The sequence below is a fragment of the Hirsutella rhossiliensis genome (assembly GCF_020360975.1).
Source record: "Hirsutella rhossiliensis strain HR02 chromosome Unknown scaffold00008, whole genome shotgun sequence".
In the NCBI taxonomy this organism is placed as follows: Eukaryota; Fungi; Ascomycota; class Sordariomycetes; order Hypocreales; family Ophiocordycipitaceae; genus Hirsutella; species Hirsutella rhossiliensis.
The window spans coordinates 1,189,039-1,252,639 of NW_025408674.1; the positions used below are offsets into that span (position 1 = coordinate 1,189,039).

At 53.1% G+C, this 63,601-nt stretch overlaps 13 protein-coding genes across 13 annotated transcripts in view; 7 read left to right on the plus strand and 6 right to left on the minus strand.

The window, feature by feature from the left end:
* The window catches only part of HRG_07420 (uncharacterized protein), a gene marked incomplete at both ends in the record, with an annotated part of 1,170 nt that extends 1,031 nt beyond the window's left edge, over positions 1-139 (minus strand). Inside the window, 2 exons of the mRNA XM_044865891.1 lie at positions 1-61; positions 109-139. The exon at positions 1-61 is cut by the window's left edge and continues 710 nt beyond it. Coding sequence (XP_044718855.1) covers positions 1-61; positions 109-139 — 92 coding nt within the window. The remainder of the gene's footprint in view (positions 62-108) is intronic.
* Positions 140-7,141: 7,002 nt separating this feature from the next.
* HRG_07421 (uncharacterized protein) lies at positions 7,142-7,942 on the plus strand (the record flags this gene model as incomplete). The annotated part of the gene is made up of 1 exon (XM_044865892.1): positions 7,142-7,942. The coding sequence occupies one exon, from the start codon at positions 7,142-7,144 to the stop codon at positions 7,940-7,942; it is 801 nt and encodes a 266-aa protein (XP_044718856.1).
* Positions 7,943-9,222: 1,280 nt separating this feature from the next.
* On the plus strand, positions 9,223-9,762 carry HRG_07422 (reverse transcriptase (RNA-dependent DNA polymerase) domain-containing protein; the record flags this gene model as incomplete). Its single annotated transcript, XM_044865893.1, has 1 exon — positions 9,223-9,762. The coding sequence occupies one exon, from the start codon at positions 9,223-9,225 to the stop codon at positions 9,760-9,762; it is 540 nt and encodes a 179-aa protein (XP_044718857.1).
* Positions 9,763-10,059: 297 nt separating this feature from the next.
* Positions 10,060-11,168, plus strand: HRG_07423 (integrase core domain-containing protein; the record flags this gene model as incomplete). Its single annotated transcript, XM_044865894.1, has 3 exons — positions 10,060-10,366; positions 10,614-10,974; positions 11,051-11,168. 3 exons carry the CDS (start codon positions 10,060-10,062, stop codon positions 11,166-11,168), a joined length of 786 nt encoding a protein of 261 aa, XP_044718858.1.
* A 13,723-nt stretch (positions 11,169-24,891) lies between these two features.
* On the plus strand, positions 24,892-25,221 carry HRG_07424 (uncharacterized protein; the record flags this gene model as incomplete). The annotated part of the gene is made up of 1 exon (XM_044865895.1): positions 24,892-25,221. One exon carries the CDS (start codon positions 24,892-24,894, stop codon positions 25,219-25,221), a length of 330 nt encoding a protein of 109 aa, XP_044718859.1.
* Positions 25,222-28,080: 2,859 nt separating this feature from the next.
* On the plus strand, positions 28,081-29,747 carry HRG_07425 (uncharacterized protein; the record flags this gene model as incomplete). The annotated part of the gene is made up of 4 exons (XM_044865896.1): positions 28,081-28,133; positions 28,193-28,287; positions 28,356-28,561; positions 29,298-29,747. The coding sequence occupies 4 exons, from the start codon at positions 28,081-28,083 to the stop codon at positions 29,745-29,747; spliced, it is 804 nt and encodes a 267-aa protein (XP_044718860.1).
* A 5,313-nt stretch (positions 29,748-35,060) lies between these two features.
* On the minus strand, positions 35,061-36,895 carry HRG_07426 (reverse transcriptase (RNA-dependent DNA polymerase) domain-containing protein; the record flags this gene model as incomplete). The annotated part of the gene is made up of 6 exons (XM_044865897.1): positions 35,061-35,124; positions 35,193-35,719; positions 35,817-36,046; positions 36,113-36,127; positions 36,194-36,494; positions 36,770-36,895. 6 exons carry the CDS (start codon positions 36,893-36,895, stop codon positions 35,061-35,063), a joined length of 1,263 nt encoding a protein of 420 aa, XP_044718861.1.
* Positions 36,896-37,064: 169 nt separating this feature from the next.
* On the minus strand, positions 37,065-40,749 carry HRG_07427 (endonuclease-reverse transcriptase domain-containing protein; the record flags this gene model as incomplete). Its single annotated transcript, XM_044865898.1, has 7 exons — positions 37,065-37,785; positions 37,872-38,208; positions 38,525-38,794; positions 39,169-39,646; positions 39,877-40,283; positions 40,332-40,482; positions 40,537-40,749. 7 exons carry the CDS (start codon positions 40,747-40,749, stop codon positions 37,065-37,067), a joined length of 2,577 nt encoding a protein of 858 aa, XP_044718862.1.
* Positions 40,750-40,771: 22 nt separating this feature from the next.
* HRG_07428 (PIF1-like helicase domain-containing protein) lies at positions 40,772-44,905 on the minus strand (the record flags this gene model as incomplete). The annotated part of the gene is made up of 14 exons (XM_044865899.1): positions 40,772-41,085; positions 41,193-41,229; positions 41,534-41,716; positions 41,789-41,839; positions 41,924-42,001; positions 42,129-42,352; positions 42,607-43,031; positions 43,076-43,470; positions 43,514-44,301; positions 44,395-44,465; positions 44,553-44,620; positions 44,674-44,700; positions 44,759-44,795; positions 44,874-44,905. The coding sequence occupies 14 exons, from the start codon at positions 44,903-44,905 to the stop codon at positions 40,772-40,774; spliced, it is 2,730 nt and encodes a 909-aa protein (XP_044718863.1).
* Positions 44,906-46,222: 1,317 nt separating this feature from the next.
* On the minus strand, positions 46,223-46,843 carry HRG_07429 (uncharacterized protein; the record flags this gene model as incomplete). Its single annotated transcript, XM_044865900.1, has 1 exon — positions 46,223-46,843. The coding sequence occupies one exon, from the start codon at positions 46,841-46,843 to the stop codon at positions 46,223-46,225; it is 621 nt and encodes a 206-aa protein (XP_044718864.1).
* Positions 46,844-47,241: 398 nt separating this feature from the next.
* HRG_07430 (uncharacterized protein) lies at positions 47,242-47,634 on the minus strand (the record flags this gene model as incomplete). The annotated part of the gene is made up of 1 exon (XM_044865901.1): positions 47,242-47,634. One exon carries the CDS (start codon positions 47,632-47,634, stop codon positions 47,242-47,244), a length of 393 nt encoding a protein of 130 aa, XP_044718865.1.
* A 3,895-nt stretch (positions 47,635-51,529) lies between these two features.
* On the plus strand, positions 51,530-55,613 carry HRG_07431 (ATP-dependent DNA helicase PIF1; the record flags this gene model as incomplete). The annotated part of the gene is made up of 13 exons (XM_044865902.1): positions 51,530-51,990; positions 52,077-52,212; positions 52,259-52,300; positions 52,344-52,841; positions 53,037-53,128; positions 53,188-53,248; positions 53,326-53,730; positions 53,985-54,071; positions 54,290-54,358; positions 54,432-54,724; positions 54,789-55,167; positions 55,222-55,393; positions 55,444-55,613. The coding sequence occupies 13 exons, from the start codon at positions 51,530-51,532 to the stop codon at positions 55,611-55,613; spliced, it is 2,865 nt and encodes a 954-aa protein (XP_044718866.1).
* Positions 55,614-56,780: 1,167 nt separating this feature from the next.
* HRG_07432 (uncharacterized protein) lies at positions 56,781-57,179 on the plus strand (the record flags this gene model as incomplete). Its single annotated transcript, XM_044865903.1, has 1 exon — positions 56,781-57,179. One exon carries the CDS (start codon positions 56,781-56,783, stop codon positions 57,177-57,179), a length of 399 nt encoding a protein of 132 aa, XP_044718867.1.
* Between the last annotated feature and the right edge of the window lie 6,422 nt (positions 57,180-63,601).

Here is a 63,601-nt window from a genome sequence, read left to right on the forward strand (position 1 = left end):
TGATCGACTTCGCATATCCATCGACTGTCGACTCCCAGGTCCTCGGCTGCTTTTTGGAGTTCTGTTTCATGTTAGACGTGTCTATCATTTGCGAGGAAAATAACTTACTCTTGTAAGGCTCAGCAGCGCCATCACCCATCACTACGGGATGAACCAAGCAAGCCAAAGTGCGCCAGGCCCGTGTCCTTTCCATTTCGTCAGAGTTCGTGCCTACGTCCAAGATTTTCTCAGGGTCGCTGGCTTTGCATTTCATGATGCGCTTAATCTGAACCTCTGCAGAACTTGTCTTGTTTTGCCCTTGATTCTCGTCGTTCTCGTCATTATCGTCATTCTGTTCAGATTGCTTTGGTTGGGCCTGATAACTCCTATTTTTCCCGCCTGCTCTCTCCCCGTTCTTCTTATTCGCCTGAGGCTCGGGAGTATACTCTGGCGTAGGAAGCGTAGTCCTATCCACTGCTTCGGGATTATTCTTGTCAGTCATACTGGTTCGTTTGAAGATTGAAAAGTCGGTGGATGGCGGAGGTTGCGCCTATTTAAGCAATTTCTCTAAGCAGGGAAAGGGTTCCTCATCCTACCGCGGAATGCGATAAACAGCAGCAGAACAGGACTAGGGGCCAGTTACGGATGTTGCCATAATGTAGTGGGTGATGCAAACCTGGATATTCTAGCCCTTATTTAATGGACTGTCCGCTCTGTGACGCCAACAATAGCTCCGGAGACAGTTTCCGCTACAAGCAATAAGTATTCAGGCATAGTAACACATGTATGTTGACGTTCTTGAGTTGACTTGCCATGAGTACTTGTTTCGTGGTAGTGTCAATAAATTGCCGGCCCCACGAGGCTTGGTCAATTGGAAAGGTGTCGCCGGGCTAAAAAGTGCAGTTGGTATGAGGTAGTCCATTCGGCACACGACCAGGCAAAAAGAACAGTGACGAGAATACCTCCGACAACGGCTTAAACCTGTTCGCGTCGGCGAGCGACTTGTAATATATCTAATATTAATATTGAGGCAATGACTAGTCATGCGGGCCGAACCACTTTGCTACGGAGGCCGTGTTACGGGGGCCGTGTGGCTGAGTTGATCGAAACCCTAAGACCCTAATACCACTGTGACCTCAACTACGCCAAAGACTACTAAGAGAAATCATGCTAGTTCGTATTTACAAGCTCTTTGAGATCATATTGCCGTGCTATTGGCAAGCCATACCCTTCGCCTCACTTCGATTTGATCTTCAGCATACCTTCCCATCTTTTCAAGCTGCATCGACTCCTCGCTTATTTTACACATTGCCTCGTACATTGTGCCCCAAATTCTACGCACGACACGAAGCTCTCGTCTGAGTGCCTCCTTTCACCCTCTAATGCTTGGACAGTAGATGACTGTTGGTTACGGACTTCGTCAGACACTAGGCGAAGAAGGCTTTCTAGCTCGAAGGATTCCGAGACGGGCCCCGAATCTGTGTATCGCGAATAAAAGCTTGATGTAGGTCTCTGATTGGTGACGACATGGCTTTGGCTGTGGTGTGGAAGACCACGCAACGAGTCGTGAGCCCGTAGCATTCCTAGCTGTTATTGAACACAAAACTCGGTAACTTGAGAGTACAGATCGTAAAGTCCATACCGTTGAGGTTTTCCGGCAAGACTTGTTGTAATGTACTGCAATGGTGCAGTAAGAAACGTACGCTAACGAAAGCAGTCTCGTTGCTACACGACTATGCAGTGGTATAATGTCGGCAAAAGGTACGTAATCGACGTGAATATATAAAGCAATGTACAGTGCATACCAATGAAACGCGAAATAAGCCATAACAGCACCCACGCGTTGCTAAATCCAGAAATGGCTCTCCGCACGGACGATATCAAAAGGTCAATGGATGCCCCTTTCTGCATGAGGATATTGTGCACGAATATTGGGATATCCAGCCGTCCTATGAACGAGTTTAACAATTTCGAGGAGATCTCCCTTCAGCCCCTTTCATGCAATACCTTTGCTATGGTGCAGCAAATCTTCAGAACAATTCAAAAACGTTATCCAAAATGGGGCCCTGGATGTCCCATAACGCCGGTCCAAGCCTATTGGGTGAGCTACGCAGAGGATCGTGCGCTTTCCAATTTCTCCTTGATCGCGGAGCTTGATGGGCAGTTGGATGAGACAATCATCTCTAAATACTTAGAAATGCTGCGGTCTTTGGACGGTTCTATACATATCGATCATCCTCGTGCACTCCAACAAGATACCAGCATAATACTCAACGAGGGCGGGATCTCCTACAGTCATTCCGATGCATCTTGAAGATCATTGGGCTTTCGCTGCGGTGTACGCCGACTGCATTCACTACTACGATAGCAGCGAGAATAGCGAGGTCGCGCTCGCGACTAAATAGTTCCAGGCCCATCGTCGTAGGCTGGACGGGTCCAAAGCAATCTATCCCGGAAGACTCGGGCGTTTTTATGTTAATCGGTATCCGTTGCCTTGTGCAAGGGTATCCCCACGTGGACCAAGAAAAAGCCGATGCCCTAGTGCCTACGTTTCGCGTTCGAATGCTTGTGGAGATTTGCTGTCGGCGAATCGACCCAGACGAAGGACAGTTCGAAGAACTTCTTGAGCGAAGGAGGTCTCTTGAGAATCGCGATGAATCTTCACACGAAACCGATGTCTTGGCTGATGCTGGCCCTTCCACATATGCGTCTCGTCATTCTACGCGAGCGTCGATAACTCCCACCGTCTCGCCCAATCGACAGTCACACGAGTCATCGGCCTGTTCAGGTCCAAGCTCTTCCAGCCAATTGCCCAAGGGTTTAACAGCAGGGAGCTCCCGTGGCTTAGCTTCATTAGATGATCGCAGGCTGATACTGCGTCATCTGAGCGATGCTGTCTTAACGAATCGATCTGTGCGAACAACAATGACGATTGACTTGGCCACGCTTTGGCAAGTCGTAAAAAGAGGCTCGATCAAGAGCGCGTTCTACCAGAGATACTACGCAGTGTTATTCAGTGAGAAGATGGGGGAATTGCGCGACCAAACGCAGCAGGAGATGGGAGACCGGATCGGATTTTATCGACTTAACCCTCGGCGCTTGCAAGAAATGAAGTCAAAACAAAGGGAATGCCGTTTTTGGGATAATGTGTGTGATCTGCGGCGCGAATGGGGCGATACCAGATACGTTTTGCTTTGTGCAGTTTCAAACCACCAAAGTCGGGACCGCCAAAAGACCTTGGCCGAGCTACAATCGAGGCTCCAAGACAAAGATGACGAGTTGGAAAGCACGTTAAACCAGGCCCGTGCTCTTTGTGGGGCAATCATTCAGGACAGTCTCCCTGCACAGCGTCTGATGGTTGACAACTATCAATATAACGATACAAAGGAAATAGACAGCGATCTTTATGGGGCATTCGTCAGCCTCAACCCTCGAGCGAGACTGCCGCTAATGCCGATTGAGAGAAACTGACTCGGGACAATCTATCGGCGACGACGCTGCGAAACCCAACACAAATCCTCTAGTCCTCAAGGTTAATGTGAAGGACGACAATATGAAACCTTAGATCACGCAGCCCTTGCTAAGCTGAGGCAGGGACGGTGGGATTAGAACACGATCCATCTCTACTTTTAACAACCATCCTTCCATTAAAGCGCACAAGCATCAACCATCTCATACTAAGCGGCATGGCCGCGATGGCTGTATCCGCCTTGTACTTTACTTTACTCGTCTTCTTATCCCGATAATTTGTTACGTCTGGTCCTATTTTCCCTCTGTCTATCCAACCGTGCTGTACCCTATACAACAGTTCAACTTAAGTTAAGTTTGTTCAATAAGGGACAACAAGACATGACAATTTCATCACCAAAGCATGTGCCCTAATGTATGATAAAACCCGCGCAATGGACCAGCCCTTTAAATTTACCTTCCTAGCCATCTATATATGGCCTTTTCCTTTGCATGCGAACCTAGCTACCGGCTTGTACGAAGTCGGTCCCCATGATCAGGTGCGTAATCTGTCGCGAAGCACGTCTGAGATCTTGAGCTCAGGGTGACCATAAGGGTAGGTATACAGCTAAGGGCCCGACAGGCTAGACAGAAAGGCAGCCTGCAGAGAGTTCTGAGGCTGCAGAAGACTATTAGGAGACCGCATTAGGCAGCCACATAGGCTGTAGAGACTGCATTTACGGGGAAGCTGAAAGAGCCCTCGGCGACTAGGAAAGTCAGTATGCAAAGGGAGGGCTGGGAAAGGATCCCAGCCCCTAGATATTGTGCCTATACAACTGAAAAGGGGATATCAATAGGGAACCAAGGGATATAAATAGAGAGCCTAGAAGAGGGCATTGCAAGAGGACAGACGCAACGGAATACAACAGAACACACCTATTATTAAAACAATCAATGCCCACTTGCATGCTCTCTTCGTGAGAATATCCACTTAGGTATCTAGTGACACCATGCTCCGGTACCGGCCCCACTCATGAAGCCGGCTGCTATGAGAACATTCTACAATACGCTCGAGGCGAACTCGAGTTCTCTTTCTTTCCATTTCTCTCCTTAGCTCTGGATAGATATCTCACGAAGAGAGCATGCAAGTGAGCATTGATTGTTTTAATAATAGGTGTGTTTTTGTTGTGTTCCGTCGTGTCTGTCCCTCTTGCAATGCCCTCTTCTAGGCTCTCTATTTATATCCCTTGGTTCCCTATTGATATCCCCTTTCATTTGTATAGGTACAATATCTAGGAGGCTGGGCTCCTTTCCCCAGCCCTCCCTTTGCATACTGACTTTCCCTAGTCGCCGAGGGCTCTTTCAGCTTCCCCCGTATATGCAGTCTCTCTACAGCCTATGTGGCTGCCTAATGCGGTCTCCTAATAGCCTTCTGCAGCCTCAGAACTCTCTACAGGCTGCCTTTTGATCTAGCCTGTCGGGGCCCTTAGCTGTATACTGTGACGGCCTACAGTCGGGTGACAAAAGTTCCGGTCAATCCGGCCCACCCACCACAACGCCGCATCAGAGCCCTCTTTTCAACAGCACATTACTTTGCCAAATGAAGGTCAATTATGAAGCCGAAGATATAAATATATAGAGAATTGAGTGGAGATTATTGTTGTTTCGGCTAGTATTTGGTATACCAGCCACGTGCAGCCACAACAGCTTGAAGGCGCCGAGGCATTGATTCTATTAGGTGATTGAGGGTATCCTCTTCAAGGTCTTCCCACGCTCCAACCGCTGCAAAACAGAGCTTCTGCTTGGAGCTATAGTTCTTTGGAAGGTCTGAGAGCTCAGGGTGAGTCTCCATAATGCTCTCTTTAAGCAGCTTCCATACGTTTTCTATGGGGTTTAGGTCAGGTGAATATGGCGGCCAGTCGACCAAATCTACCCTGTTTTCTTCGACCCAGCAGCCAAGCCACGCCTGCACAATGGCCGCCGTATGTGTTGAGGCGTTATCTTGGGCGAATGTATAGCCTGGCTCTGCAATTGTAGGTAGGCTTTCTTGTAAGGTCTCGAGCACACGGCGTGCAGTAACGCCACCACGGGCTGAGTCGGGGTCTCCTAGCATTGGTGTAAGAGAAGTCCGCCGATTAAAGGAGAAGCCGCCCCAAAACATCTGGGAATGTCGAGTAGGTTTTCCTCTTGCTTGTACGTTTTCGGATTTAATCTATCCCCTTTTGCAATTAGGAGGATTTTTGAAGTAAGGGTATTAAGACGTACTGAATTGCAAAACCCACTTCTGTCTCTCGCCGTCCCCACGAGCGATTGACGTCTCATCAGAGAAAATCCATGTATGCCAAAAGGAAGCTGGCTTTTGATGGTATTGTAGTGCAAATTGTAGCCTCTTTGCAGCATGTTCTTCTGTTAATTTTGGACGTCGAAGAGCGCGTACATGTTGTATGCCATGGTGTCGAAGGTACCGTGTTAAAGTACGTGTAGAACACTCTAGAAGCCTCACGAAGAAGCTGAGCATTCGAGATGAAAGGGTCTTTCGCGATGCATCGAAAGATATATCTTTTATGGGTGTCATTGAGCTTTGAGGGTCTCCCAGAGCGCGGCAAAGATTTCGCACTCGACTGTGTCCTGTAACGCCTGACGATTCCGTAGACAGCTCTAGGAGAAACGTCCTCTTTGACGCCGACGAGGGCAGCTGAGAAGCCGCAATCAAAGAGGGTCACAATCTTCGTCCTCTTATGAGGGCTCCAGTGTTTTGGGCGTAATTGGGCTCATTTTGAAGGCATGATGGTGATTTGAAGAGGAAGGGTTGGAATGTGGGAGACGCGCGTACGCGACGCGCTAGCGTCATTGACCGGAACTTTGTCCCCACTGTAGCACCGTCACACCCCTTGCATACATGACCCATGTTGTTGGGCCAACGGCCCACACGTACGGAAGGCATATTTAGGAGAGGACACCCAGTTGTATTGTTCGGTTCTCCTTTCTCTTCTTCAGAGCAGAATCTTCGTAATAGAGTCCACAGCCTTCTGGCTCAGTCCGTGACCGTCACACTATTCTGCTCTCGACCACGCCATCGCTGCCGAGCGATTCATAAAAACGCCACGACTTTACCCCATGCCAAGACTGCGCTCGGCCGGCCCACTTGAACAGGACACGGCCCTCCATAGATCGCAGCTCCCACGACCCGTCTTACCAAGCATCGAAGACCAAGACCAAGACCAAGACCAAGACCAAGATCAAGACCAAGACCAAGACCAAGACCAAGATCAAGATCAATACCAAGACCAAGACCAAGACCAAGACCAAGATCAAGACCGAGATCAAGACCAAAGAAACAGTTCAGGGACCATCGAATCGCACATAACCATCCAGGAAGGACAGGGACCTAAAATGGCTGACAGCACCAATCAGGAGGGCAGCAGCGGCTTGTTCACCGAATTGTCTCCCGAGCAGAGACAGCAATTAACCGACCACATCAGCCGAGAAGTGGCCCGTTTGGTCGCCCAAGTACGAGTGACCGAGCCAAGAGACAGCCAATATGGTGAAGATGAAGTCAGCACACCAGGCCAACGGGAAGGAACAGCCTTTGACGACCGCGAAGAATTCCGGCCGTCAGGATATGCGGCCCTTTTAGCCTTCCGGAGATATGAGTCGATGGATGGCACCAACCCAAACTATAGAGAGGACGGAAACGTCGGGAGAGAAACCCACCATGTTCTCCGGCGAAGGGACTCCCTCGTTTGAAAGCTGGATTAAGCAAGTAGAGGGCAAGTTCGAGGAGGACAACGATACTTTCGCCTCTGAGAAGACGCGGATCAACTTCGTGATTACGCGTCTCGAGGGCACCGCGTATAAGACCGGAGAAGGACGCCACCACTCGCTGACTCGGCCTTTCACAACATTGGCCGAACTAATCCAGGTCCTCCAGACAGCGCACACAAACCCAAACAAAGGCGCCGACGCCCGCGCCCAGCTGCGTGTCTGCAAATACGATTGGAAGAAGGACTTCAATATTTTCTTGGGGGAATTCAACTCCATGTACGAGGCGGCGGGGTACCAACCTTCAATGCAGAAACAGACCCTGTGGGACTCTCTTCCTGCGCCGGTCAACCAAGCGGTGGTCGAGAGGGTCTACGATACGAAAGTGCGCTACGAGGACTTCTGTGAGTCAGCACAGCACCAGGTGTTCGTGGCCCGCCACAACTTTTCCGAAGCGCAAAAGAAGCGCAACCACTCTAGTAGTAGTGGTAGCCGAGGGGTTCGGAACAATGGCGGCAACCGTAACAATGCCCGGGTCGCCACCGGGAACAAACTGACAAAACGAGTAGGCCAGGACAAAGTCTCGTTCCTGGCCGACTTGGTGTCTGTGATTGGAGCGGCGGATTTGGACAGACTCATAGGGGGCAAACAGCTGACAATCTCATCTCACCTTAAATTGAACAACATGTCTATTCTCATTCGTGCCTTGCAGACACCGGAGCGAGTATGTATCTCGCCATTAACCATAGGTTAGCGAGAAGAGCGGTCTCACAACTTGGGGCCCAGAGGAAGAGGCTTGATCCTAAAGAACTTACCATTCTTGGTCGTCCGGATGGACTACGACATCATCATTGGCAGGAAATGGTTTGAACAACACAGGGTCGCCGTTGCGCCTGGACTCAGGAAACTTCTCTGGTCATCAGGACGGGAAGGCGCGACGAGATTATCGGACCGAAGACGAGACAGTCTGGGGAAGCCGTCCTGGCGAAACCCAACGATTCCAACCATGCGAGTCGACGCCGATAATCCGCAGCAAATCCGCGCTGTTTCCGGTACGGAGCCTATCCAAGGAAGGGGGAAAACGGACGACCAAGAGGACGTCATCCGTGACTGTGGTCGTCTTGCTACCGACCAGCGTCCGGCCGGCCAGGAGAGCAATGCCGGCGGGCCGCCAACGTGTTCGGCACAAGCGCAAGCCCCAAGAATTCATGAACTAGCGTCTCCAGGAGCAAAGGGGACCCAAGTCGACCAGAGTCAATTGCCGCAGGATGGACCACCCCACGACCACGACTCTGCAGGCCGACGGGGTGGTTGCCAGCTTTCTAAACCCGCGACAGGACCGGGAACTACAGGACTGCTGACAGCCCGCCTTAAGGGAATTCAGAGTGCATCGCGCCTCGGAGAATTGGCTCGAAGAAGTGTTACGGTGGCTCACGTGAACCCGCAAACGCCAGAGATGCCTAAGGTACCACCGAAGGACACCCGCCCAGTTATCCCACTTCCACGGGGTGAGGATGACGAGACGGTCCGCTTGATCAAAGAGAAACTCCCGACCCCGCTGGGCCATCTGGCTGGATTTTTCTCGAAGAAGGAGTCTAACCAGTTGCCTCCTCTCCGCGGCCCAGGGAGGGACATGAAGATCTACCTGACCAAACCATTGCCAGAGCGTTCGAGAGGTGTCTACCGCAACCCACATCATCTAGACGAACTACTCCGAAAGACGATTCAAGATTACCTGGACAAGGGTTTCATCGAGAGCTGCTGGCCTGGATTTGCCTCACCAGCCTTCTTTGTGCCCAAGGGTGACATGGGCATGGATTGAGATTCGTGATCGACTACCGGGACCTCAACGACGCCAGTGCAAAGATGAAGTACCCCATGCCTCTGTTAGAAGATACCCTGGTAAAACTAGCAAGCGCCAAGTTTTTTACAAAAATCGACATCCGTCAAGCCTTCCATAGGTTGCGAATGGCCCTCGAAAGTATGGATCTGACGGCATTTCGGTGCCGGCTGGGAACTTTCCGTTGGAAGGTGATGCCCTTTGGGCTGACGAACGGCCCTGCAATCTTTCAATGCTTTATCAACGACTGCCTGAGGGATATCCTGGACATCTACTGCAGTTCGTACGCCGACGACATCCTGATCTATTCAGAGTCGGCCGAGGAAAACGTGCGCCAGACCGAGGAAGTCATTCGACGACTGGCAGCGGCAGGCCTACAGGGTGACATCAAGAAGAGCTCCTTTTGCGTCACCGAGGTGGATTACCTCGGGCTGGTGATTAAGGCGGGGGAAGGTATCGCCCTTGACCCTAAGAATAAACAGGCCATCCTTGAGTGGAGGCTGTCGGACCTAAAATCTACGAAAGCCATCCGATCTTTCCTCGGATTGGTTAACTTTGTCCGACGCTTCTCGAAAGAAGTAAGCGAGCTGGCGCACCCGCTCAACGAGCTCCTGAAGAAAGGGGCAATCTTCAAGATCGGCAAGCAAGAGGAAGCGGCTTTTGAGGCACTCAAGGAAGCCCTGGTCCGAGCTCCCGGAATGGGCTTCTGGAAGATAGGCGCCCCAACTCGGTAGAGACTGATGCGTCAAGGCATTCGGTAGGCGCCACCGCTTTACAACAACAGAACGACAACTCATGGAAGCCGGTGGCCTATTTCTCCAAGACCTTGTCGTCAACAGAGACGGTATGGCCTATCCAAGACCGAGAATTCCTCGCCATCATCCGCGCCCTGGAAGAGTGGAGGCCATAGCTGGTTGGGGCCCTTTGAAGTAGTAACGGACCATGAAGCTCTCAAGTACTTTGCGACAAAGCGGGTTTTATCATCTCGACAAGCCCGTTGGGCACAGATTCTGTCGGAATTTGACTACAAGATGACGTACCGACCCGGGAAGGAGAACATAATTGCAGATGCCCTGTCCCGGAAAAGCGAGAACTTCGAGACCGTCAGAGCCAGAGACCTGGATTCCCGCACCATGGAACTGGTCCCGAACGATCGGGTACCCGCAGAAGTTCTCGAGGAGACACATGTCGAAGCTGCTCCCCTAGACATCGCGGCACATTCTGAGGACCGCGGCCCAGCAGTATCTGGGGAGGCACCAGCCGGAGTGTTCCTTGTGGAGCTGATTGTCCGGGAAAATGAGAAGCAGATTCCCAAGGAGGACCGGCAGAAGGGAGATCGTATCTGGGTGCCGGAGTACTCGTCAGAAGGGCTCGCACTGCGAACTGCCTTAATCCGGGAAGTCCACGAACCCAAATCAAGGGGTCATCCGGAAGAACAAGATGAAGGCGATGCTGCGGCCGTTCTATTACTGGCCACGTATGGATGAGGATCTCGCGCGCTACGCACGCAATTGCCAGGCATGCCGTAGGAACAAAGTGTGGAAAGATAAGTCACCTGGATTGCTCCATTCGTTGCCTGTCCCAGAGGAACCTTGGCATACCGTGCTGGTGGACGGAAAGGACATGCCGAATGATCGAAATGGATTCGACTACGTTTGGACGTTCATCTGCAAACTGAGCAAGCTGATTCTCACGATTCCGGGGAAAAAGACAGACACCGCCGAAAGACTGGCCAAGCGATATTACCGCCGCGTGTTTGGCCACCTCGGTCTACCGAAGATTTGGCTCTCCGACAACGGACCACAGTTCATTTCGAAATTCATGGCCAAGGTCAACGAGATGACGGGAACAGAGCACAAATTCGGCAGTGCCTACCATGCGCAGACTCAAGGAGGCGTGGAGATTACCAACCAGTATCTTGACCAACGCTTGACGTTTTACGTGTCGTATTTTCAAGACGATTGAGTGAGCATCTGGCGGCGTTAGACTTCGCGCATAACTCCACGCCGCACGACTCAACAGGCATGACTCGATCGAGGCCTCTCAGGGCGAGCACCCCACGCGGCTTTCGTTCATATACCGACCGACAAGCAGGTCGGGGATTGGACCGACGCCCAAAATGCAGCCAAGGACTTTGTGAATCGAGCCAAGAAAGTTTGTTCGCTGGCAAAAAAGAACGTGGAAGCGGCTCAAAGGCGCCAGGAACGATCAGCCAATTCGAAGAGAAGAGTGCCCGATTTCGATGTCGGTGACTGGGTGTTTGTTTCGAAAAGGGGCTGGTCAACTGACAGGCCAACAACGCGGCTAGATTCTAAGAACGCGGGTCCGTTCAGAATCGTGGCAAAAGGGTCACTCATTCGAGCTGGACCTACCCAAAGGCATGAGGGTGGCAAAGGTGCTGCATGCCGACCGGTTGAGAAGGGCTGCGCGAGACCCGCTGCCGGGACAGCAAGTGGAAGCTCCGCCGGCCGAGATGATTAACGGCGAGCCAGAGTACGAGGTGGCGAAAATATTGTCGTCAAGGATCTCAAGGGGAAAATTACAGTACCGAGCCGAGTGGGCAGGACAGGACCCTGACGAGCTATACTACGACGCTGAAGGGTTCAAGAATGGTGCGGCAGCTCTAAGGCGGTTCCACGACGAATATCCCGAGGCACCGGGACCGCCTGTACGATTGGCAGAATGGCTGCTAGCAGCAGCGGAAGACAGGTGGGCAGAGAGTCACGACGATGACAACAAGGCTGTCGGCCGTGGGCATGAGCGACGGCGACTGCGACGACACTCGTGAGGAGCCATCTCCACCGTTTGTGTTCGACGGCTTTAGGGGGGGTAGTGTGACGGCCTAGCACCGTCACACCCCCCTTGCATACATGACCCACATGTTGTTGGGCCAACGGCCCACGCGTACGGAAGGCATATTTAGGGAGAGGACACCCAGTTGTATTGTTCGGTTCTCCTTCCTCCTCAGAGCAGAATCTTCGTAATAGAGTCCACAGCCTTCTGGCTCAGTCCGTGACCGTCACATATACCCCTTATGGTCACCTCGAGCTCAAGATCTCAGACGTGCTTCGCGACAAGATAACACCTATGCACCTACCTGTTGAATAAACCCCGAGCCAGCCTCTTACAAGATGCTACCATTACTTTCTATCCACTCATTCAGGCAGTCCATAAAGACCTCGCCTTCTTCCCACCGTAGAAATCAGAATTAAGAGTTATCGCACGGAGGATGAGCTGAGCAAGCATGAAGATCGGGGACTGAAGAACTCTTGATTCTCTATCTAAGTGATGCTGAGAAGTTGGCTTCTTATACTTGTGACGTTGGGTTGAGTGGCGATGTCGCCACCCATGCAGCCTAGATGACGATGTCATCCAGAAGATTCGAATCCATCACTAATATGGCATTACAAACTGCCACGACCTAAAATATAGGCTATGTTGAATTCTGTGTAGCGGATTGAGTGTTCATTAAAAGGTTGAAGAAATCTTTAAGTAAAAACAGAGAAATGCCACCTTAATATATCACTTCCAAGCCACTGTCAGAGGCTCCTCAGAGAGCCTTTCAGGGGTTCAGGGGTTCTGATGACCCACTTCAACTGTCACGCGCTAGGAGAAGGAATACCTCCGAGATGTCTCGGAGTAGGCCGTCAGGAAACGGAGGATGCTATCATATAAGGGCAATTGATATACGGGCCCAACCACTTTACTACACGGGCGCTCCTTACACGGGCTGTATGGACGACCGGCCAGCCCCACCAACACGGCCCGTCAGCCCACCAAAGGCGGTGAGACCACCACAACACACGCATTCGCTCACTAAGATGACATCTTCTACCGCTAATCTGATAACCTTGTCATCACTACTTCAATGAATTAATACGTCGCTATAATCCCCACACTCGGCGTCGGAGAAGCCGTTCCACTCTTCGTACTCCTGTCCATCTTGGCTCAACGATGATACTAGTGGAGTGGGCGACGCAATACGGCCGTGGCAATCGTCTCCACGTTCCCAAATAGCTTGCCGTGGGCCGGACGCTTCTCGACACTTGGCCAACTCGCGAGCCAATAAGGAATCTGTCTCCGCCAGCTCCCAGGCCAAGGTCAAGGCAGGCTGGAAGCGGGCCACAACCTGCTTGCGGGCATCGACTTCTCCACCTCAAGAGGCAGCGTAGACGCTGTCTCTCGAGTTTGTCTGCATCAGGAATTCCTGTGGTGAACAACCGCCGAGCCCCACCTCCTCGGAAGCTATCATCCAAGAATATTTGTGACTGACGTAGTTTCCACCAGGGCTCGTCGACGCCACGAGAGCCGTGTGGTCTTGGCAGGCTAGTGAAGTAGCTTTCTGGCCATGTGGCGAAGAGATTGTATAACGCATCATCGTCGTTAAGGCCGTAATACGGTTCAGGATTGAAAGGAGGCTGAGCCCGAGCCCGTGATGCAAGTCTACGGCGCTTGCATGGAGGCAAGCCCGGAAGGGATCTACTACAGCCGTCGCCGCTGTTGGCAGCAGTTGGGTCTTTGTGCAATGTCATGCCGGTTGGTGCTTAACCGAATGATTGCTCAGACGGAAGGTTGGTTGTGGAGAGTTAGTTGTCACTACAGAACTGGCAGCTGGGATGTCACCCCTTCTGCCAGGTGGTGGGGCTACAGACCCTGCCACGTGCAAGGACCAGGCGGCAGAATTTTTGGCCCAATTAAAAACCGCCGCCCGTGTAAGGAGCGCCCGTGTAGTAAAGTGGTTGGGCCCGTATATCAATTGCCCATATAAGATGGGTGCCTATTCTCGGGATTTTATGGGATCTTCAGAGATCAATGAATTGAATGATTGACCCCCGTTCTTCACTCTCTGTTTAGTTGTGTGCGCCTTACATCAACAGGCTAACTATGCGAATAGGGAATCAGACTGTTGAGGCTGATTCAGCCCGAAGGGCGTTTATATACTCTGTGTGACAAGAGTCTTCCAGTCCTTGATCTTTATGCCTGCTTTGCTTATCTTCCGTGAGATAGGACCAAGTCAAGTGTCCTGCCTTGCCAAGCGGTTGGCTTTGTACCGGTATATAACCTGCCGTCGTAAGTTCAGGTTGAGTTGAAAAGCCGGTCCCCCTCTCTGGTGACTTTAAATACACCCCCTGCCAGTTTCTTCCGAATAGCAAATTGTGCCGCTGCCCGTAAGCTTTGGGCTTTGTCAAGAAAAGGGTCCTTCCCTTTCATCAGACAGATAACCTCGGCTTTGAACCAGGTCTGAACGTACCGTGGTAAGCGGGATGTTTCCGCCGCGAAGCCGCTCTAAAAACATTGAAGCATCAGGCGACCAGAAGGAGCTGTTGTTACCCAGTCTCTCCATTGTCTCATACAGGAATAATGTGGAAGTTTCCTGCAATACTTGTCGGATTAAGGGCCCAACAACAGACTCGTGGCTCCAGTCAAGTACTGAATAGATTAGTTGCCGGTATGCCACGAGGCTGATGGCCGATGTTGAGGACTGACCGAGTTTCACGGAACCTTGGGCAGTGACTCGCACGCAGTCTATGCAAAAGCCAAGCGATAGCTGTCTGAGTTTACGTACCCCCGCTAGGACCTATGTGATGGGTAGTCGTTGCTTGTGAGAGAGCTTGTAAGTGGACCGTACCTGAGACATGATCTCTGCAATTTCTCCTTCCGATAGTGGGCACAAGTCGTAAAGATATAAGTCGACGTGTTCGTAGACGACATGAAACGCCTGGTCTCGGTGATAAAGTGCAATAAGGCGAGCAATCCCTGCATCAGCAATTTGAGCAAGGGCTCTGAAGTCTGTTAGAGACGTATTTTCGACCTTCTGAACTACAGCTAGCTGGCGACTTCGATGCTGGCGATGCTCGCCGACCCAGCGTTTACTATCTGCCGTCTGTTGAGAAAGCGGCATATAGTCCGCTTCTGGGCTGCGATTCAAGTAGGCGACTAGCTGAGCTCGCGTAGTGACCTCTAAGTCATTTTGTCGGAATGCCTTCTTGCGTCTCAGCATTTCAAAGGATCATGCCGGCAGGGATTCCGCCTGAACGGGCATTGAGTTTTGAGAACATGAGCGCAAAAATGGTTCATATTGCATTATTTATATCTGTTAAAGGAGCAAAAAATGTCTCTAACTCGGCGACCCCGAAAGCTCTTCAGTATACAAAACGCTAGTGAAATTGCTCGAAGTACCTTGCGGTCATTCTTGGATGCCTTATAAGCCATTGTGGTTGAGTGGGAATGATGCCGCAATGTACCGGTATGTCATTAGATTCATATTAGGGTGCATACAGCTAAGAGCGCATTCGGCTTTTACGTAATGTTGGTTCGTACATTTTCTACCACAACTCGCAGAACCCGGACATTTCGGCCCCTAGACCGTATCGCGGCAAAAAAAATGCCTCAACTGACCGGAGGCCATGACGGGGGTTGCCAAGTCAATGCGGAGCCATATGTCGTTAGTGGAGCTGTCTGTAGTTGGACTCCAACTGGCACTGTCCGGTCTGCTATTTACCCGATTCTACATTACTGTACTGTAATCTGCGATGGTTTTCGTCGATGATACGAGCTCTTGTAGATACTTGAAGTGGCGCTGGTTGGTGCTCAATCGAGTGAGTTTTCCACAGGGTAAAAGTGGCTGATACAATGCGAAAATTGGTACTTCGACCTGACTTGAGAACGCCATTTTTGGCTATATGCCCCCGCCCAGTGGTCGTTCCAAACCGTCTCAATTTCGGTCGAATTCTACGAATCGTTCGTTCGCTATAGGAGGGGCCTTCGAGAGCAAGGGTCTTAATCTGCGTAATGCTAGGACTCATTCAGTCTACTCGTCCCACAGACCCACGTAAAGTGGGTCCTCACCACCTGTCTGTGTCAACCACCTGGCTGTGTCACTTCACCGCTTCAAGCCTCTATCTTGACCTCAACAACGGCACATTATGAAGAATAAAGAGCTTACGCTTGAAAGGCGCGTAGCCGAGGCTATTAAAGCCATTGAGGCAAATCCCAATATGTCCCCGCGCTGCGGCTAAGGAATTTGGGGTTCCACGCGAACGACTCCGCTTGCGATTTCACGGCATCCAACTTCGCAGCGGCCATAAAGCAACGCATACGAGGCTATCGCCAGCTCAAGAGGACTCAATCGATCTGTATATCGATCGTCTTGAGCGTATAGGACTTGCGGTGCGGAAGGACTTATTACGCGATGCAGCAAATCGGGTTCTAAGCTCCACGGTCGGCCCTGATGGTACCCGCAACGAACCCTTCGACTCCCAATGCTTTGTTGGCAAAACTGGATATCCCGTTTTATTAAACGCAAGGGATATCATATTATGAAGCAAAGGTACTCGATAACCAACGCAAGCTTGCCGAATCAGTCCCGCACGTTACCGAGTACTTCAAGAAGCTCCACGAGACGATTGCCTCGTACGGGATTAACCCGGCTGATATCTGGAATATGGACGAGACGGGCTTCCGTATTGGTATTGGCAGGGACCAAGTTGTCGTCACGAAATCAAGGCGATCGCAATACTTTGGTATTGAGGAAAACAGAGAGTCGGCAACAGCCGTTGAAGCGATTTCTGCCGATGGTCGATACATCCCTGCGTTTTGATCCTATCCGGCAAGGTCCACCTCGAACAGTGGTACGGCATCAAGGAGCTAGATGGCGATACCCTTATTGGTGTTACGGAAACGGGATTTACGAACGATCAGCTCAATCTAGCGTGGATTCAACATTTCGATAAGCATGCAAAGAGCAAAGGTGCTTGGAGGCTATTGCTCCTTGACGGCCACGGCTCCCACCATACCCTTGACCTTATCGAGTACGCTGAAGCCCATAATATTGTGCTCTTTGCATTGCCTCCGCATCTTACGCATCTCCTTCAACCGCTTGACGTCGTGGTATTTCAGCCGTATAAACATTACCACAGTCGGGCAGTCGATTTTGCTATTCGCAGTGGTGCGAGTAAAATCACCAAGCTGGAGTTCCTCGCTATGATCCAATCAATCCGCGTCAAAGCCTTCAAGGAGTCTACAATCCTCTCGGCATTCAAAAACAGGAATCCACCCATTCAATCCAAAGCCAATCCTCGAGAGACTCAAAGAGAGGGTACGGGACCAGACGCCGCCGACAGAGCTACCTGCAGAGCCGTATTCATCCCCTTTGGTACCCCCATACCGTACGGAAGTTTGAATCAGTTGGCCAACGTCTCCTTGAGTTTGACCCAATTGATGATATTGAGAAGGAGGTCTTCGTACATAACCTTCAACGCTACGTTAAAGGTGCAATCTCCCAAGGCCACGAGTTAAAGCAAACGATGGTCGATCTGTACAATACCAAGCTTGCCGAGCAGCAACGCCAAGGCCGGAAGAAATACAAGAACCGCCACCTTCAAAGCGGTGGAGTACTGACTGTAGACGAAGGGAGGGCTATTGCGAAGTCAAAGGAAGATATTCGCATTGCAAAAGCAGAAAAGTTGGTACTGGCGAAGCAAAAGAGGGAGAAAAGGGCGATTGAGCTCGAGGAGCGACGGCAGCCCGGGCGGCTAAGAAAGCCGAAAAAGAAGCCCAACGATCAGCTTTATAAGCTACAAAAGTCAAAAATAGGTAGACTATTGCGGCCAGTATTCAATTATCGTATGCATCAATTTTTAACTTTTTTTGCCGTTTTATTATTAAATGAAGTTGGCGTTGAGGCCGTAAAGTGACACAGCCAGGTGGTTGACACAGACAGGTGGTGAGGACCCACTTTACGTGGGTCTGTGGGACGAGTAGGAGGCTTGTTCGCGTTCCTAAACGATTCTGGGCATGAATAAGTGGGGGAAAATGAGCCAAGACAAGCAGCAGGGGTCGCTACTCTACCCTTCCAAAGGTTAGCCGCTTTTTTTTATTACCCGTTCAAGCCCCTTTGTTGGCTCCCGAAGGGCCCCGCCAACGGGTAATGCAATGCAATTTATTCCGCCTGGAGGGATCAACCCTAGAGGCCGAGGCACTAAGCTATTTGCAGATCCTCCACTTTCGATTTCATAATATTATAAGTTACGTACAGTAACTTGGAATATCAAACCTGACCAGAAATTTCGGAAATGGGACAGGCCATTCATGGAAGGTTGCGCAATGTGCAGTACCGAGTAATGTGACCCGAATTGAAGAGCAAGGTGCGTGCTGCGTAATTCTTATCATATCTTCTGAACAAGGGCACTAGGGTAGAGCCGATTGTTACTGCTGCTAGGCAATAGCCAAGAGCCTTCCGCATTTGGAGCCAACCACCGCGCGTCGATTGCCGTAAAATAAAGCCGGACCAACAACTATAAGATGCAAGAAAGAAATTCCTCTCAGTCTACGTGCATCGGAGGACAGGCGAGGTCTCTTTAGTAATGGCAGATTTATCTTTCTCTTTCGGACAAGATATCCAAATCATTCAATTCTGCGTGGCTATACTCAACCAATACGGCACACAGAACATTGAGCTGCGGGCGCGTTTGGATGCACAGAAACGCGAGAGCAAACACCTTGTCCAGCAACTGCAAAGTGCAGTAAACCATTCACAATACCAAATCCGACACATGCAGAATCTTGTTTTTGAGCTCAAGCAGGAGGAACAACAGGCTGCCGATTGTCGTCGGTTGCAGCAACAGGTTATTAATGCTCAGCGGGGCCTCATCAACAGCTTGGAGATTGAACTTCTCTCGGTTAGATCTCAGCCTGAACTGGGTTCTGCCCGCCCAAGGGAGCAGCAAAATGCCGCGACAGACCTTGTTGGCGTCTTGCCTGGGCCAAGGGACGATTGTGTCGATACAACAGGAGATGAAACTGAAGGGACCAGCCTTTTAGTCCCAAAAGAGGGACGATTTCGTCTGGAGTAAATTGCCTGTCTGGCACAACAGCATGTTCTCCCTTGGGGTTGCGAAACAAAGAGTTCAGACGCAGGTAAAAGAGTGGGCGTTATGGGACTTTACACCGCGTATTGCGCCAAAAGTAGAACGCGCGCTCCAACGAGTGGTGCGCAATTGACAGTTAGGGCACTTGGTCTGTGTGTGACACCGCACAACTTCTTATATACGTGCCACTCAGAAAATTAGGAAACTTACAACATAGGTACTATCACGCGCCTACGGACCTGGGTTGCGTCATCTGAAACCGAAGTGGGGATCGCGACGGGCGGCAGGAGCTACCGGTATATAAGAGGGGATGACCACGGCCCACTGGAGGGCTCTTTGGAGATCAACAATTACATCGCTGGCCCCCGTTCTTCACTCTCTGTTTCGTCGTGATTGTGTGCCTTACAGGTAGCGCCCCGAGAAAGTCTGTTTTATGGAACTTATCGCATGGATGATGAGTGTCACGGCACCAACCTGGCTTCAGTCACGTGCCTCCCTGTACTTTTTCTGGACTCTGTTTCACCTCCATAGTTTGCCCTCCTCACAGCATAACATAGATCTTCCCTGGCATCCTAGGTCTGCCCCGTGATAATGAGCAAGTGGTGTTATAGGGCTGGAAGCCCTGAGCTGAATTACGGGACGGACAAGGAACCCTTGTCTCTACCCCTGAGCCCCTGAGCTCACAGCTACATCATAAAAGGGGGATCTAGCTGTATACTCTTCTCTCTTCTTCTTCTTCTTTATCAGGATAATAGACTGTATTTGGCCACAACCTGGTTGCATGCCCAGTTTGGTGATGCCTTTCACAAGTGGGCATAAAATCGGGGACTGGAAAACTCTTGATTCTCCTACCTAGAGTGTAGAATGAGCAGCATCTTTATAGGAGATCCGAATGAGTGACTAGAAGCTGATGGAAGGTTCTGTGACTGTTAAGGTGGTGACGCAGTGGCTACTGTGCGAATTAGGAGCCAGGCCATTGGAGGCTGATGTACCGTGTGTGGCAGAATTCGTATTTGTCCTGGGACCATATGTGTCCTGGGATTCATTTTCGTCCTGGGATCATATGTGTCCTTGGACCGTGTGTGTTCCGGGACCGCATGTGTCCTGGGACCATACGTGTCCTGGGATCGTACGTGTCCTGGGGCCGTATCTGTCCTGGAACCATCTGTGTCCTGGGACCATCTGTGTCCTGGGATCCATTTTCGTCCTGGGATCATATGTGTCCTGGGGCCATGTGTGTCCTGGGACCGTATTTGTCCTGGGACCGTCTGTATCCTGGGACCGTGTGTGTCCTGGGACCGTATCTGTCCTGGAACCATCTGTGTCCTGGGACCATCTGTGTCCTGGGATCCATTTTCGTCCTGGGATCATATGTGTCCTGGGGCCATGTGTGTCCTGGGACCGTATGTGTCCTGGGATCGTATGTGTCCTGGGACCGTGTATGTCCCGGGACCGTATGTGCCCTGGGATCATATGTGTCCTGGGGCCATGTGTGTCCTGGGACCGTATTTGTCCTGGGACCGTCTGTATCCTGGGACCGTGTGTGTCCTGGGACCGTATCTGTCCTGGAACCATCTGTGTCCTGGGACCATCTGTGTCCTGGGATCCATTTTCGTCCTGGGATCATATGTGTCCTGGGGCCATGTGTGTCCTGGGACCGTATGTGTCCTGGGATCGTATGTGTCCTGGGACCGTGTATGTCCAGGACCGTATGTGCCCTGGGATCATATGTGTCCTGGGGCCATGTGTGTCCTGGGACCGTATTTGTCCTGGGACCGTCTGTATCCTGGGACCGTGTGTGTCCTGGGACCGTGTATGTCCTGGGACCGTGTGTGTCCTGGGACCGTATGTGTCCTGGGATCATATGTGTCCTGGGACCGTGTGTGTCCTGGGACCGTATCTGTCCTGGGACCATCCGTGTCCTGGGACCATCTGTGTCCTGGGATCCATTTTCGTCCTGGGATCATATGTGTCCTGGGACCGTGTGTGTCCTGGGACCGTATCTGTCCTGGGACCATCCGTGTCCTGGGACCATCTGTGTCCTGGGATCCATTTTCGTCCTGGGATCATATGTGTCCTAGGACCGTGTATGTCCCGGGACGGCATGTGCCCTGGGATCATATGTGTCCTAGGACCGTGTATGTCCCGGGACGGCATGTGCCCTGGGGTCATATGTGTCCTGGGGCCGTGTGTGTCCTGGACGGCATGTTTCCTGGGACCATACATGTCCTGGGATCCATTTTCGTTCTGTGATCATGTGTGTCCTGGGATCGTGTGTGTCCTGGGATCGTAAGTGTCCTGGGACCGTATCTGTCCTGGGACCATATGTGTCCTGGGATCCATTTTCGTCCTGGGATCGTATGTGTCCAGGGGACATGTCACATATGTGTCCTAGGACAGTCCTGGAACCATGCGTGTGTCCTGGAACCATGCGTGTGTCCTGGGACCATATGTGTGTTGCCAGGGTGGCAAACCACTCAATCAACTCAACCAAAGAGTCAAATTGAGTAGATTGACGGCTTACATCAGCGAACCTCTCGTTGAGTTGAGCAATCCAAGCCCTCGTTGAATTGATTGCGTTGATTGATGGAGTTGATGCCCTACCCTACCTATTAGTAAGCTACTTAAGGTCCTCAACACCATCAACTTCTCGTCCTTCGTGGGGCACCTCTTCGGGAAGACATCGTCATCGACTGAAGCATCAATAATCCCCTGGTAGTCGGGTATTAGCCCTGCCTTCAGCCAAGACCGAATTGCCTGGCCTGCATTGATCGTGTTAGCCTGAAGCCGGCTGCGTAGTCGTGTGACCATTAGCCCAGCAAATGAGAACGCCCTCTCGCACTCTGCTGACATTGGCGGTATAGATAGCATATCAAAGGCCATTCGAGCAAGTCTGGGATACGTTGACTCTTTGAGTTGCCAGTATTGGAACGGATCCGTGATGTCTCCGTCATCTGCGCCGATATCAACAGTCCAGCGATCGAATTCATCGGCAGTAGGTGGCCCACGACGGGTTGTGGCCGTCTGACCAGCTTGTAGCCGGTGCCTCAGTCGGAACTGTTGGAACTCGTTCAAGTCGTCAACCTTTCGACGTTTAACCATCGGAATAGCCTCGTCATCGCTGAGAATTAATGACTTATAGTCGCGTTCCCAGATGCCCCGAACAATCCGTCGTGCCTCAAGGACCCATTCAGGTCGATGAGCCCAAGCCTCCTCAAACCATTGCAGTCGCAAGGCGGGATGGAGAGCGACTGCAGCATAATATACCGGGCACTCAACCAACTTGATATAGTATTTCTCCAACTTCTTCCACCCCAATTCGACGTTTATCGCGAAATGCTCGGAATCAGGCACATCCTTGGCGAATTCCTTTGCCTCTTCCAATCGTTCAAGGAGATATTCGAATGCTTGGATAATATCCCATGCTGTTCCGTATGCCACGAGGTTGCCGCCCTTACGCACCCGAATCTGGGCATCTCCCTCGAGGGCCTTGATGGCATTTTCGAAGTGCTTAAGAATATTCCGAAAGTGGCTGATCACTGTTGATGCGTTTTTGCGTGTCCCTACGCACACTGGAGCGTTGGGCACGGCACCAAGCATCAAGGACACCGGCTGCCGCACGCACAGCCATGTGAACAGGCAGCCGTGTGAACAGGCAGCCGTGTGAAACAGGCAGCCGTGTGAAACAGGCAGCCGTGTGAACAGGCATCGGTATGTGGCTGCCTTGTAAACCGGCCGGATCGCCTAGATAGTCCGACCTGGCTGCCTCCTACATAAGGATGAGGCAGTCATAGCTTAGTTGGAGAAACAACGATCCCACTTCATCTCATCCATATGCAAATGCATCAACTGTCCAGTCGTTACCGGTCAGCAGGTCAGAATCTCGGAGGCATGCAGGCATGTCTTTCTTCTTTGACCTGCTTCGGGTATATTCGAACTGTTCCAATGCGACGAGGTCGTCAAGAAAGTCGTGCAGTAGAAGGGCTCGATCCATCATCTTATAATGGGACAACCATCGTGTCATGTTATCCGTTAGAACGTCAACTGGTTTCTTCGTACTGTCCCTCTTGCGTTGTAGATCCCGAAGCATGTACGTTAACCTATCCGATTGATGAATCCAGTGGACAAGGTTGTGGAGCTTGCCAATAGGCCCCCTCTTCCGCCAGAGATCATGTCGAGCAAGGTCCAGGTCGAGTCGCTCTTCTGATTTGAAGACTTCATTATCTTTGCCAAAGAGCAGCGCTTTGGCCACGAGATTGATGATATGCCCAAAGCAGCGGCCCCGTCTCTGCTCCCCTTAAAAATAAAAACCGTGCCCCAGTGCTGCTACCGCCGTATCGTTATTCTTCGCATTGTCAAGCGTGAAATACCCGATCTTGTCTTGAATCTCGAATGATTCGATCACTTCCGCCACCTGCGACGCTATATTCTCGCCAGTATGAGACTCTCGGAGTTCAGGAGCCCAAGGATGATCTTCTGTGGCCGCTTTTCCTTAGAGAGATAGAACGCAGCAATCCCATTAAGCGCATAGCGATTGGGCGATCTCCAGCCGTCAAACGCAAGGTGTATCTGCCCGGGCGCTCCTCAGTTCCTTTATCACAATATGCTTGTACTGGTGGTATTCTTGGAAAAGCTTCGTTCGAATAGTCGAGTGTGTCATGTGGGCTTGAGTCAGGGCGATCGAGGGATTGAGGTATTCGAGAAGACGCCGGAATCGAGGGGCTTCAACTGCGCGGAAGGCAACATTCGACTCGGTGATCCAAGCAAGCAAGAGAGATTGGAAGACATCTTTATCGAATTGGTTTTTTAGCTTGTTAATGAATGCTTGCTCCTTCTGGTCATTGGCATCGAGGTTGAAGAATTGGGCAATAGAACGCTTGTTGGTTGTAGAACCCTTCGGTAACCGTCTACCTGATGGGTCAATAACATTGTGAGCATCATGTAGATGGCGCTCAATGTTTAGGGTCCCTTGCCGCGAAGCTCACGGGTCCCTTCGGCGATTTCTTCGGTAAACACCGCTCACAGACCCAGAGGCGATTATCTACGTTAGCTTGACGTTCAATGTCGAACCCAAAGCTCCAGATCCACGATTTGAGCTTGCCGGCGCGTTGAGACTTGGTATAGCCGCGGAAGTGATGCCAGGGAAGGCATCCCACTCGAGATGGGGAACGGGGCCTGAGTCGCCTGAATCGCCTGATGGCGGCAAGGGAGTAGAAGAAGGCTCAGGAGATTCGCTCATTGCATATAGGAATGTTTAGATCAGCCAAGGCGTTGTGGAAGAATCGAGAAGTGTAAGTGGAACTGAGGCGAGAGATTGAACTTTGTTGTGAAGCGCGTCGATGCGCGCAGCGCGTCGACTCTTCCAACGGAACAGGGGGCCCTGTTCCCCGAAGAGGAGAGCAGGCTTACCTACAACGGGCCTGAGTAACCTGTAAGGTTAGTGGTAGCTATATACCCAATCCGTACCTACATTTCGCCTTGGCCACCTACCCTACAGGATCCCTGACCGTCAACGGCAATCTCATCAATCCATCAATCAACGGGAGCATGAATTGAATTGACAAGCTTATTCAGCAGACACTCGATTGAGTTGATTGAGTTGACGGTTGCTCAACTATATTGAGCAACCGTTGCTGGATTGAGTGGTTTGCCACCCTGTGTGTTGCGGTCATATCGGTCCCAGGACCGTGTGTGCTGAAGCCATATTCGTCCTGGGACCGTATGTGTCCTGGGACCATATGTGTCCTAGTGTTATCTCTGTCCTGGGTCTGTGTGTGCTGCGATCATTTGTTTCTTGGAACGGTATGTGCTGCAGCCATGTGTGTGCTAAGACCGTGTACCCGTGCCACGCTCCACTTATTTCGCGTTCGTTTCTACACCAGCTCCATAAGAGAATTGACGACACAGACGCAGAGAACCGAGGCTTCAATGGTACCCAAGATCACCTTTGCAAATACCAAGAAAACGGCCAGCTAGGCATTGAGGGGCCTCATCATGGAGACGCCGGCTGAGGCCGTGATCATGGTGGGGCGAAGCGCGTCGCCTGCGTCGACACCCGCGAAAAGATCGACACGCGTCGTGAGGCCAAGCACCAAAATTCGAGAAGCCGCGCGACAGCCCGACGATCTGGCGGAGAAGACAACACGCGCAACTAGGCTTGCAACGCGCATTGCCTCGGACGATGTCGCCATCAGTGACGCGACTGAGCGGCGCAAAGTTGCCAGCAGCAGCAGTGGCGCGAACGAAGGCCGAGCCATGCTCCAGAAAGTTCTCGAACTCTTGAGCGAGTCACGTCAAGAAACGCAAAGCTCAGCCGAGCGATAGATGCGCAAAACGAGATCATATCAAAGCAACAACAGATGACAGTACTAGCAAACCAGAGTGCACAGTACTAGCACCATACAGCCTCTCATTGACAGACCGGGCTTCCGCTGCTGAGAATAGGATGCTGAACACTTGGAGAAATGGGCCTTCAAGCAGGCCTGTCAACGGCGAAATTGGAGGCTGAAATGTACGGATAGGAGCAAAATGTGGGGCTTCTGGGTGTTGCAGTCGAAAGTGGAGGATATGTAAATAGCTTAGTGTCGCGGCCCTCTAGGGTTGGTCCCTCCGGGCGGAATAAATTGCATTGCATTGCATAAGCTGGTGCTGGACACCGCATTAGCCAGTATACCGCAATAGCCAAATTTTTCTCCGTCCAACTTCAACCCCCTGCACTTCAACCAGGTCACATTCTTTTGACTTGCCGAAATGGAAGCCCGTATTCAAGAAGCTCTTCGATATATTGAACATTTTTCTGGTGCTAAGGTGGCCACGGTTGCTCGGGAATTCGGCGCACCACGTGTCGCGAAGCACGTCTGAGATCTTGAGCTCGAGGTGACCATAAGTGTCGGTAGGTCTCTACACAGGCCTGCGTGCAAATCGCAATGGTATGTGTAATCGTTGATGTCTGTTCTAGAAAGGGGGAAGAGGGGGCAAAGGGCACGGAGCTAGCTATGTGTCCTCCGCTATCCTCAACTGCACACGTGAGAGCGCACGTGACCTATCTAGATGGGTACAATGGATTACTACAATTCCCACACTGGCAACTTTTCTTTGTGGTTGCAATCGCTGTAACGAGCAGGGAAAGAGAGGAGAGACCAGCTGCAGTGGTGGCAAATGTCAACAGGCCCAAAAAGTGGGGCCATAATGAAAAGAGGGGAAAAGAGTGTATTGGGGTCAAAGAGGTGAACAGTCGAAGAAGATTTGGAAGACTTGTCGGTGACAGGAACTGTTTGATTGTGTATACCTTGAACGTAGCGCTGATGCTTGAACGTAGCGCTGGTGCTAATCAAATGCGTTGGAGTCAACCGTTGTACTTGTGGTCATCGAGGTCTTTGGCTTGGCTCGAAATTGTGCTTCCTCGAGCTTTTCTTCTTTGTGGGCATATGGCTCCTCTAGGGACTACAGGCACATATTGTTATTTGCTCTTGTGTGCCGGCCGGTCCTCGAGGCTCCGTGTGCTGCGGGCTGGGGCTTGTTCTTTGATCCGGGCGGGCGTCCTCTCTTGTGGGGTTTCATGCCGGTCTGGGGGTTCTTCTTCTTCCTGGGTAGGGGTCTGAAGGATGTGGAACGTGATCCTTCCGACTGGTGTTTTGAGGGCGATGGAACCAATCGAGTGAGTGGCTTCGCCGTGTCCAAATGTGATGGTAGCCTGGCCGGAGGTTGAGCTGTCTAGGGCTACAGAGGGTCTTCTCGTTGTAGAGCAATGTACTGAGAGTGACCGGCTGTAGAGACTTTGCTGCACCTGTGTCAATCATGATGCCTGGGAAATTGTCCACTGAATATTGATCTTCAATGACGAATTGCTAGGCGGGAACAATGGTTTGATCCGTCCGGTAGACTTCTCCATTGTCTAGGGTGATTGTTGGTGCCATTGTCAGGTTCTTCCCATATGTCGTCGGTAGTGAGTTCATCAAGCTCATGACCTTCGTAGTCTATAAGATAGGCTATGAAGTTTGGAGGTTGTATGCCTGTGAATTGACAATGTGCGACATATTGGTCCTTGGCCTCTTGTCGTTCTTCTGCAGAGTGTTTGGTTGACCAGCAACCTTCTTGTCCACAAACAAAGCACTTTTGGTCCAATTGCGATTGGTGTGGCTAGTGTAGTTGCTATGGCTTGAGGGCCTGTAGCTTCCACGGTTGTAGCCTTGTCCATATCCGCGATTGGGTCGTTGTCCTGAGTATCCGTATCTTCCTCGTACGCGGTTGTTATGGTATCGGCGATCGAGGTAGTACTGATTGTTCGGATTCGTTGGTCCAAATGATCCGTCAGGGCTTTGCAAGTACTGAGGGTTTGTCTGTCGGGCAAGGTGGGTCCAGGGTGGTTTTCCATACCCAAGTATGGAAATACCCTTTCCATACTATGGCATGGACAGGGTATGGATATGGATCCATAGTATTTCAATACTCAGTCGATAATTGGCCAAATTGCGCCACTGACCGGGACCCCTACAGCGCCATCGTCCAGGGGTCTGAGGGCCTTGAACACCGCTAATTCCCACACAAACACAAATCGCTTTCCCACCATTTTGCACCAACGCGTCGGACGAGTCAGTTGTCGAACTATGGATACTGCAAGTACGTTATCCTTCTTCGATGCTGAATCTATTTTGTCGGACTCTACGACATCAAGATCTCGCAATACAAGAGGCAAAGCGGCTATCGCAACGTGGAAGCATGCTCGCGTTGCAGCAGAGGGGGAGGAAGAGTTTAAGGGCCGAAATCGCCTTCTCTATTGCAGTCATTGTCCCCAGACAAACCCGTACAGAACTTCAGTTACCACTAACTTTCGAAAACATCTGGAGGGAAAGCACGATATTCGAGTCGTGGAAGATTTGACTCCTCTTCAATCGTCCATCTTTGAGGGGTTGAGCAACTCTACCAGCAAGCACGGGACTTGGGCCGCACAACGGAGATTGAGTCGGAGGTCTTCAAACGCTACCTGGACCAAGACAAGATAAACAAAGCCTTAGCTTTGCTGATCGTCGCACGAAACCTTCCTTATCGAATTGTCGAATCCCGCGAATTTCACCTCTTCATTTCGACCTTGAACCCGGTCGCGAAGGACTATCTCCTTCCGCCCACTCGACTATTCCACGAATTATCGACAATCATTTCCAGTCGGCCAAGGATATCGTGCGAATGAAGCTCCAGTCAGCAAAATCCAAGGTTCACCTCTCGCTTGACATTTGGACGTCCCCCAATCGGCTCCTTCTTCTCGGAGTTTGCTCCCACTTTGTTGACCACGCACAAGAAGCACGACGGAAAGCTCTCCTTGCACTTCGGCCTGTGGCGAACCATTCCGGGAGGAGCAATTCGTTACACTTCTTCCCATCTTGCGGGACTTTGGTATTCTGCGACGCCTTGGAAGCATCGTTGGGGATAATTCGAGCACGAATGACACCTCTGCCGGGCAGTGAGCACGTATCTCAAGGAAGAGGGCGTCAAATGGGATCCTGAAGTTCACCGCCTCCGATGCCTAGGCCACGTTATCAACTTGGCAGTTCAAGCTTTCCTGTTCCAGAATTCTATTGACTTGAAAGAGGGCGAAATATGCGAAGACGCAGATGACCTGGCAAAGTTCAAAGGCAGCGCACCGAATTTCGCCGCCTTGGACCACTTGGTAAGCTCCACAACCTGGTTGTCAACATCCGGAGTTCATCAGGACGCAGTGGAGAGTTTATGGAACTCGCTGAGAGGGCATTCCACTTGACAATCGTACGAGGTGGAATAGCTGGTATCAAATGCTGCATGTTGCCACTCAGCAGGAAACTGCCAGCGCTCTGGACACCTACACCAAGAATCATTTCGAAGATCTTTCTGCAGATTTTCTATTGCCGGAAGATTGGGCCCGGCTCCGAATAATTGAGAAGATCCTTCAACCGTTCGCCCGAGCGACATTAGCAACACAAGGATCATGCGACCCTGGACAAAGTGCTCTTCACGATGGACGTCTTGATCCGATGCTTTGATGAAGCCCTGGTACCATGCCTTCCATTCCTCTGATCTCCTTGTGCAAGCGCTGAGATGGTGCAATAGGTCTCGTACAAATCAGACACCGAGCTGTCCTTTAGGATCAAACGAGGGTGGGAAGTCTTTGACAAATATTATAGCAAGACAGAAGCATCGCCTGTGAAAGGCCTCTAGTGAGTTGATACAACTAACTAGTCCCTATGCTGTTTACTATCAAGATAGAGAAGAAAGAAAGAAAGAAAGAGAATCTACTACATGAGAGCACAATAGCATTTTATAGCTTCGAGCCAATGGAAGGTTCTAGAAGCTAGGCGGCGCAGCCGCCGTTAAAGCGGCTTGCCCGTTACATCGCCCTATTATGCAGCTGCCTTGATCCTTCATCCCAGCTATCGCACAACATACATCCAGGCAAATTGGAAGAAGAAGTGGCAAAACCTGCGTTCAAACAGGTCAAAGACCTTTGGCTCACATACCGAGACACTGTGGATGGCGCCCTCTCGCAACATTTACTAGATGACGATGATGACGAGGACCTTGACGCGTTTGATCGCATTTCAAGGAACCTGCAGAATTGCACTCGACCGTCAAGCCAGGACGAGTACGAAGATTACATTTCATGTGATCCGTACGACATTACGCCGACGACGGCCTTGTCATGGTGGCTTCAAGAGCAACAGAGAAAACGATGGCACAAGCTATCACAAATGGCCATAGACATCCTATCAATGCCGGCGATGAGTGATGAACCTGAGCGGGTGTTCTCAGGGCGCGTCGCACAATCTCATGGGAAAGAGCCCAATTGGACGCGAAACAAGTCGAAAAGGGAGAATGCTTAAAGCATTGGCTCAAGAACGATATCTTGCAAGGGGCCGAGGGTGGTGGCGGGTCCCCAGATTTTGGGTAAAATCCTGGCTCAACTTCTACGCCTGTTTCCTGCAAAAGGAGCAAATTTCTGCTTGGCATCCCCTTAACCGGTCGTCTGTCATTACGTTCACGTTAACTGTTCCTTGATTTTTCATTGATTCATGTCGTGTTTGGCACGTTTTGCCGAGACCATATAGGTGAGCTGTTGCGGGATGCGCACGGACCAAGAATGGAAAGGTGTATTGCAATACTTGCAATAAATGTGGGGCGATACTCCAGTATGGATTGCACACCTTTCCATATATGGAAAACCACCCTGGGTGGGTCTCAACGGAAGATCGTAGATCTGCAAAGAGGGTCTCGATCTTTGCTGCAGGTTTGAAGAGGGCGTGTTCAAGTTCGGGTACACCACGGCATGCGATGATAAGCGTAGTACGCAGTGGAATGTTTCCTGCGTAGTCAGGGCCAAGGGCTCTCTGACAGAGTTGTAGCTTATCGAAGAGTAGTTGAAGGACTTCGTGGAGGATTTGGAAGCATCTTGGGCACGAATCGAGTTGAAAGTGGTTGTGGTCCAATCTGTATAGTAATGGACATGGTTAACTTCCGTGTCAAAGTGTTGTTTGATGCTGTCGTATGCCTTCCTAAACGTGGTAGTCCATTCGATCTTGTTAATGTAGAACGTTTGTGCTCTTCCAGCGAGGATTCGGGGGAAAAGGGCGTGAAATTGTGACGGTTTCACTTGGATGTTGTAGCAGATACTCATGAAGATTCGAGTTTCTCATCGAGGAGGTCGTACGGCTCTCCTGTGTAGTTCTGGTCCTTATCCCAGAGCTTCATGAACATATATTGGGTATCTGCGTCAACAGTGGCATTCGGGGTATCATCCGGGGGAAGTTTTGTATATGCGTCGAGATGCATATGCTCGGACGGAGGTTTAGGTGGGGGGTTTTGGGCGGATTGGACGAGTTCGGGGTGCTTGAAGCGGTGGGTTGTCGGATGGGCTGTACGAGAGTTCAAGTTAGGTGCATCTTGGGTCAGAGCGGAAGTCGTGGGAGGTGATGTTGTTATCGGTAGTGCCTCAGTGATGGGTTCCTGGGCAGGTGGCTTCGTTAAGGTCTTAATGGGCTGTTGTTCGTTAAGACTGTAACGGGTGTTGCTACCGGTGGCGATTGGGGTTCTCGGGAGAAGTTAGGCATTTGATCCTGTTGCTCGTAACTTATAAGCGGTCGTCCCAATGTCAAAATCCATCTCCATGTACTCGTTCTGGCCATGCAGGTCGGTCCTCCACAGTTTGCAACATGATGAATTGGGGTGCAAAGGGCCATTTTTCCGTCCTGTATAGATGCCACGTCTCCTTAGAAGTAATCTAAGGGCTCTCTTGTAGTCCATATGTACCCGGTTCCATATGTCTTGGTTCCAGCCTTCGAAGTGTTGTTGGAAGTGGTCAGGATGTCGTCTCCTTCTAGGCGTTCGAATTGGGCATTGGACATGAACCTAGCGGCGTACGTCGTAACTGCGATCTCATCTTCCTCGTCAGGTTTGATGTCTTGTCCCCAAAGGGTAACATCAACTTTATCGAATACGGATGTCTGGATAGCTAGTCCTTGCATCCGTTCGCTCAATTGTTCGAGCTGAGCGCTCTCGTTCGGAGTCGTAGCTCGGTCGGTCGGGGTCATCGTTGATCAAGTGAATGAGACGATGGAGTCGTATCTGGCTGTCGAAATACGTCTTTGTCGGGTCTAGTAACAACTGTTGATCGATGCCTTGCAGCCGATAATAGAAGTCGCTAGGCGATGTGGTCGCACTACTAATCGATGCCTTGCAGCCGATTAATAGCTTGGTAGGTTCTCCCAGATGCCTGGCAGCCTGAGATAGCCACTTAGCACAAATAACCTTCCTCAACCGATGCCTTGCAGCCGATCTTGAAGGTTAGCGATTTGTCTCTTCTTCCTAGCTGTCTGTGATCGACCAAGTCGACCACTGATCAGTGTCGGTAGGTCTCTACACAGGCCTGCGTGCAAATCGCAATGGTATGTGTAATCGTTGATGTCTGTTCTAGAAAGGGGGAAGAGGGGGCAAAGGGCACGGAGCTAGCTATGTGTCCTCCGCTATCCTCAACTGCACACGTGAGAGCGCACGTGACCTATCTAGATGGGTACAATGGATTACTACAATTCCCACAATAAGGGATATACAGCTAAGGGCCCCGACAGGCTAGATCGAAAGGCAGCCTGCAGAGAGTTCTGAGGCTGCAGAAGGCTATTAGGAGACCGCATTAGGCAGCCACATAGGCTGTAGAGAGACTGCATATACGGGGAAGCTGAAAGAGCCCTCAGCGACTAGGGAAAGTCAGTATGCAAAGAGGGGGCTGGGGAAAGGATCCCAGCCCCCTAGATATTGTGCCTATACAACTGAAAAGGGGATATCAATAGGGAACCAAGGGATATAAATAGAGAGCCTAGAAGAGGGCATTGCAAGAGGACAGACACAACGGAATACAACAGAACACACCTATTATTAAAACAATCAATGCCCACTTGCATGCTCTCTTTTCGTGAAAGAAGTACGCTATAGTATTGCGGCAGTCTCAAATCGGGAAGCAGGCAAATATGTTGGCTATCTCACCATTGGTGGATGCGAGGCAATTTGTAAGAATGTCTCCAATGTTCTTTAATTATCGGAAGAATTATGTCACGTAGCTTTCGCTGCTAGTCTGCCGAAGCTCTTCTATGAGTTGAGAAATATGAGCAAAAGTAAGCGAGTACTTGAACTGGGAGGCCTTTTCGGTCCTAATCCTGCGAGACGAGTCCTCTAAAAGATCCTCTAGCTGTTTATTGCGACCGGAAACAGCGGCAAGCTCATTGCCAAGAACGCTCACTTCATCTCTGAGTCGGACCAATTCAGTGTCCACATCGAGTGGTGCAGCCGCTTGTATGTCATCCTTGAGTAACAGGGACCCTTTAAATGTCGTCATGCACACCGTAGCGTCTTCTGTTCCTCTCTGTAAGGAATCATCAGAAGGATTCAGAGGCGCTAACTCTGATATGTATGGCGTTCTAAGCACAGCCTCGAATCTGTGCCCAACTAATTCTTCAATTTGACGACAAGCGGATATAGAGTGTCGACTGAGATTCTTCGCAAAGAGAAACGCTATCTCAGAATGAAACGTCCAAGAATAAGAATCGTTTTTAGAAGGCACTAGTCGGACCTTACCCGGGGGAATATTAAGGCCTGTGTTGTTCCCTGATTTGTCCTTGTAAGTATGGATGAAATCACCGGACACTGCAGACGCACAGATATGTGTCGCGAGTGCTTCGCGGCATTTGCTCTGGGCCTGACGTCGCCTGCGCTTGCGTGTGGAGCTCGACTGTTCGACTGCTGATGGTTTGCATTGTACGGTCATGTTGCACATACGTACTGGTGTTCGATGATCAAGCCGGTTTTGAAGAGTCCCTTGGCTTCTTTTAACCCTTTCCAGAGGAGCAGAAATCGCCCGCACTCCATCTCTGGCCACGCTGAATTATGCTTTTTGTACAGCCGACGTGCCCAGCATATTTAAATCCATCCGTTCCTAATTCTTTCCAAGAAGTTTGAAGCCTCTCAACCAAGATGCCCGAACGCACTTCCTCTAAAAAGTCCATCGAGACACTAAAACAAGGAGATACCCCAGTTAGCATTGGCCACGAGCCTTTGGTGTCTCGCTTTGACGGGGTCATGTTCGAGGAAACGACAGTTGGCTCATCCAGCTATGCCACCGTCTCAAGGATTATCATGTGGCTTTTACTCCTAGACTTGCCAACGTTGCTATCTCGAACAGCCTTCCTCTTCAACAGGAAGAGTATATGGAAGGTGGGACATTATTTGGCAAATCTTTCAATATCCGTCCCTATAGTCTACCTCATGGCCGGTCGTGCCCTTATCGCAGTAGTGGGGCTGGTTTGGATTTGGCAGTTATGGAAACACAGTTATGTGTGGCTGATTTGCCGCCTTATGCTTCTTCCCTTGCGGATGTTGCTGCCAGGGTTGGGAAGCGTGATTCTTGGACTGGTATAAGTTGAATGGTTTATTTAACAAGGCACGTTTGCTCATGTTACTTGCGCTTGCTTCGACCATGCCACGCGTCAAATGGGTGGTCTGCACTCGAGGTGGATACGGAGAGGATTTTCGCACAAAGCGGATCCGAACTACGGGCGACTGTAGGCCAGACTGTCTCAAAACACATTTTTTTTTGGTTGTATTGCGCCCGGGGTTCCCATAGAGCCACTACGCTAAGCTACGTACCTACTATACATGGTTTCTTCTCACCCAAAGCCCAACGCTTCTTTCCATCTGTTTCCAGCCTCGTTCGCTGTGACATGACAGGCCTGCTTGAAGGTCAGTTTCTCCAAGTGTTCAGCGTCCTACCTTCAGCGACTGAAGCGCGGTCTGCCAAGTTGAAGGCTGTTGTGTTAGTATGGTTGTTCTTGATCAGTACATGGCCCGTTAACGGTCCATACTGAAGCGTTTTGTCGCCAATGCGAACTGTATCGTCGCACGCACAGCCCCAATATCAGGTTGCCACTTGTCGTCGTCTGACTCTGCCTTGCCTCCTAGGAAGAAAGACAAGTCTCCCCTTTCCGCGCGCATATCGCAGCATGGTCTCTCGTTGTACCGTCCATCTTCTGCATCGAAAGAGGAAATGCTCCACTGTTTCTGCAGACTGCCCACAAGTGCACTCATCCGATTCCACCGCCCCGATTTTGCAGAGGTAGCTATTCAGCCGCGATTTGCCAGTTCGAAGTTGTATCAACACTTCGGATTCCTTTCTTGTTAGCTCGTCGTACAACTTGCGGGTGTGCTTGCCCGGTGTGACGGTCACGGACTGAGCCAGAAGGCTGTGGACTCTATTACGAAGATTCTGCTCTGAAGAAGAGAAAGGAGAACCGAACAATACAACTGGGTGTCCTCTCCCTAAATATGCCTTCCGTACGTGTGGGCCGTTGGCCCAACAACATGTGGGTCATGTATGCAAGGGGTGTGACGGTGCTAGGCCGTCACACCCGGCAATGCCTTATCGATGCGCTTTGAGTGCTTTCCAACCCTTCCGGGATCTGACGAACGCGAGCGTGTTCGTTGAGCAGCAGTCGTAACGTCGTTGATCTTGCTTGAAACGTTGCTGGTTCGGCGATGCACTCGTCTCGCGTCGCTCTTTTCGCTTGCATTTTGGCCAGTGGCCTAGAGTGAACTCCTCATTCTTTGCAGGCACCCAACGAAGTCTGACTCTGCAGCCTCTCTTCGCCAGATACTCAACAGATCCGTATATCGCCCGTATCGTGCACTGACCAGACTGTTGCCGTGGCCGCCCGATGACTTGCAGGACAGAGCGGTTGCTCGTCACAACCGTGAGATCTCGGTCATGAAGACCGAGAGGTACACACCTCAGGGCCGTGGCGATTGCCTCGAGTCCTGCTGTGTAGGCATTCTGCTCATCACTGGAGCCGAGAGTGACGGAGTAGCTGGCCAGCACTTCGTCTGCGCTGTCGCGGGAAGCATCCCGAACGACGCCTCCCAACCCGACCTTGCCCTTCCTTTGCGAGCTGGACGTCGCAATAGTGATGTCCTCCGGGTCATCCGACTTCAGCACCTCCACTCGGTCTGCCTCGTACGTTGCCTGCACTCGTTCGTCCCACGGCGCCAGTGCGAACTCGTGGATGACTTCCAGGCGCTTGGTATCTATTCTTCCCATCGCCGAGGCGAGCTTCTGCATTGGCGACGCATACCTCCTGTTCAGTTTGAGTCTCAACGATGTCAGAGGATGCGTCTTCGGGAGCGTCCTCATCCTTATCCAGAATTTCGCTGCCGCTTGAGCATGCCGTTCTCGGAACGATTGCACGCCGGCCTCGGCCTCGGCCACTGCCGTTGCCACCGTGCGGAAGCCTCCCGTGACAGCCTGGGCTCCGATTCGCTGGGCCCTGCCAATCCACGCCGCTTCTTTCACCCCGCACGCGTGCGACCACACGTTTGAGGCATAGTCCATGGCTGGCGCCACCGTCGCGACGAACAGTTGCCTCGCCATCCGTGGCGAAGCCATCTTCAGTCGTTTCAAACACATGGCCGCGGCCAGCCCTTGGCGGCCGCTCTGGCGATGTGTTCCTGAAGCGAAGCGCTTTGTCCATGATGACTCCCAACAGCTTCACGTTGCTCTTCGGCTTGACATCGTTTCCTTTGATGATGAGAGGCAGGTCGCTGTCACGCTCCGCGATGCGTGTGAAGTGGATGAAGGATGTCTTCTCTGCTTCAAATGTGGCGCCGCTGCGCTTCTCCCAATCAAGCGCATCATCGATAATCGACTGGATACCATCTCTGTTTGACTCTGCCGTTGGCCCCGTGACCCAGGCAGAGTAATCGTCCACGAAGGCGATGGAGCCACCGTTAGTACTGATCCGTCTTTGTACCAGGTCTGCGTTGAAGAAAAGAAAAGCCACTGGCGACAGAGGAGATCCCTGGGGTAGGCCGGCCTGCGGCAGGGTTTGTTGCTCGGATGTGTGCCCGTTGACAACCACCGACGCGGTCCGTCCCGAGCAGAATGCGTCTATCCAATTGACCAGTCGACTCGGGATGCCTCGGGCTTTCATCCTTTCGAGCATTCGCTCTTTGCACACTCCGTTGTATGCGCCTTTGACGTCAAAGCTGATGAGGCTGAGCACTCTGCCCGTTCTCCAGGCCTTGTAGATCCGCTCCTGCAGAAGCACGAGTGCTTGATCTGCGGACCTGCGCTTCCGTGCACCAAAGTGGTTCGCGGGCAAAAGCCCTTGAGCCTCGACTGCATAGCTGATACGTTCCGCGACGACTGCCTCCAGAATCTTGCCAAGCGTCGACAGGAGAGAAATCGGTCGCCACGCCTTGGCCAGGTGTAGTCTCCTTTATCTGGTTTCCTCAGAGGAATGATCTTGGCCGTTCGCCATTGATGAGGCACCACGCCCTCTCGGAGCGATGAGCTGAAGAGCGTCCACACCCGGTGCTTGACCACGTGCCAGAGCTTCTTCCACACGATCGCAGGAAGGCCATCCTCACCAGGCGCTTTCCAGGGCTTCGCCGCCATCACCTTCTCCTCAATCTCTTGCAAGGTGAGGTCTGGCATGGCTATTTCTTCTCTCTGCGGACGTTCACCCTCCGGCTCGATCCTCGTTGGCAGAGGCGGAAAGAAGGTGCTCAGGAGTTCCTCGGCTTGCTCGCCCTTGCTTTCGGTGATCGAACCGTCGGCTCTCTTCAGCGGGGCACCTTGTCATCCGTCATCTCCGTACCAGGCTTCAGATACTTGGCAGCCCTCCAGATGTTGCTCCTTCGATGACGAAGTCATCCCAATGGGCCTTCTTTTGTCTCCGCAAATTGTCGTGGTACTCCTTCGCAGCCTCCTTGGCGCGCTGCTCCAGATCCGGCCGCGATTGACCGGCTCTTCGCTGCGCCCTTGCTTGATTGCGCCAATACGTGTACGTCCGACGGAGTCGCGTCAGGTCCTTTGTCCACCATCGCTTCGCGTATGGCGGCGGCTGGGCTCGAGGGGTCAGATCTCGAAGCGCCTTGGTGACCACCCGCATGAGCTGATCCGCCTGCGTCTGCACCCCCACAGTCCACGGAAGAGGCCGAAGCTCGTCCTCGACCCTGGTTGCGATGGCGATCCACGGCGCGTTCTTGAGCATCAGGCGCTGCGGAAAGGTACGCTCCGGCACTCGAATGTCGAATGTCGTCTGGATCGCTCTATGGTCTGATCCGTGCTCTGTTGGATGAATCACGCAGGATGTCAACTCGTCCGCCAGTTCCGCCGATGCCAACACCAAGTCGATGGTGCTCTCCTCGTCCGACCTCTGCCACGTTTTCGTCCCTCTCGCGAGAAGGCTGCTAAGACCAAAGTCGTCCATCAGGTCAATGATGGGTTCGCCCTCCCCTTGTCTGCTCGCTGACACTTCATCTCCGCCCCAGAGGAGGTCATGGCGGTTGAAGTCCCCCGCCAAAACCACATCGGTGCGTCTCCTGTCCCATTGCGGAAGCGATCGATCACGTCGCGCAATAGTTCCATCGCGTTCGTCAGCGCCTCGTCGTTCTTTCCTTGCACATACACTGACACCACCATCACCTCCCTTCCCTCAAGTCGGAGTACCGCTGCTGTGAGATCGGCCGACGGCACAGGCACTTGCTCCGCCTCAAGGTCACTTCGGATCCAGAGCATGCTGCGGATCGGCCATAGGGCGTCACGAACACACGTCGGAATCATCTTTGTCCAGTTATGGTGTCCCATAGGACTCGTCACCACCTTTCCGTCGATATTGCGCGCATGTGGCTCAGATATAGCCAGTGCGGCAAAATCCTTCAGGTCTTCGTCGTTCATCAGACTCTGCTGCACCATATCACTCTTGTGTGCATTCAGCTGTAGGATGCGGAGGGACTCAAGCATCGCTGCTCGGGTTCCTCATCCTGCACTTCCAGCTAAACGACTCATGCGGTCCGCCGCACGGGACGCATTTTGGCTCAATCGCTGTGCACTCGGTGGTGATGCCCAGCGTTTGCGCACTTGCCGCATGTCCGCTGCTTCTTGCATGAATATGCTTTGTGACCGATCTCCTGGCAATTGAAGCATTGGATCGGTCCCGTTCTTGGCTCGAACTTATAAGTGGTGGCCGACTCTCCGCTAGGTCAAAGTAGTCACCGTCCAGAAGCCTTTCTGCATCGCTTTTCTTGGTGACATATACTACCATGGATCCGTAGGCTTTACCAGACTCTCGTTTGCTCAGCCAGGAAATCTTGCCAATGGTCACTCTGTTTTCGGCACTCAAGGCTTCGATCGCTCCGGGCAGGATATTGCCCTCCGTGTCGAGGATTGCTGTCCGGTTGGCGTTGTCGACCCGGACCGGATACAGCTGGTCTCTCATGATTCGCGCTCCCTCTACGGCTGTCTTCTGCGCCGCCTCTTTGACCAGCTGAAGCTCGGCTTCATCTCTGCAGACTATCTTGATTCGGTCGGCGTTCCGGGATTCTCTCACAACTGCTGCGCACCTCCAGGTCTCATGTCCGTTCTTCGCTCTCATCTCAACCTCGATGGCCTGTCGTATCTGCCCGATTTGCGCTTTGTTCCTGTTCGGCTCACTTACACGAGACGTGTCAATGGTACAATGGACAGAATCGTTGGCTGTCTGCTGTTTGGTTGGACCAGGTATGCTGCGTGTACTGGAGGGCGGGCTGTTTGGCAGGGCGCGCGCGACGTCCGCAAACGTTGCTCGAGGCCGCTTGACAAAGCCACCTCGCCCGATACATCCAGCTTTTGCATCAGCTGATCTAGTTGCTCTTTCACTCCGACCAATTCTCTCTTAAGATCCCGGTGTTCCTGTTTCATTTGCTTGTCGTGTTCTTCACTCTTACGTCGAAACTCTTCCTTGGATTCCTGGACCTGGGCTTCCAAGCCTCGGATCAGATCTTCCTGTCCCTGGATGGTGGTGCTTTGCTTGTACACCGTGGCGCTCAGCTTCCTGATCGTGTCGCTTTGCTCGGATACTCGATGTTTCAGCTCCACCATCTCGCTTCCCATCTTCGCCAGCATCTCTAGAACCCTTTGCATCATCGATTTGGCGGTCTCCACATTGCTGCGTGACTTCACCTCGTCGCCTCTTTCGCTTTCGTTGCCCACCGATATGACTCGCGTCGTTCGGGTCGAGACACGCTTGGGAGCTCTCGCGGTCGCATTTTCCAGCGATCGTAACGTATCCTGCACTCGTGCGCTGGGCGTCATCACTCGCGTCGGACGCGTCAATGGCGACGGGCTAGTTGGATCCAGCCCCGCCCCCACGTCGGCCGGAGGCGCCACTTCAGGCTCTGCCATGATGGCAATCAAGAGCCACACCTACCCCAGAGTAAAGAAATAAAATACTGCGCTACGCCTTGCACTTTAGTCTTTAGGGTTGTGGTGCAAGGCGTACAATCAGCCGAAGGCTGCGAGTCTGGCTACCAGTCGAGCAGTCACCGAACAATCAATACAGTATCTACAATCATACAATCTGTGCCTTGGAAAGTGTCGTTCTTGTCGCGAGTAGCATCAAGTGGAGTTACGTATGCCCGTGGCCTGTCTTGTACGGATTCTGGGTGAGAACCTGTCGTTTGCGAAGTTGCTGATCCCCTCATTTTCATCTTAATTCCTTCCGGTGGCGACGCATAAGTCAGGTGGTTGCGGTCAAACGGGGCATCCAGCATCAGACCCTGCAGCGTTTTCACACGCGAGACGGCCACGTAGCTCAATCCGGTCTGAAAGTCACGGCAGGACAGATCCGTCACGATCGTGTCTTCGGTGATGCTCTGCGACTTGTGAACTGTAATGGCGTAACACACGATCAGGGGAAACTGCGTACGAGTGCAGAGTGTGGCTCCGACGAGGAAGTCCCTGTCTACTGGCAGAATGGGGACAATCTTCTTGCCATCTGCGGTGGTCAGGAATACCGGCCCCGTGTACTTGTCAAACTCCATCATGATCACGCAGGGAGGGTCTTGCATGGGGTCAGCTCCAGGCGCCCAGGCGATATCGTATACCGTACCGCGTGCGCCGTTGCAGAGGCCAACTGGCTGCCAAAGGTTGGACGTCAGCATCAGACGGGCGCCAATGCATACGGGAATCTGCTTCGCAAGGTTGCCCGCCTTGTCGTCCGGAGCAGCTGTCGCGCCGGGGCCAACGTTTGTAGCGATGACCTGGATGACTGGTCGGTTGAGGCGGTCAAGGTGGTAATGGTTATATTCGTTCACCCGGTCTTTCGTGGCGTATACCCGTAAGGCGTCGGCGAACCTGGCGACCTCTTGATCGTCTAGCTTTGCCTGCACGCGGCCAGAGAGAAGTTTCCAGGACCCGTAGGATAGTTGGAGCAGCCGCAGTTCCCCGAGAGCCTTGCGAAAGGCCGCCTGGTCATCGCCGCACTGCCGCTGAACAACGCTCAGGAAGACAGTCTTATCGAAGCGCATATACGCGTTCCTTCCCTGATCTCTACTCCTGCACCTCTTTGTCGTAGTATAGCGGTTTCTGTAGAACAGGAGGAAGCTGGAAGAAGTCGCCCACCAAAAGGACATTGAGTCCGCCAAAGAACTCCTCGTTCCTATGCGGAAATGCCTCGCGGAGACGGTCGTCAATCCAGGATAGCATACGCAGTCCCAGCATGCTTTTCTCGTCGATGATTAGGTACTGAATATCCTTCAGTTTCTTCTGGAGCTGGGCTTTGTCGATGGCGGAGAGCGGCCTGAAGTCCTTGTTGATCGGGAGGTGAAGCAGCGAGTGCAAAGTAGTGCCTGATATCTGATTCCCTGCGACGCCTGTCGGTGCGGCACGCCAGACAGGTGTCCCTCTCCACGTGTCGCAGCCTGGAGGTGCGCCGAGAGCAGGTTGATGAGATATGACTTGCCTGTGCCACCGCCACCATCCACATGGAGTAGCAACTGGGAACGGTCCTGGGCGAGAAAGTGACCCATCACCGTGTCATACACTATGCGCTGCTCTGGATTCAGGGCATCGCGTGCTTCCAAGGGCTGATGCTCCACATCAAGGTGAAAGGAGCTTTCCGCCTTGCGTTGCTCCCAGTAGTTGCCGCTGAGAATGTCGTCGTTGGTGTATCGTCCGACGTGGAGTCCAGTCATAATTCACGTCGATATTTCGCCGGCCAAGTACGTCGATGTCTTCTTCCTCCAGCGGCCGGTCTGGCAGCATGTGGGCGAGCTCATGCCAGTCCTCCTCTGCGATGGGCTCGTCATGCACCTCCTGCACAAACTCATCGTCCTCCGCCTGGAGCTCGTTTGTCCCCACCTCCCCGTAATGGTCGTCCTCATGGAAATGGTGTCGCCGCCGACAGCACTGGTACGCCGCAACAAAGGACTCACACAGCTGCCCGTCCACAGCAAGCAACTCCTCCGGAGCGCGGTGCGGATGGGCCATCATCAACTTGACACGGCAGAAGTCATGAAACTGGGTTGAGGTTTCCACTGGCCTGTACCGAGGAAAGTAGGACAGAACCCTCTTCTTCGCGTTCGCACCGAGTCTCCTCCATGTCTTGAGATTGTACAGCTGCAGGTACTCGAGATAAGTAATACTCTCATGCTGGTCATTTCTCTGCAGATATTTCCGGTAGCTGCCGACAGCCTCTCTGACATCATCATCGACGCGGTAGGACCGTGCATGCTGCTCTGACGGGCGGCAGTCGACGTACACAACCATCCGAGTCCCTTCCTGCAGAGGATGTTGAGCAGCAAGTGGGAAATTTCCTGCGCTGAATAATCTCTCTCGGCAATCAACTTATTCATAAGGCGAGAGGAGAAAGACAACAGGGTTGGTGGTGTGCTGTATGCGGCAAAACCTGATCCGCCAGCCTGCAGTAAGGCTCTGTCTTCTTCTCCGATTTGCTGCAATACTTGGCAGCGTACGTAATGACTGCTTGCAAGCTGGTGCATGGAGATATGTCAATGTTGGCCAGCCATCCCAGAATGATGGCAGGGTTGAAATGATTCATAAGGCTGTCGTTGCGGGCCGCCTCGAAGATGTAGTACGACTTGCCTTCCTTCCTGATGACCGCGGCCAGCTCTCGCAAGGCACGGGGAAGTCAAACGACACTCCTTTCCGGATTGGCTGCGTTGGCCGCCTCAATATCGGCAGCAGCTCCTTCCATGTCCCTCGCCAGGTCGCCGCTTCCTTTTCTGACACGCAAGCAGTACGTGGTATTGCATCTGTGGCGCTGGCAACGGTTGACAATTTGCGAGAGCCGCAGGAATGTCATCTCCACGCCCAGCGGATCTACGCTCAGCGGGTTACCCTCCCCCCCCGAGGCACAGTCCTACGGGGCTCCGGGTTCACGGCCGTGATGTGGAAGCCCCACGTGCGTGCAAACAGGTCTCGAGCGGCTTCGTCCTCCATGTCGGCGGCGGGGCCCTCCTTCATCCAGTACAGACCGTGGTTGTGCGGACTACCACGCCCTTGCCATTCGTACCGATCCCAGTAATCCGTGACGTTGAACTTCTTCCGCAACACGATATCTCGAAAGAAGCAGTATCGGCGGTAGAAGTGGAAAGCAGCAATGTGAGGGTTCTGTCGCAATAAGTACCGCGACAATGCCATCCTCTCCGGCTCGGAAACGCGCAGCCATTCTCCATATCGGGGCATGTGCTGGTAGAGGCTCCGCCAGTGCAAATCGGCTGGGCTGAATGTGATAAATGCGCCAGGACAGCCCAGGCTGTATGCATACGCCTCGAGGTCCTGCCTCTTTCTGTTCCAAAAGAGGGGCGCGTACCGCGAATCGACACCGCATGCCTTGTGATCGAGTTGATCAGCGCCTGCGCCTCGGGATCTTCGCTGTGTTCAAGTGCCTGAATAAGCTGCTCTCGCGTGAGTTGTTCGCGGGTGCCGTCATGTTGCTTCACGAAGAATCTCGACCGCGCGCGTGCTTGGGACCGCATCAGAGTGTTGAACGCGACAAAACGGAAGGTCGGGTGCCGTGCAAAACGGCCGTCGTGCCACCGCATCGCGTGCTCGATGTAATCCTTGTACTCAATTGACCGCAAGCGAGGTTCCACAAAGTCGGCTCTGCCGTCTGGAAAGAGGCAGGGGAATGCCAAGGAGAGCAGGGCATGAGAGCGATTGAACTCATTGATCGGCGTGTGCCGTATATTCGGCAGCCGCAGCCCGTGCTGCCCCGCCCTGGGAGCCTGTGGCGAGAGGAAGCCTTGCGTTCGCTTCTGGTTCGCCCGCGAGAACAGACCGCAGAGCATCGAGCTCCGTGTCCTTGGCCAACAGGTCAGGCACCGCAGCCGCGTCCTCTAGCTCAGGCTCTGCCTCCTGATCTTCCTCCGGTCCCACATCGGCAGCCTCCACCTGACTTTGGGGGATGGCATCCACCGCATTGCCGTCCTCGGGCAGTTGGCTCAGTCGCTCTTCGTCGATGACGATGCATCGATAGCCAGGATGATGATGGCGGAGGTAGTCAAGCCATATCATAACCGCCTGGCGGCGCACACGGAACTGGCGGGTGAATTGCCGACTGAGATTGGCGTGTGACGACGTGTTGGCAGGACGCAGCAACACCGTGTTCAACTCCCGCGGCAGAAGCGGGAGCTGGTTGTACACCAAGCCAACCTCGCGGAGAAAGTGAACGACGTGCCCCCGATACTTGTACTGCTGTCCCCGCACCAGCATGATATTGACGTGGACGTGCACGCGAGCGATCAACGACTCTTCAGTAGGCGTAAGCTCAGGCAATCGGGCCGGCACAGGGCCAAAGTCGAGTTGATTTTCGGCAGAGAAGAAATAAGGTTCGTCGGGGCCACGCTTCTCATCCTTTCGATAGCAACGCGAGCAAATGCCGTCATAATCTATTTCCATCTGAAACCAACACTCGCGGCATCGGCTGCAGTATTCCATCTGGTCATTGTCAAGCTTAGTCCAGAACTCGCGCAGGGTGGCCTTATCGCGGTCGGTCAAGGCACAAGCGTCGAGGTCGCCATTCCACACCGGATCTTGCGCATGGAAGACCGCCAATTCTTCCGGTGGAATTATCACTGGACTCCGAAGACGTCGTGGCGGTCTCGACGATCGTGTTTCTCTCCGAGACCTTCTTGGCCGCCCTCCTGTACCTGGGGCGGGACCTCGGCGACCACGCCTTGGCCGTGCGGACGGCTGCGGCGGCCGACGGCGAAGTGGGCTTCTATCCACAGAATCATTGTTCCTGTCACCGTCCTCGTCTTCCTCACCAGGTTCAGAGTCCGGCTCGATCCCCAATCGCTCGAGATACCTGCGTGGTCGAGCGGGTGAAAGCAGGACGTTGACATAATCCTCAGCGTCAATATCAGACCCTGAGAACTGGCCCCTGTCGTCTCCTTCCTTAGGTATCATACCCCCACCTTGAAACCCACCCGTCCGTAGTCGATCTGGGCTCGCATCTATGTTCCATGGTCAGCCCGTAGAAGCTATTGCGAACCACAGCACGAGGATAAATACATTCTCCAGCCAACTCCGAGCCTTGTAAGACGCCCAGCTGAGATATCGTTGGCGTCAGTGACACAACCTCCCCTGCGCGACGTCGTGACCGGTGGTCGCGCTGGATCGCGGCTACCTTGGTCCTTGCCCTGGCTTTCGAGGGATCATCTTGAGAGTTCTTCCCCCCCTTATGGAATCTAGCAGCCACATAAGAGTAATCTATACCACTTGTGCTGCTTCTCATAGCAGACAAGCCTGAGTGTGGCGCGGCCTGCTCAGTCGTCGACTGCATCAAGGGTGTTGGCGCAAGAGTCCGAAAGGAGCGGGCACTTCCTTGGCTTGGTGGAATTGGCGTCCCCAGCACTACCCGCGGCTGGTCAATCGACTCTTCGAAAGACCTCGCCGTATGACGCCCCAGTAACGTCTCTGATGACGCAGGCCGGGTTCCAGATCTGTTCTGCGCAGGCGATAATCCGACGACTGGGTCGGTTCTCTTTGATGCGGGTCTCTGAGGCGAGGAGGACGGATTGCGACGTCCCTCAAGGTCTGGGTCGCGCCTCTGGACCTGGAGTACTTCAATTGATCAGCATTGAACACCTCACGGAGTTAGGGATAAAAGCCAACATGAGAGGCGCGCTGATTGCGGCAGCTCAGGCAGCTCCTGTGTGCCCAACCGACTTCCGTCTGCCGAGGAAGTCTTCCGCGAGTTTCTCTTCGCGACAGCGAATGCACACGATGGAAACTACCCCATCTTGGGCCCCTCGATGAGTAGGTACGGGACTCATTGTAAACGAAAGAAACAACAGAAAGACGCGGTGTGATCGCCATGCTCAGGGGCGGCTACGAAGATTGGACCCATTTTTTCGGGAGTCATCATCCAGTTGAGTTACGTTTTACAAAACCTCAACCAATCAGAAGCCGAAAAACTTAACGAATCCCTGTCAGCACCACGAGAGGAAGGCTCGCCAGCCGCGGCTCGCGCAAAGAAGCCTTTCGGAACGAAATTTGGCGACAAGAGAACCGGAGAAGAGTTGGCTACAGAAGAGAGAGAGAGAGTTGGCGACAGTAGATAGGAGACAGGAAGAAGAGTGAGGTCGAGATACGAGACACGGCGAGAGACGTAGAGCATTATCGTGAGTGAAACCGAGACAGAGCGTCGGGAAGGCAGGCTAGGCCGCTGGAGGAAAATTTGGTTTAAAAAGGCGCAAACTCAAAGGGCGTGGAGAGACGGCAGGGTTGAAGAGAGATGTGAGTGGGTAATGCATGTCTGGGCGAGTGGAAGGCTCGGAAAATTTACATGTGCTACCGGTATAAGTCGTAGGTATAAACAGAATAAGGAGTATATTGGGAAGTTTTGACTTGATCGTCTTCATGAAAAGGAGAACAAGAAGAGAAGAGAATGTGCTATTCGAGCCTTTGGCAGTTGATTTTGAGGATGATGAGACATGTTGTCATGTTGTATTGTTTCGTTTGATGCTTTAAAGTTCAGAGAATATTCTTGGGCGGACGTCGGGCGCGCAGTGGTCGGGAAGATATCGACGCGGGAGGTCTGATAGAGCCAGAGGCGGATGTGTCTTGGTGATTGACCTGTTCGGTGTCCGTCTCTGACTCTGCGGGGTCTTCCGGGGACAGAAAGGAGGAGGTATCGGATTTGGGGGAGTCTTGACCGTCACAGTCGGTGATTATGGTGGAAGTTTCGGGAGAAAGTCGCGGTCTCTTGGTTGGGGTTTGGTAGGGATCGGGCAATGACCGACTTGATGCCAGCATAAGGGGATCGACTGGGCCAGAAGCATGCGGCGTGGGGGAGGCGGGGCTTTGGGCGGCCTTGGGTTTCTTCGTAGAGGTAAACCTGGCCAACGCAACGCTATAGTCCGAGGGATTGCCGACCGCGCTCTTGGGTGTCGTCGGCAGTAGTTGTGTTGCAGAAGCCTGGCCGGACATGGCCTTGTCGTGGAAAGTCCACGTGTCGGGGACGACGATGAAGATATAGTCTTGGTCGAAAGCCGGGGCATGTTTCATGATCTGGTGATCCAGTAAGCCGGCGATTTTGCCCGTACAGGTGAAGAGAGCGTTCGACTGGAACTGGCTGTCGCGCCTCTCGGTCATATTCTTGCATAGGAGGTCCAAGGATTAGCGTGAATGGGGAAGATGACGAAAACTTGGAAGGGTGAAAGCCCTTGAAGGGGTTTGCCGGGAATCCCAGGACAAATAAAGGTGGAGAGCTGGACAAAGCCGCAGCAGCTCAGCTGGGTGTCGTCAAGGGCCGCAGCCGAGTTTCCATGCAGGAGGTCGCGGCCGGAGCCGATGACAGGTCCCGTGAAGGAGACAATGGGTTGTATCGTTGGGAAAGTATCCACCGAGCTGAGGTGCGAGTGACAATTCTATGGATATCGTCAGGAGGGCAGTGGCGACAGAGATTTGGAGCATAGACTCACGGTTGGTAGCTGTGATCGCGGACTATAAGCGCGGGGACGGTGTATTCTGTGATGTTATCATCGTCCGACTCAAGCCATCACGTCGCTCGATTTCCACGTCAGGGCAAAGGGATGAACACGGCCGACCATGAAGAACCATTGCTCGGTCCATTCCGAGGAGATTATCTGTTGGTTGTATATGGAAATATTAAGGCTGAAGAAGATGCAGGTCGATGGATTGCCAGTATCTGACCGGATTGCTGCATACTCCGGAGTCGACAGCCATGAGGGCGTGGGAAGGAAGACCCTCGCTAGGGTTTCTGCGTTGAGCCCTTTGACACGATGCTCATTCTGGTAGGCGAACCTAGCCGGGCAGCCGGGCTGGACAAAGGCCATCATGGACATGTCGGCGCCAGCATTTTTGGCTGTCAAGAGGTTGCCGCGGGAGGACGAGGTATCGACGTTGAGCTGGGAGGCCGACATCGTGAGAACATGGCAGATGTAGTCACCGTGGAAGTGTAAATGAGGGGTTACGCAGAGTGGAGGTGGGCATCCTATAAAGCAGGTTTTCTTGCTGCTCGAAAGAGGGCTCGCGGCTAGGGTCGGGAGACTTAAGAGTCAGAGAATGCTACCTAGGTGATAGATCAGAAGCGGGGGTATGCGGGAATGAGCTGGCGAGGTTCTTGAACAGTCTCGACCATCTGGTTCTATGGTCGTGAGTGAAGTAGGGAGCCGGGGGTTGGAAGTTGAGTAGGGGTGATGGCTATGTCGCGAGAAGTTGGAGGTCGGCGAACAGTAAGGTTAGTGTGGGTAAGTCTGCGGAGAAAGAAAGTCCAGCAGTACCCTTCGGTGTCATCGTTGCATGGAGTAGATAGCAAAGGCGACAATAACGAATGAGTGAAGGAAAGAAAGAGGTTATGGTAGTATTGCAGGGTCCCTTTTGACGGTCGTCGGTAGTTGGATGGGCATTGCGTGCGGCTGAGCGAGGCGGGTGCCGACCGTGTCGAGTCCACTATTGGGACACGGTGAAGTCGGATATAGGGGACGACCTGAGGAGGAGGATGCGAGTTGGTCACGAGAACTCTCAAGAGGGTTTGCAAGTCGAGACTCCGGTGGCTAGCGACTACAAGAGGACAGGCAGGGGATCCTGGCTGTCGCTTTAGCATGAAGGCCGTTGATGCGACGTTGGTGGTGGCGAGGAGCAAACCTAGCCGGGTAGTCCGGTTGCACGAGGACACCGTGGACATGTTATCGCCGGCAGCCTTTTGGCTGTTGCTCGACGAGGTGGAGTGGCAGATATTGATGGAGCAACTGATGCGCAAGGTGGGTGGGACGGCGTTGGAAGGGCCGGAGAGTATGGTTGGAAGTGTGCGGCGGGCGGTTGGCGCGGCCACCCCATGTGCCGGAGGTCGGCAGTAGCCAGGATTCGCTGGAGTGCGCAAAGAGAGCACGGCGATGGAAGGGCCGCCTTTGGCAAAGCTGGGGTAGCAGGTCGCACGTGGAGACCAGCCGAGGGCCGGGACGGTGGACGCACATAGGGAGGGTAAATGGGGATTACAAAGGGTAGTAGTATTGCATCGCTTCGGTACCATAGGCAAGCATTATAAGGGAAGAAACGCCACGGCCATGAGAGTAGTGATCGTTAGGAAGCTTCCCACTCGGAAAGAAATAGTGTACGCCAAGAAGCGAGATTATCCAAGTGGAAGTGCTCCGGAGCCAAAACTTTCTAGCTTGTTGCCAATCCACGCTAGTCGACGTCGAGGAGGCAGTAGCATGGCGGACAGTCCTGCAGGGAAGCTAGGCGAGGCGGCCGCTCACCGTGGAGCCTGTTCGTTGTCAGTCGAGGATGGAGAAGAGGGTAGGAACGGGGGAGTGCCTGTTTCGGGGTGCGGAGATGATACAGGGCAACTCCGAGAAGGGCACGGAGCACGGGAGACAAGGTTGGGGCGGTTCGGGAGATACAGATCAGTGGCGAATGAAGCATTAACGTTCCGGCTGATTCAGCCTAAGCAGTCTGCGGTCGAAGAAACCGCATGGAGAAAGCATGCAGAGGCGATCGCAAAGTCACTGCCGAGAAGACCGCCGCGAGGCGGTTTGCAGTCAAGCAGAGCACGGAAGTCCCGTAATTTGGTCAGCAGCGGAAATTCCGCGCAACGTCAGTCACCGAGTCCGCTTCCGAGGTTCGTGTTGCCTACAGAACGTGGAGACCAGGGGCAGTGGGCTCTAACAGTCCGCCCTTCATCGGCCGTTTTGCCCCAGGAGAGGTCCTGAAGGTGACGGGCAGGGAGATAAGGCGGCGACCGGCGGTGTCCCGGGTGTTCGTTCGAAAAAGGGACCGACGGTCCGACCTATCCAGCCCAAGGATACGACTTTCCAAGACCTAAGACGAACGGCGCAATTTGCAGCATCGATTGCATGGGGTTTGCCCAAGCTCCGTCGGGGACCGGTTCGGCGGCCAAGGGCACAGGTGGGTGTGGACGATGGCGCAGCAGAGGCAGCGGACGGCTCGCTGCGCGGACAGAGGCAGTCCCGGAGGCGGGAGAAGAGAGCCCGTCTTCCTAGCCGGGATGGGCGCCCGATAAAACAGGTCCGAAGTGGAATCGGAAGGCATAGGAGACGGGAGCTGCAGGCCGAAGACCTGGCGAGTGTGCTGCGCTTTTTGGAGGAAGACTTTGCCTTGAAGGAGAGATTGTCTAACGATCAGACGTGGTGCACGCCAATACCGCTCGAGAGGAAGGTGTCGACGGTGCGAGACTTCTATCAGGCGTTCCACGATGCGAGCACGTTGCCGATACGGACCTGCATGGTGTGCTACCGCAAGTGTACGAGAGAGAGTTGAGGAGATTACATGGGATCATTGGCTGTCAAGTTGCGTACCAAAGGGCGGCCGCTCACCATTTTCATGCCGGAGTTGCTTTCCTGAGGGCGAGTCCGTGTCGGTGTGCGCCGAGTGTGGCCGATGCCTGGCGCGCAGGAGCCTGTCGCCGGCGATCCACCTTCACAGTCGCCTTGGCTGCGAGCACATGTTCCCCGATGAGCTCAAGGGACTGACGCCGGTCGAAGAGAAGCTCATCTCGCTGAACTCATGTTACGGGTTTGTCACGAGATATAGCATTCCGGGCGGGCAGAGGCAGAGCGTGAAGTATCCGAGGCACGTCAAGGGCCACATCACAGTGTTTCCCAACAACGTGCAGGAGCTGGCCACAAAGTGCTCCCGCCCCTTTTGCAAGCACTGGACGAGATCCACATCTCGTGGCAGGGCGCGGAGAAGCCGGCACCGAGTGACCTGTCGAGTCTCTTGTCGGTGAGGCGGCGGGTGGTCGAGAGGGCCCTTGTCTGGCTGAAGCGGAACAACCCCCACTACGCCGAGATCGAGATCGACGCGGCGGAGATGGAGAGCTGGGAGACTCGATACACGGGGTACCGTCGTCGGTGTGCGATCGTATGGAGCGGAACGAGCCGTCTGGGTGGGAGAAAGCGCGGACGGCGCACGTTGTGCCGCCCACGGAACGCGCCGTGGACGAGGAGGGCCGGTGGAGATCGAGGAGCTCTTCGCCCTGCTCAACCAAGGACAAGAAGCCGGCGGCCAGGGTGAAGGTCACGGGCCCAACGGAGAAGGCGCGGTTCGCGATGGAAGTGACGCCTGCCCCGACCAGAACGTTCCAGCGATCAACGAGGTGACGTCTTCTGGCATGTTCGCGCTCGACGGACCGCCAGACGTCGCGGACGTGGAGAAGCTGCAGTTTGCCTGTGACGCTGTTGGTGAAGGTGCCGACGACGGCCGTGCGGGCCCGAGAGCGTGGGTCGGGTCCCTAGCCGGGGGGGTTCGGGGGCGTGGCGACGGTGGTTGTGAGCCATACATCCGGGTTTCGCGGGGGGGTGAGTTTACCGATTCCTTTGAGGCGTCCTTCTTTGCCAGGACGTTCCCGACCCTGTTCCCATTTGGCGTTGGGGACCAAGGCTGGTTGAAGAGACCATGGTCGACGCGGGAAGGTCACGGCCAACTTGCGAGGCAGGGCTGTCGAGGCAGAGGCGGCCGCGGAGACCCCGTATCGTCTCGAAGCTTGAACCTTCAGGCGTGGGCCGAGATCGTGCTCCGGCGCCATGGTGGTCGATTTGCACTGCACCACATCTTCGCATTTCTCGTCTTCAACATGGGGTGCGGTCGAGGAACCGCCGGGTCAGCATGTTGAGTGTGGGAGGAAGAACTTCCGCAAGGTAGAGCGCATCGTGCGTTCGATGACCACAGAAAGGCTAGCGGCGGCGAGGGTCGAGTTGGAGAGCTCGGGTAAGACGACCGATGGTGACGTGAAGGAGCTTCTCAGGAGCCTCTCGCTTTACGGCCACCGGCAGCCCATGTCGAGAGGTCCGTCTCAATATGCGGCGGAAAATCCAGTCGCTCATCGTCGGATATGGCGTGCCGGCCATCTGGTTCACCATCAACCCGAACGACATTACGAACCCGGTGAAGCTGCGACTGGCGGCATACCGCACACGCGATCCCGACGCGGCCGAGGAGTTCTTAGAAGGCCTTGGGGATGCGTATAAGCGGGCACGGCTGGCGATATCGGATCCCATGAGCTCGGCCGTGTTCTTCCACCGCGAGATGAAGCTGTTCTTCGATCATTACGTGAAGGTCGGTGAAGAGTCGGTATTCGGGCGCATCGGCAAGTACTATGGCGCCGTGGAGACGAACGAACGAGGGCGCTTCATGTTCACGGCTTGCTCTGGCTGCACGGGAACGCGCATCTCAGCTCGATGCTTGCCGACATCCACGGGGAGGATCAGGCGGCGTATCGCGAGCGAATCGTCCGATACATCGATAGCGTCTTCTCAGAGGTAAGAATGCCTACCTAAGATATGCCACCGGGAGCCTGAAGTACTCTTCTGATGGCCAAGTGGGGCCGGGTTGACGTGCAAGGCAGGATCTGGACCAGGAAAGTTTTGCGCCGTGCAAGCGGGCGATCTGTGACGGGCGGTATTGGTTCCCTGCTGGACAACGCCGCGCAGTTCTCGGCCGCGTTTATTGAGGAGGCCAACTTCTGTGCCGGCGCGACGCAGGTGCACACGCATAGCCCGACCTGTGTGAAGTATTCCTTGGGCAAAGGAGGGCGGAAGGGGACCTCTGCCGGTTCAAGGCGCCATGGAGGTTAGTCGACAAGACCGCCCTCACGGCAGACGGGGTGCTGCAGATCCGGAGGACACACAGCATGGTCAATCGATGGAACGAGGCTATTGCTGTCGGGCTCCGGCACAACCATGATATTTCCTTCATTGCGACGCAGCGCAAGACAATGGCCCTCATCTATTATGTCACGAACTACGCGACCAAGGTGGAGGACCCGGTGTGGAAGCGTGTGGCGGCCGCGGCCGAGCTCCTGGCCGCCTCAACAGGTGATGGCACGGCCAACGGAGGGCGGGACGGTGGCGGAGACGCTGCCACCGATGACCCTGTCAGGGAACAGGACGCGACAGTTCCTGATGAGAGTGGCGAACCGCGTGTTCACGGAGCGTCCGCTATCACAGGTCGAGGTCGTCGCTCACCTTCTCGGATATCCGGCCGAGTTCACCGACAGCAGCGCGTGGGCGTACCTGAACTGTTCTCTGCTGTACTGGAAGTCTTTCGGCGATGGCGGCATCTCCGAGAAGCCAGTGGCGCTGCGGCTATGGATGACACCTTGGATGAGTCGGTCGTCGTCGAAGAAGAAGGCCTGAGAATCTCCCACGTCGAGGCGTACCAGCACCGGGAGAGCTGCTGAAAGGCCTATGCCTGTATGACTACATATCGATCGTCAGACTGAAACGCATCGGCAACGACGAGAGCTGGGCGGCTTGGGGAGATGTCTTTCGAGGATGGATGGGCGCCGGGACGACGCTGGGTTCAGGTGCTCAGGCGGCCGGGCAAGCACGCTACCGTCTGCCTCGACGGCTACCTGAGCAAGGACTTCACCTACGATGACGAGTCGTGCTACCGGAGGTGTGTATGGCAACTGCTCTGTCAGCGGGCATTATCGGAGAGCTAACCCACCCCTGAAGGGCAGCCGTGCAGCATCTTGCGCTGTTCGTGCCGTGGAGTCCTTCCTGGGCGAAGGAACAGGTGAGATCAACAGCATCTGGGCGCGGGCTCGAGACGCTATGGCCCCGAGAATATCATGTCTCGTCGACAACGTGCAGCTGCTTCGACGATCCGCCGAAGACGCAAAACGCGACGCCAAGCAATGGGCAGCCTCGTCCGGCGATGGCGACCCGACGGTCGCACACGTCGAGGAGGGTGGAGCAGGCGAGGCGGGCGCGGAGTCTGCAGCGACATATCAGCCCAACAGCATCGGAGACGCAACGCGGCTCATCGACGTCGTCCGAGGTGCAGTGGGAGCGAATCAGGTGACGGCCAAGTCGCCGGAGCTCATGGCAATGATACAGCAGCTCTGTCGGTTTCAGCAATCGGCGCTGCGCTCGACGGCCGAGCTCGAGGCCACGGCGCTGATCGAACGAGGAGAGGCGGTTAAGCATGCCAGGGCGGGTATTTTCCGGGCCGCACTACCGCCGCAGGATCAGGTCAAGGCTATCAAGTCGCAGCAGGTAAGTGCCTCGAAGGAGAGGAGAGGATGATCCAAGGGATACAAAGCACGCCCGCCGCCTGGGAAAGCGATCGCCGCGCAGCGTTGCGAAGGGTGATGACCGGTTTCGGGGACGAGGTCGAAATGACGATGGCCGACTCCGACGAGACCGCTATCGACGCAGGGGCGGGAATGGACGTTCAGTTTGGCCCATCAACCTCCTTCCTCGCGGCGGGCAAGGTGTTGGCAACACGGCTGACGCTGAACAAGAGGCAGTCCATCGCTTTTCTGATAATATGCCGCCAGCTCGATTTGATGCAGCAGACCGACGGGGCGATGCCTGCCAGCTGCGCCAGTTCGTCGGTGGCGAGGGCGGTACCGGCAAGTCGCGAATCATCGAGGCACTCGTCGAGCTGTTCAGTAAATAGAGCCTTTCGAATCGTCTGCTGATCACGGCGACGTCGGGGACTGCGGCGGCGCGGATCAACGGCATCACGATCCACCGCCTGCGGGTTCACTAAAGACCAAGGGGCGGGGCGCGAACATGGTCAAAGACCTTGACGGTGCGGCTGCCGAAACAGGCGGAGCGGTTCATCCACGGCCAGTCTCGAATGGATTGGCAGGAGAAGGATGTGCTCGTCATCGACGAGGTGAGCATGCTCGGGGCGCGGACGCTGCACGCCGTGAACGAGCGGCTTCGCCGGCTTCGCGGATCGCGGCAAGATTTCGGGGGGATCCCCATCGTCCTCTTCTGCGGAGATTTTCAGCAGTTCCGGCCGGTCCAAGAGGTCGATCGTCCTGCCTAGCGCGGCCATCTCGTGGGACGTAGACAACTCGTTCAAGGCCGAGCAGCGTCACCAGCACGACAAAGCGCACGCACTGTGGAAGAGGTTCACGACGGTCGTCATGCTGGACGAGCAGATGCGCGCCGCCGGCGACCCGGAGCTGCAGAGGCTGCTGAAGCGGATCCGTCTAGGCGTGCAGGATCGGACGGATCTAAACCTCCTCAACTCAAGGTGCTACCGGGAGGAAGGCGGATCCTTGGGAGACGGGCATCACCGTGGTGACGCCGCTCAATAGGAATCGGTGGAACCTGAACATGGAGGCGAGCCTGGCGTTCCGGGTCCAGCAGCGGTCGACGATGCGCATTTTCATCTCCGAGCACAAGTGGAAGGAGGAGCTGCCGACGGAGGAAGAGGCGATCATGATACTCAACCAGGGCGACGATAGCGCGATCCCGGTGCCGGCCGTCTTCATGTTCGTGGCCGGGATGCCCATCGTCGTGAACCACAACACCCACCAGGGGCTGAAGCTAGTGAACGGCGCGAGCTACTCGGCGGTGGAGGTCATTGTCGACAAGGCGTACCCGGGGCATCGGATCTCGGCCGATATGACGATCCACTTCGGGCCGCCGGCGGGGATCATTCTCGAATCGGAGACGACGAGATATCTCCACTTCGTCGGGATGCCGCCGGGCACGATCTTGTTGACACCCATGACCGTTAAGATACAGTGCCAGCGAAAAAGGCCGTGGCAACGCAACGACGTCAGCCGAAAGGGTTTGCCGTGCGCAGCAGCGTTCGCGTGCACGGACTACAAGGTGCAGGGCAAAACGCTGGAGCGCGTGGCCCTCGAGCTGCGAGGACACGGACGACGAAGATGGATGGAACGGTGGTGCCCTCGCAGTGCGACCCGTACGGCCTGTACGTGCAGCTATCGCGCTGCCGAACTCTAGACGGCATCATGCTCGTGTCCAAGGTGCGGGACAGAGACTTGGTGGGCAACCGGGTCCCCGAGGAGATGACTGCCGCACAGGCCAGGCTCGAGGTACTGAGCGAGAGGACCGTTGAGGAGGCGTTGCGCTGGCTGGACGGTGATGCTGAAGAGTCAAGGCGGCCGCGCTAGGTGACGCGATGAAGAGTTCGGCAGGCGGGAAGAGTCGGCAGTGGTGGGATAAGGCACGCGAAAAGGCAACAGAAGCCGGGAAGGGCAGCGACCAACAAGGAGGGAGGCAAGGAGGGACCAATCACAAGGGACCAATCAAGGGGCGGAGAACTTTTGGGGGGAGAGGGCGGGGTCTGCGGGGCACGTTAGAAGGCCTTTCGTTCCTCAAGGCAAACCCTCATATTTGGGGAAAACTTCCTCGATTAATGTTAAGTCAGCCTACGGCTGAATGAAGAACTATAGTAGAACGTCGGGGAGCCTGACTTCCTTCCCTGACCAGCTTATCCAAAACACATTTTGGGCTGTGGGCACCCCGGGGTTAGATTACCCGATCGGGTCTAAGTGCAACTGGGTAACTTGTATATACCGATAAGTTAGTCCTCGTGAAAGGTAGGGCGCTGCTGCTTGGCCATTATTTCTCTTCTTGTCGGCCGTCAGATCCCGTATGTTCTTTGAAAATCCGGTGACAGTACGAGACTGCGCCACGACTACCCTGTGTATCTCTGCGACTTCATTGATCTTCTCCACGAGGGCATCTTTATGTTGGTCGAGCTCCCTTTCCAGCCGTTCGTTCTTCAACTTTTGTTCTTCCAGTCCGTCTCGGTACTTCAACAATAATGTCTCAAGGTGGATATTTCGCTTTCGGTAATTCTCCAGCTGCTTCTCGAGTAAGAGGAGCCCTCGCGGACCAGCTGAGCTCTGTGGTGCATTTATTCCGTTATCAGCGACCATCACGGTGAATAGAGTGAATAGGAAACTGTATTGGTCATGCTCCATGTCCACAATGTGCGCACCGGTTGTAGAAAGCTGTAAAAGGGTGTCACAAGGGTCTGTGCACGCTTCGCGGTCAAATGATGCTCAACAGACTGTATTACGGGACAATATCACTATTCATGAGAGAGCTGAATATGGCCTCGATATCGGCTCGTTTTCTTTCCAAAACAACCATTTCACATGCCTGCAGTTGCTTACGAGGTCGCTTATATGCTACGCGCACCTCGGTTCTAATGTTCCAGCTTTCTGAAACATCGATATGGCTTTCTAGGAACGGTCATATTTGAAATTGGCCTGAATTTCTTTGCCTCGCCGCAGAGCTACGAAAACTTGAGCAGCGTGACAATCGTCGATATGGATACCCTACAGAACGCATTGTCTGTCTTAGGAATACAGGAGGAAGCCCTCCAGCATCTAATTGGGCGAATGGCTAAGGGCTCAGCCGAGCCTGTAGTTGAGGATATCAGAATTATAGAAAAGCTCGAGTCCCTCTTGCTCATAACAGAACTGGAGAAAGAGAAACGTCAAGCACTTGCGGACCTGGAGCTTAGTATCCGGAAGCTGTCGGCCTATGAGCAGTTCAGGAGACGCCATATCCAGTCTCTCGAACAGCAGGTGACTGAAGATCATCAGCCTCAAGAATGGAAGAACATGGCTCAATCGCAAAGCCAAATTGACCGGGAATGCGTTGAAAGAGCTGAGGCACAGCAGAGGATAGAAAGTGAGCAGCGGCTGTTCGAAGCAGAAGACTAGATACTCTTCGACGTTCATTGAGAAATTGTGGGATACATCGCTATCTAGCTTGCTCGCTCTCGGACCACTATTAATCTAGGCCGACTATATTTAACGAGGCGAGCAACAGGTGCGCAGGCCGAAGCTCCCCTAGCTTCTCCGTCTAATTATGGGAAGGTCTTGTAGACGGTGAATGAGGGTGTCATTAAGTGATTATCTCACGAAGAGAGCATGCAAGTGGGCATTGATTGTTTTAATAATAGGTGTGTTCTGTTGTATTCCGTTGCGTCTGTCCTCTTGCAATGCCCTCTTCTAGGCTCTCTATTTATATCCCTTGGTTCCCTATTGATATCCCCTTTTCAGTTGTATAGGCACAATATCTAGGGGGCTGGGATCCTTTCCCCAGCCCTCCCTTTGCATACTGACTTTCCCTAGTCGCCGAGGGCTCTTTCAGCTTCCCCCGTAAATGCAGTCTCTCTACAGCCTATGTGGCTGCCTAATGCGGTCTCCTAATAGTCTTCTGCAGCCTCAGAACTCTCTGCAGGCTGCCTTTCTGTCTAGCCTGTCGGGGCCCTTAGCTGTATACCTACCCCTTATGGTCACCCCGAGCTCAAGATCTCAGACGTGCTTCGCGACAGATTACGCACCTGATCATGGGGACCGACTTCGTACAAGCCGGTAGCTAGGTTCGCATGCAAAGGAAAAGGCCATATATAGATGGCTAGGAAGGTAAATTTAAAGGGCTGGTCCATTGCGCGGGTTTTATCATACATTAGGGCACATGCTTTGGTGATGAAATTGTCATGTCTTGTTGTCCCTTATTGAACAAACTTAACTTAAGTTGAACTGTTGTATAGGGTACAGCACGGTTGGATAGACAGAGGAAAATAGGACCAGACGTAACAAATTATCGGGATAAGAAGACGAGTAAAGTAAAGTACAAGGCGGATACAGCCATCGCGGCCATGCCGCTTAGTATGAGATGGTTGATGCTTGTGCGCTTTAATGGAAGGATGGTTGTTAAAAGTAGAGATGGATCGTGTTCTAATCCCACCGTCCCTGCCTCAGCTTAGCAAGGGCTGCGTGATCTAAGGTTTCATATTGTCGTCCTTCACATTAACCTTGAGGACTAGAGGATTTGTGTTGGGTTTCGCAGCGTCGTCGCCGATAGATTGTCCCGAGTCAGTTTCTCTCAATCGGCATTAGCGGCAGTCTCGCTCGAGGGTTGAGGCTGACGAATGCCCCATAAAGATCGCTGTCTATTTCCTTTGTATCGTTATATTGATAGTTGTCAACCATCAGACGCTGTGCAGGAGACTGTCCTGAATGATTGCCCCACAAAGAGCACGGGCCTGGTTTAACGTGCTTTCCAACTCGTCATCTTTGTCTTGGAGCCTCGATTGTAGCTCGGCCAAGGTCTTTTGGCGGTCCCGACTTTGGTGGTTTGAAACTGCACAAAGCAAAACGTATCTGGTATCGCCCCATTCGCGCCGCAGATCACACACATTATCCCAAAAACGGCATTCCCTTTGTTTTGACTTCATTTCTTGCAAGCGCCGAGGGTTAAGTCGATAAAATCCGATCCGGTCTCCCATCTCCTGCTGCGTTTGGTCGCGCAATTCCCCCATCTTCTCACTGAATAACACTGCGTAGTATCTCTGGTAGAACGCGCTCTTGATCGAGCCTCTTTTTACGACTTGCCAAAGCGTGGCCAAGTCAATCGTCATTGTTGTTCGCACAGATCGATTCGTTAAGACAGCATCGCTCAGATGACGCAGTATCAGCCTGCGATCATCTAATGAAGCTAAGCCACGGGAGCTCCCTGCTGTTAAACCCTTGGGCAATTGGCTGGAAGAGCTTGGACCTGAACAGGCCGATGACTCGTGTGACTGTCGATTGGGCGAGACGGTGGGAGTTATCGACGCTCGCGTAGAATGACGAGACGCATATGTGGAAGGGCCAGCATCAGCCAAGACATCGGTTTCGTGTGAAGATTCATCGCGATTCTCAAGAGACCTCCTTCGCTCAAGAAGTTCTTCGAACTGTCCTTCGTCTGGGTCGATTCGCCGACAGCAAATCTCCACAAGCATTCGAACGCGAAACGTAGGCACTAGGGCATCGGCTTTTCTTGGTCCACGTGGGGATACCCTTGCACAAGGCAACGGATACCGATTAACATAAAAACGCCCGAGTCTTCCGGGATAGATTGCTTTGGACCCGTCCAGCCTACGACGATGGGCCTGGAACTATTTAGTCGCGAGCGCGACCTCGCTATTCTCGCTGCTATCGTAGTAGTGAATGCAGTCGGCGTACACCGCAGCGAAAGCCCAATGATCTTCAAGATGCATCGGAATGACTGTAGGGAGATCCCCGCCCTCGTTGAGTATTATGCTGGTATCTTGTTGGAGTGCACGAGGATGATCGATATGTATAGAACCGTCCAAAGACCGCAGCATTTCTAAGTATTTAGAGATGATTGTCTCATCCAACTGCCCATCAAGCTCCGCGATCAAGGAGAAATTGGAAAGCGCACGATCCTCTGCGTAGCTCACCCAATAGGCTTGGACCGGCGTTATGGGACATCCAGGGCCCCATTTTGGATAACGTTTTTGAATTGTTCTGAAGATTTGCTGCACCATAGCAAAGGTATTGCATGAAAGGGGCTGAAGGGAGATCTCCTCGAAATTGTTAAACTCGTTCATAGGACGGCTGGATATCCCAATATTCGTGCACAATATCCTCATGCAGAAAAGGGGGCATCCATTGACCTTTTGATATCGTCCGTGCGGAGAGCCATTTCTGGATTTAGCAACGCGTGGGTGCTGTTATGGCTTATTTCGCGTTTCATTGGTATGCACTGTACATTGCTTTATATATTCACGTCGATTACGTACCTTTTGCCGACATTATACCACTGCATAGTCGTGTAGCAACGAGACTGCTTTCGTTAGCGTACGTTTCTTACTGCACCATTGCAGTACATTACAACAAGTCTTGCCGGAAAACCTCAACGGTATGGACTTTACGATCTGTACTCTCAAGTTACCGAGTTTTGTGTTCAATAACAGCTAGGAATGCTACGGGCTCACGACTCGTTGCGTGGTCTTCCACACCACAGCCAAAGCCATGTCGTCACCAATCAGAGACCTACATCAAGCTTTTATTCGCGATACACAGATTCGGGGCCCGTCTCGGAATCCTTCGAGCTAGAAAGCCTTCTTCGCCTAGTGTCTGACGAAGTCCGTAACCAACAGTCATCTACTGTCCAAGCATTAGAGGGTGAAAAGGAGGCACTCAGACGAGAGCTTCGTGTCGTGCGTAGAATTTGGGGCACAATGTACGAGGCAATGTGTAAAATAAGCGAGGAGTCGATGCAGCTTGAAAAGATGGGAAGGTATGCTGAAGATCAAATCGAAGTGAGGCGAAGGGTATGGCTTGCCAATAGCACGGCAATATGATCTCAAAGAGCTTGTAAATACGAACTAGCATGATTTCTCTTAGTAGTCTTTGGCGTAGTTGAGGTCACAGTGGTATTAGGGTCTTAGGGTTTCGATCAACTCAGCCACACGGCCCCCGTAACACGGCCTCCGTAGCAAAGTGGTTCGGCCCGCATGACTAGTCATTGCCTCAATATTAATATTAGATATATTACAAGTCGCTCGCCGACGCGAACAGGTTTAAGCCGTTGTCGGAGGTATTCTCGTCACTGCTCTTTTTTGCCTGGTCGTGTGCCGAATGGACTACCTCATACCAACTGCACTTTTTTAGCCCGGCGACACCTTTCCAATTGACCAAGCCTCGTGGGGCCGGCAATTTATTGACACTACCACGAAACAAGTACTCATGGCAAGTCAACTCAAGAACGTCAACATACATGTGTTACTATGCCTGAATACTTATTGCTTGTAGCGGAAACTGTCTCCGGAGCTATTGTTGGCGTCACAGAGCGGACAGTCCATTAAATAAGGGCTAGAATATCCAGGTTTGCATCACCCACTACATTATGGCAACATCCGTAACTGGCCCCTAGTCCTGTTCTGCTGCTGTTTATCGCATTCCGCGGTAGGATGAGGAACCCTTTCCCTGCTTAGAGAAATTGCTTAAATAGGCGCAACCTCCGCCATCCACCGACTTTTCAATCTTCAAACGAACCAGTATGACTGACAAGAATAATCCCGAAGCAGTGGATAGGACTACGCTTCCTACGCCAGAGTATACTCCCGAGCCTCAGGCGAATAAGAAGAACGGGGAGAGCAGGCGGGAAAAATAGGAGTTATCAGGCCCAACCAAAGCAATCTGAACAGAATGACGATAATGACGAGAACGACGAGAATCAAGGGCAAAACAAGACAAGTTCTGCAGAGGTTCAGATTAAGCGCATCATGAAATGCAAAGCCAGCGACCCTGAGAAAATCTTGGACGTAGGCACGAACTCTGACGAAATGGAAAGGACACGGGCCTGGCGCACTTTGGCTTGCTTGGTTCATCCGTAGTGATGGGTGATGGCGCTGCTGAGCCTTACAAGAGTAAGTTATTTTACTCCTCGCAAATGATAGACACGTCTAACATGAAACAGAACTCCAAAAAGCAGCCGAGGACCTGGGAGTCGACAGTCGATGGATATGCGAAGTCGATCAATGGGATGGCCAAAAAAAGTTGGACGACCTGGACCATCTCAATGGTTCTGAGCGCGAGACAGACGAGGACGAGGACGTGGAAGATCCCCCACTGGAAGAGTTCCGAGTTCCTCTGCCAACAGAACGTGTCCAAATTTTATACGACGAATCAACGCAATGGATTATGAAGCTGAAGAAAGATCCTCAAACGTCCAAGCAGTTGAGGAACTTCGAATTTGAACGCGAAGCTCGAGGAAGAGGCCGTGGTGAAGAACACAGAAGACATGATGGATGAAGGTGCGCCGACAGATTATTGGAATATTGAGGCTTCCTTCTTCTCGACACATTACCAAATGATCAACGAGGATATCGACAATTGCTTGAGGACCGCCAAAACAGGACCTATTCTGAGGAGATTCTTGAACATAAGAGGCTCGTTGATTTGAAAATTGAAAGGAAGCATTTTCCGGCCAGCTGGACTATGGAGACACCCGAAGAGTTCCTCAGTCGAAGAGACATTGCCAGTAACATCGACTATCCATGGATCACGTTAAAGGCTTCTGGTGGGTTTACAATCATAGGGTATTACCCCGTCGGCCGGGGCACGCGGGCGCTCGTAGAGAGAGAGGAGGATGGCCGGCTCATTCGGAGCTACGAGACCGGTTCCGAGGCCGGCGTTACGGCCGATTTCAGGTCGAAAGGCTTAAATCTGTCCAGGGCAGTCTGGTTGGTCGAAGGAGCACCGAAAAGGGTTTAAAGAGGTTCTTTGGGTCCCGGAGACCGTCATTCTCAGGAAGAACATGGCGGCGGCCAGGCGTAGGAGCCCGGCCGCTCATTGCTGCGTGGCTTTCAAGGGTTCACTTGACGATGGAAAGCCAGATATTCACATGCTTACAGTGAGCAGCCTTAGAAAGGTTCTTGGAAGGGACCAGGCAAATCTGAAGATCAGAGAATGCTGCAGAAGAGACAGAATCCCAACTCCCTGGGAAGCTGGACCAGTCGCCGAGTTCAACGACCCAGCAGCTGTCGAGCCTGATCCGGATGTGAGGAGAAGGCTGAGACGAGATATGGCACGAAAGAATAGAGATGGAGGATATACTGACGGAGAACTGTCTACTGCAAGATCGCTGGGCAATGGCGGCAGCACCATCGGCCATGAATCGCTGGCAGACAAAGTTCAGAAGCTGGAAAGCCGACTCCAGTCGCAGGAAGAGAAGTTGGATAAACGTGTCGACTCAATTCTTAAGGAAGTCAGCCAGCATATGCAGAAACTGATGGTTCATTTTCAAGCGTCCCTGCAGACGACTATTGACGAAGGTCTAGCCAGGATCGCCGGGGAAACCTGGGGTGAAGGCTGAGGAAATTATGATTCTGTTTAAAGGTGGCTTACACGAGTTCTGGAACGGGGTTGATACACTAAGTTAGATATTTGCTTCAGTTGCACCGTCAACAATTCCCTTGTACTTAATAACAGTAACTTGGTAATACTAGAAATGTTCATGACCCTTGAGCCAGTTCTAGCTTGCAGCTAGGTTCCTTGGTGTAACAGGGTAGCCTCAGTATGCGCAGAGAGGGTCCGAAGGAGGGATATAATATTCTAAGGGGGAGAAGGAAGAGTGTACAGGTGCCGCACCTGGAGGTGCGGACCCCTATATACAGGCCCTATTAGTCACGTAATCCACAGGTGACTAATACAATAAGGTGCCTAGCTCTGGTCAAAGCCATTACACTTGGCTTCGGTTTACGACCTCGCCCGGGGCTGGGGAAAATATTTGCCGCATGCTAGGCTTAGCCTTGTAAGATGCACAAGTACAACTAAACAGAGCG